General features: G+C 40.6%; 1 protein-coding gene and 1 long non-coding RNA gene across 5 annotated transcripts; one reads left to right on the top strand and one right to left on the bottom strand.

The window, feature by feature from the left end:
• Window positions 1-359: 359 nt before the first annotated feature.
• On the bottom strand, window positions 360-30116 carry ARHGAP11A (Rho GTPase activating protein 11A). Of its 4 annotated transcripts, none has more exons than XM_042942489.1 (12): window positions 30018-30116; window positions 14827-14897; window positions 12631-12727; window positions 11684-11937; window positions 10874-11037; window positions 10565-10711; window positions 9956-10030; window positions 8978-9142; window positions 6198-6327; window positions 5377-5485; window positions 3202-3340; window positions 360-2809 (listed from the first exon to the last, which is right to left on the bottom strand). In XM_042942489.1, the coding sequence occupies exons 1-12, from the start codon at window positions 30048-30050 to the stop codon at window positions 1242-1244; spliced, it is 2952 nt and encodes a 983-aa protein (XP_042798423.1). In that variant the 5' UTR covers window positions 30051-30116; the 3' UTR covers window positions 360-1241. The 4 variants fall into 4 exon arrangements, with proteins under 4 accessions (XP_042798423.1, XP_042798425.1, XP_042798422.1 ...); XM_042942491.1 differs by lacking the exon at window positions 30018-30116 and adding an exon at window positions 18170-18836 and having other exon boundaries at window positions 6198-6273; XM_042942488.1 differs by lacking the exon at window positions 30018-30116 and adding an exon at window positions 18170-18835.
• Window positions 18778-19847, top strand: LOC122222225. The gene is made up of 2 exons (XR_006203665.1): window positions 18778-19214; window positions 19353-19847. It is a non-coding gene; the product is annotated as an uncharacterized LOC122222225 (long non-coding RNA).
• Window positions 30117-60948: the final 30832 nt, after the last annotated feature.

Raw genomic sequence — 60948 nt, 5'->3', positions numbered from 1 at the left:
GTCAAGCAGACATCTGATGACTCTGGCTGCTCTGAGTAGATTTGCAATGCTGTTCTATTCTGCTCCACCGTCTGAATGTGACATTCTAAAAACTGACCTGTAAAACTATCTTCATTGGTTTGTTCGGCCTGCAATATTCCTTCCTCTAAAACCTAGAGAATATCCACCATTGTTGCTATTATTCTTTCCTTAAAGATTATTAACTTCTAATAACTTAAAATACAAATTTAGATAGATTTGCTCGACAATTTGGTTCAAATTCTAAAAGGTATTTTGAATTTCATTAGAGATTAAGACAAGTCATTTTCCAGAAGGTTACCTTTAATGTCTATGCTAAATAAATAACATTTACACACCAGACAAAACCATCATAGGCTTTTATAAGAATCAAAAGTTAAGAATCCAAGTTAAATGTACAGAGGCACATCACCTATTTTAAATTATAAAATCAAGTATGTGAATGTAAGAAATCACCTTGATTAAAAATTTCCAAGCTTAATTATTCCTCCTTAAATAATTTTAAATCCTATATTGGACAAAACAGCTACAAATATATTTGTGCAAATTAACTATAAAACATAGTATGGCTCAAAAGTCATCGAATATTTCTGCAGCATCATTCCCTAAGAGCACACTTGAGTCCTTATTCTGCTTTAGCCGTTATTCTTCGTCCAAGGGAACCGGCTGTACACATCTACAGACCATATAAACCCAATTATTCTGCCCCAAATTGGAATAAAAGATTAAGTTGCTATTGAAGCAAGTTAATTTCTAGGGATTCTGGCATAAACCATAAATATCAACGTAATTCAAGAAATAAGACCTGTAGGGCTTATCTCTTCCCTTTACGGGTTAGAAATTTCTTGTAGAAACCTTCTCTGACTCAGGAGGAATAACAGGAAATAGTCACAACTCGTTCACTCTTCCTATCACACTTAAAAATAAAATTCATACAATTTTCAAGAATTAATTTCTCATAAACCCAGCCAACAACTTCTTTCAAAAGGTAAAATGTAACCTCTGCTTGAAGAGATCACAATACAATTACAAAATTTAAATACTGCCATAATTAAGAAAAACAAGTCATTTATACAAGCATAAGAATTCAAGTTGCTTGTGCACTGAAATTAAAATCTATCACTTAACCTTCCTGAGCTAACAAGCCAACATGCAGATTATCCTGCAAGTCCTATCACCAACAGCTAATTTTATTTACATTAACAAGTATTAACATCTACCAATTACAAGTCTACAGGTTTACTCGTTGGTAGTAACTGAGCTTTTCCGATGGGATTTTTTGGAGAACCTTTATACCAGACCCTTTCTTTTTCTGATGGTTTCCTAAGGACTCTGCTATTTATCCCAGGAGAAAAGCCCACATTATTATTTACAACAGATTTTAATATGTCATGATTTGTCAGGTCATCCAAGGGAACCTTAATTTGGCCTCTGGACACCACTTCCTGTTTACAAACTCTGGTAGACCCAAGAGAAGCATTCGTGGAGTCTGGGGGCCTCTTGGTCTTTGAGAAAGATTGAGAAGTTAACTCCATGCTTGATTTCAAAACTGTATCAACATTGGACTGTCCACACCCCATAAACTTCTGTTCTTTAGGACCTGATTTGGTATATGAAATCAAGGAATCTTTTGATGTACTTTCCATACCAGAGGAAAGAGCACTGTCACAGCTCACTGACTTCACCAGAGGAGAAGCGGCATCACCAAGACTCGCCAATTTGTGCCGTACAGGTTGTCTGCTATACTCCAACAAGGAGTTAATCCTTCTGACAGACTGACGAACGGGTGTACGCTGAAACTTAAGAGGTGACTTTGCCTTTGTTCTATTTGGTTCATTTAAAGAAAGCTTGTTAAACCACTGTATGTGGTCTGACACATTACCACGCTCTGTCATCTGTAAGCTTTCAGAAACCGTAGCGCTGCAGGTTTCCACCAGCGACTGCTGCTTAACAATTCTCACAGGCCTGCGTTTGGACAAGTTTGTTATGTTACACGTGATGGGCTCTGAGGAAGAAGTGCTAGCTGCATGCTTCGCCAAGTTCTCTTCAATCATATTCTCACTCTCCCTTAATTCAGGATTTACTTTATCCCCCAGAGACTGCTGTTCCTTTACGTGTTCATCACTAGGCAACTCTTGCTTAACTGAATAGTCTTTAGGTATATTTGAACAAATGCTTTCTTCATGTTCAATCTTCACATGAGTTGAATAACATTTTACAGTTGCTTCTCTATCCAAATTTTGAGTTTGATGGAGTGAGATGTCTCGTTCTGAAAAACTATGTTCTTCTTTACCAGTTTGATGTTCATTTGATTCTATCACAGTCAAATCATTAGTCTCAAACAGATTTTTCTCTGGACTGTATTCTGTAGAAGAGGTTTCATTTAGTTTTACTTTCCCCACATTAGTTACTGATGACTGGCTGTGATTTATCAATACATGAAGATTACTTCCAGATTCGGAAAATGCTTTCTGAATTTTCACCAGAGTCTCTGTGGTCAAGTGATTTTCATCCCCACTAAGAGAGCTTCCAGTTACACTGTTGTTATGCTTATCCTGTACATTAGAAAGGGTGTGTTCATATGAACTAACAGGTAACTTTTCAACTGAAGTATCAGGCTCCGAAGAAGAGCTTTCCACCTCAAGATTTCCCTTGATTGGAGAAACTTCATTTGTCACCATTTCTTGAAAACCGGAATTAGTAGGTCCTGTCCAAGACATCCGGTAACTTGTTCCATCTAGACGCTCTGGGGTTAATAAGTTCTCCTCAGACTTACTGATCTTTTTTGAACCTAAAATAAAGCAGTTCAGTCTTTTTAATCATTTATATTTGAAACATATTTCAAATATTATTCAAACACATGGCATATAAAGGTATTAAGCATTTAATTTCAATAAGTTAAGGATTTGTGTTAAAAGAATAATTTTTAGTATAAAAACGTCAAACTTTTTGTATTTATAAGCATCCTCCAATTGTTCATACAAAAATACAATCCCAATTCAAACATTTTTACTTTTCAAACATGAATTTTCAATTTCTAGAAGAGTAAGTTACTTAATATATTTTACCATAAAAATAATTGAAGGTTATATGTTAATTACGTCTCAAGCTGGAACAAATTTTTCAGAAAAACAATGAAAGTAGGTTTTTTTGCATAAAACTAACAATACTATATAAATGTACCTTTCTTTGTTAATCTTTCATTAATATCTGGGCTAAAAAGGAGACCTGTTTTTACAGATTCAATCCTATTTTTTAAACTTTGTTGATTTGCAAGTCGTCGACCGACATTTTCGTATCTATCGACACCAGGACACCCGTTCTGTAAAGAAAAGAAAATTGAAAATGTTTTGGTTAAGAAATAAATCTAGTTAATTCAGGATATTAAGACCAAGTAAAGTTTTTGTATTTATCAAAATCCTCTACAGCTGATTGAAAAATGTATAAAAAATTGAAAAACAATTTGTAGCCAACACAAATTTACTTGCATGCATGTTGATGAAAACTGTAAGCTTTTGACTTGGCTGTTAGTTGATATTTTATGATCTAAAATAAAAACAGCCTCACATATTCATTAACTAAAAAATTTCTTTCTTTTGTGAGGACTCTGAGCCAGGGCATGTTCACAACAGTGAGTGAACAAAACAAACAGACCAAAATCTTCACCTCACAGAATTCACATTTTAGATGGGGTGATTTTGATCAGGACAAGAAAAACCGTAGATTATTTTGTATATTACGCAATACACAAGGTGAGAAGTGCTATGGCAAAAAGTAAAGCAGGGTAAGAAGGCTCTGGAGTGAAGAAAGGTGGGGCTGTCATTTTAAACAGAGTGATTGGAAGATGACTGGTGAGTAAAGAAAAATGTGAGAGGGTAAGAACCATGAGGATAAAAGGGAGAAGAACATTCCACAGAGAAGAAAGGCCAGGACAGTCTCCAAGGCTGAAGTCAGGTCTGGCACATTTGACAAACAAGAGGCCGAGTGAGCAAGGGAGGCTGACGGGAGGAGGGCTCAGAGAGGCAGGCTGGATCCAGTCCCGTGGAGAGGCACTTGTAAACATACGAATTTTACCTTTTTTTCAGAGTGAAATGAGGAGTCATTGGAGGATTCTGAGCAGAGGAGTGACAGGACTTCACTTGGGTTTTTTTTTTTAAATTTTTTTTTTTTTTTCAACGTTTTTTATTTATTTTTGGGACAGAGAGAGACAGAGCATGAACGGGGGAGGGGCAGAGAGAGAGGGAGACACAGAATCGGAAACAGGCTCCAGGCTCCGAGCCATCAGCCCAGAGCCTGACGCGGGGCTCGAACTCACGGACCGCGAGATCGTGACCTGGCTGAAGTCAGACGCTTAACCGACTGCGCCACCCAGGCGCCCCTTCACTTGGGTTTTAAAAGAATAATTTTGGCTCTAGTATTGCAGCAAGGTAGAAGCAGGCAGACCTACTAGTAGGGCCTTATTGCAGTAATCCAAGCTGGAGATGACAGAATTTAGAGAATGGTGGAAATGTAGTGCCAGTGACAATTGGTCGATCTGGATATACTCTGAAAGCAGAAGATACACAAGATGCCCTACTGGTTTACACAGGATGTGAGGAGTCAAGAATGCCTACGTGGTTTTTGGCCGAAGTGACCAGGTGAGTCGCCATATGTGAGATGGTGAAGACTACAGGTAAGTGTGTGGTTGGTGGGGAGGGGAATGACTGGAGAAAGAGCAACAGTGAAGAAATGCATCTTGAGAGCTCTATCTGGGACAGGTTACAGGTGAGTTGTCTACTGGATGGACATCCAAGCAGAGAAGTCAAGTAGGCAGGTGCTAAACAGTCAAGTTGTTCAGGAAAGCATTTTGGTCTGGAGATATACATTTGGAAGTCTTAAGCAAATATAGGACATTTAATGCTAATGAACACTTTGAGTAGAAAGAGAAAAGAGAAGTCCAAGGACAAAGCTTTGGACACTCTAATGTAAAGGAATTAGAAACGTAACCCATGAAGAAGGAAGAAAATCATGAGTAAAAGTGTCCCTGAAGCAAGGAAGGGAAGTATGCGAAAGAGGAGCAAGTAACTAGCCAGGTGAAGACTAACAAGGACTGATCACTGGTTTGAGCACCACTGAATTCATGGATGACCTTCAGAACAGTTGCATGGAATATTGGGGATAAAAGCCTCACTGGAATGAATCAGTTTAAGCAGAACAGAAAAGGAGGAAACAATCAGTATTGATTCACATGCAAGAGTCTGGTATAAAGGGGAGTAGAGAAGGCAACTGTGGCTGGAGAGACAGGGTAGAGGGTCTTTCACCACCACATCTACACTTTATGCTAATATGAACATCAATGAAATGGTGAAAGACACTTACTAGGTCTTTGCTACTTTTCCCCAGACTAAATTTCAAACGAAGAGATCTTCGGACCTTTTCTTTACGACTGATCTTAGGAGAGAAGCAGCCTGCTTTTCCCGATTCCACCCTAAAAAAGAATGGCATTTAAAAATGTCAGCATAAAAACTGGAGGCATTCTCGCAAAATGAAATTTTCAAGTCCAGAGCAAATTATATTGCCAGCAATTAAACAGCGTAATAATTTTCTAAAATCAGTTAAGCTTTGAGATACCATGTATGGGGGCATCTCGATTGCTCACTCAGTTGAGTGTCTGACTTTGGGTCAGGTCACGATCTCACGGTCTCTGAGTTCAAGTCCCACATTGGGCTCGCTGCTGTCAGCCCAGAGCCTGGTTCGGACCCTCTGACCCCTCTCCTCCCACCCCCACTGGTGCTCGATCAAAAATAAACAAATGTTTAAAAAAAAAAAAAAAAAAAAGAAATACAGTATAGGAACACATTATATTTGTGTATAAAGAGGCCTCTCCTGTTTATCTCAAGAGTTATTTAGTCACTTATAAACCAGAATCATTAGAACAGACTACCTTTAAATTAGCAGGAAATTAAAAAATTACACACATCAACATACAATAGGATTTTAAGCAAGCAAGTGGACTCAAATTAAGACTCTTTCTCTGGAGTATATACAAAGGGCACTGATTAATAAGACAATAAAGGCAGAGAGAATTTTTAAAAATTATGATTCAAACATGTTTCTCAGCAGAGAGACAAACAAAGCATTTTATTTACTATATACACCAAATGTTTATCCATGAAAACAAAATGTCCTGGATGTATTACCTGCAAATTTTTTTACTTGCAATCCTCTTACTTCGCCTTAGCACACTTGTACTGATCGAATCGTTTCCACTGATGGCTACAGGAGAGAATGAACTCTGAGCTGACCCTTCGGGGCTTGTATCAATGTGAACTATAAAAATAACCACATATAATACACCACACATACTTTCTTTTCCAAGTGTAAAATATTAGTAGCAATTAGGTTTAAAGTCTTAATATCCAACCCTAAGCAACAACAAAATCACATAATTTCTGGTAAGAAACTTCAGAAGCCAAATAAACTCAACTCAAAAAAAAAAAAAATAGTATCAATTTCTTACTTTAAATTTTTTGTTGGCAATTAAGGGTCAGATGAAACATGACTTTTATATCAGAGTTTTACTTTAAACTCGTTTAAGAATACAAGGGAGGTGTGAGCACTATTGCAGACTGGAGAAAGAGCAAGCTTTCCAGACAGGCAGACTTGAGTCTGTCCCACCACTTACTAAATAGCTCTGAAAATGGACTTCTACAGTAAATATAAAAACTACTGTTATATATTTATATATGAAATGTCTAGCACAGTACCTATGTTACACGATGTTAATTATTGCTATTACCAAAAATGAGCTACTGAAAACAATTTAGAGTCTGAGTATCTAGTATGTACCTGGCTAGCCAACTGCTGTCTACCTGCCTCTGTTCAATATTTCTGGCAAACAAAAACCAGTTATAAAACATGCCTAACCACTTTGCTACAGCCAAGTTCCATGCTAACAATAAGTGGTTACAACAGCTCATTCTGATTAAGTTATTTAACACTATACCATGAAACTATAATAAAAAATTAAGGGAAAAAGTTATGAACCAAGGCTCTATATACATTTGACTTATATTTGAATCAAGTCCAGGATATACTCAATAAACATGAACCCTCTCAACTCATCACCTGTATTGATAAAAAATTCACACAGGTCCCCAAACAGAGACAGCATGGTTTTTTTTAGTTGCAAAAACAGAAAGAAAATAATACAACCATTACAGAGACTTCTGGGTACATTTGGCTGACAAAAATTTTAGAGGCCAATGTAATGTAGCCAGTGTGACATAGGTAGTTTATTCTAGAGCTGTAGTCTAATCTTGAAAATATATCAGTGGTCACAAGGAAGCACGGCCAGAATATAGGGAATAATGCAAAGTCATCACACATATAGGAAAAAAATTATAAATAGGTAATTCATGGATTATAGATTACTATAGCTGCCTTTATACATTAAAAAAAGCATCATAGCTATTATCCAAAATTAGAAACCAATCTATTTTCAATTTTACAGACAGAATTTATTGAATTGTGGCTGAGAAAGTGTGGTCAAAGAAAAATGGTGTTAAAATAACAGGTTATTGAACTTACTAATTTTTTTTATTAAAAAAAAAGTCATTGAAGGGAGGAGCCAAGATGGCAGAAGAGCATGGAAGTTCTTTTTGTGTCTCGCATCCATGAAAAAAATCACTGATTAAGCAGGCTCGTACTGAATTTCCAGTAACACAAGCAGGTTTAAACTGTTTGGGGAGCTTGGAGAGAAGGAATCAAAAGGTTCATTTCTTGGGGCAGATGTTATAATGCTTATAAGCAGAGGCAGGCAGAATTACAGCTCACATTGGCCATTTGGGAACAGTTACTCCAAAGTGGAAAAAACCTTAATTAAGAAAACAGTAAGTTAGTTTAAAAGAACTTAAGTCTCTAACTTCTGAATACTCAAAGAAATACAGACAGAGCCTTAGAGTTCTTATCATTACATTTAAACCCATAGAGAACCTGTGAAAGACCATAAAAAACAAGTCGCTATTTGTTCAACTTTCTAATAAAACAAACAAGGAAAATCTGAACTTTTTGGATAACGTAAACAAAAAGTTTCTGGGAAGAAGATCTCATCATTTAACTAACAAAGTCAAAGTAAAATTCTCAACATTAACTGAAATTGAAAACCTGAAAGAATCAGAGATCACTCATATTTTGACGAAATGTGAGACAAATCTGAGATGGAAGACTCTGGGCTTAGTTAGAATTTCATTTCTTTTTGGGCTGATCATAAGGTTAACTTGTAAGACTGACTATGAGCCAACTTGAAGGAGCCAACTCAATCTAAGATCACACTAACAAAGATCTGATACTCAAATTAGCAAAACTCAGTTGTTCTCTGGAGGCTCTGGTTGGCCACATTAGAAACTCAGAGGTCATTTGGAAGAAAATGGCAGGTCAGTAAACCATCTGGAAACCATGCCACAAGGAACAGCATAAACAAAGTTTTTAAAGCTTTTATAAAAGCTACTTGAGTATAAAACTAAAAAATCCCCCCCCGCCCCCGCCCTTCAACAGCAACCATAATGGTTCCTCCAATACCCCACTACTCTGCCTTTAGAGAAAATCAAACTGGCAATCTCAACAGAAGATAGCAACACAGCCCTAGCAATAGATCAAGAAGTAACTAAAGTGGTATTCAGGATGTCCCGTCACCTAGTATCTGAGCGCCAGTACTATACACAGAAGCCCAAACTCTCACTCTGAGTTATTTATCCTAACTTTCAAACAGCATGGTCATAAAACATATACACATACACATAATAATACTGAACCAGTGTCTATTTTAGAAGTTAGGGACTTTATAAAAATTCAGAGATTTGATAAACAGAATAAAGCCAAAGCTCCTAAACGGGGTGGCATTAATATGAAATAGCACTTTGCCCAGAATAGGCATTCATGTTAACGTTTACAACCCAATTATACAAATTCTATTTGCTACCTGATGCTGGTGTAGAATTGTTGAAGAGATTAGTTGGCAACAACTCAAAGTTAAAATTGTGCTTGATGGATTTCCTTTTCTTACTTGAGAAACCATGAGAAGACTCTATTGGTAGTTTACGCTTAGCATTTGGTGTAAGATTCATGGGTGATATGGGTAGCTGAGCTGAAAAAACAAAAACAAAAAAACAATCATTTGTTGTTTCTCCCACAGAGTTGATAAAATACAAAAGCTTCTAATAATTTCTTCTTATAAAGTCATTACTTAGAGCTAACCAAGGAATGAGGGAATATGTTTACATTATCAAATATATGTTATAACTAAATTAACACCAACCAATTACTTAAAATGAAAAGAGGAAAGTCACAAAGAGGCAAGATTAACAAACAATAGTAACTTAAACCAAACAGACTGAAAGATGTATATAATCCACATTAAAGAATATTAACATATGGAATAAAATCGTAATCAAGGAGTTCAAACAAACTGATCTACTTATTAGTTCTGCTTTTCATCATAAATGAGTATTAACCACTAAATTTCTTCAATCTTTTCTTCAATCTGAAAAACAAAACAAGTGATCATATGGTCTATTATTGTGTTATTGGGCCGAATAATTTCAGCCACAAGCAAACCAAGATAAAAAAAAATTGGAAGATAAAATAATAAACTTCTGGTTCTAAACAAAAATGAGATTGGAGCTATTTTCACATATTCAATAGCATCCAACTTACATTCAACAGAAAAGCATGATTTAGAAGACTAAAGATATAACTAGAGACTAAAAGAAATTCTTAACTACAATTTTGGGTTCATTATATCCAATGTAATTAGTAATGTCACAACTTAGTATTAGAGTACAGTATTTCCACTGGAAATAGTACTTCGATTTGATTAAACCAAAATAAGTTATGTTATGATTACTTTTTATATAATATACAGAAATTTTCACTTAAACAAAAAATATATAATACCTACCAGTTCTTTCCTGTTGAGGCGTAATAGAGGGTGTTCTGTTAGATTTAAGTTTATTTAATGCTCCACTAACAAAATCTGAAATGCAAAGCACATATATTATCAATTATAATTCAACATTTACCTGTCACCAATAATTCATATTAATATTTGTGGTTTTCCAGCATCTAAGTTTATGTCAGCTTACAATGAACCCCTCACTCAAGTCATGTGAGTCTGTTTACCAACACAGATAGATTACTTCCCTACACAAATCTTTCTTCATAGCATCCTTCTTATCTACAATAGGATACAAATATTCTGACCCTCTACCCAATTCCCCTAGCCTCTACCCGTTTTTCAAGAAGGTTCAGTTTGACTTCTTCTTTGGAGTCCTTGACTCCAGGGAACTTTTTCCTTTGAATACCTCTCACGTTTGTGTAAAGGTTTAGCATTCAATACTAAATTGTATTGTCATTTTTGCTTTTCACATGCATGTGTCATGTCTTTCCAACTATGCTGTAAGCCCCCAAAAGATATACACCACAGCTTAATCTTTATTATATTTAAACACATTTTAGATAAAAGCATATTGCTGTACCTCCACAAAACAGGACTGCCACTACCCCTTACCTCCTACACTTTGTCTTGGCTTTCTCTTATAGTCACCAGGAGTTTCACATTCACCTTCTTCAAAACCTTCTAATGATGGAGTAGCACAGAGACCATCAATACCCAACATGGCCGGTATCTTTTCCTGGATAAAATCTGGAACATGCCCTAAACAAAAACGTTCAGAGTTAACATTTTTCCTCCACTTTCACTCAAAATGTTCAGATAGTATACATCAACTTTCTAACAGCTGTCTTCACAGTTCACTTGGAGGAATATGGGATCTCCCTCAAACAACTCCTGTTATTTAATAAAGCAACTCCATCTTACCAATATCTGATGCATGGTCAATAAGGGTCTGTACCACTGCAGCCTGTATTCGGAGCTTTTTTTCTGTGTTAGCAGACATCTTCTCATGTCCTTCACTTGTCTGAAGAAGGTTTGGTGCAAATATTACTGCAAGATTGCTGCTATCCATCTTATTCTCACTAGACCTTAAATGAAACAAGGTTTTTCTTAGATTGACCCAGAGAAAAACAGGGAGTTAATATATTGGGCACACTTTGAAGACTTCTTACTTTATCAGTCAAACACAAGTCAAAATAGTTACCCTTTGTCTACCCATCTATATGACTGGCTTGAAATAAGACATAACCAAAAATAGCTCCTGTGTGTGTGCTTAAATATATATCATAAAAACCATGCTAACCATGGAGTCCACACTTTGGGTTTCCATGCAAATTGAACATGTATATTTGGTTTTCAAACCCACACACAGAAAAACTGTATTAGAAGGCTACAAGCATGTCCAGAACAAGGAGGCTCACTGACAGCTGAGAGGGGGGACAAATTTGAGAAGAAAAGAAAAAAAAATTTTTTAAAACACAGTCATCTGAAGCTATTCAGTGGACAAAGAATCCTATTGACACCAATAAGCCATTCATAATGATGATGTTAACTCAGCGAGAAAATACTAAATCGTTCGGTATATTGGTTCTTATATTATACAGGATATACTTCTTATAGTAAGGAATAATTTTTTAAGAAAAATTTCCATTCCAAATGTAATTTTAACTTATTGTCTATAAGGGTAAATCAAGCTGATTAACAAACTGTCATTTCCTAAGACTTATTACTTACCTAAGGGAAACACTCTTGAGAAAGTTAAAGAAGTATCTTAATACATCGGTTGTGTGGTCAGTCATGAGACAGGAGAGCAGTAATGTAGCTTTATTCTTCTCCTCTGTTCCTAACTGTTGAGCTTTGAAAAGTGCTTCATGCAAATCAACTGGAAGAATGGGCTCCGGCAATTCCCTGAAAAACTGCTTAAGAAGTCCTGCAACATCACAAGGTGGTGCAGAAGCCAGGCAACTTTCACCATGATCCAGTTTACTCTGAAATAAATAAAATAATCTTGAGTATTTGAGGGCTTAAGAGTTTACTGCAAATAAAAATATTCTTTCTTATACTCTAGAGAGTTTTCTTTAATAAATTTCTCTTGGGGCACCTGGGTGGCTCAGTCGGTTAAACGTCCGACTTCACCTAAAGTCATGACTTCATGGTTCGTGGGTTCGAGCCCCACATTGGGCTCTCTGCTGTCACACAGAGCCTGCTTTGGATCCTCTGTCTCCCCCCCTCCCCTAAAAAATAAACATTAAATATGTATATTAAAAAAAATAAATTTCTCTTAACACGTGTTTTACTATACAACATGCCATTTTAGAAGGCTAAAATTAAAAAAACATTTCCTTTCGTATAGTTTATAGCAATAAAGGACCATGAATTTGAAATACTCTGAACTTTTAAAGCATTATATAAATAGATCGTGGCAATCATTTCACAGTATATACATATAGCATTAAGTTGTATACGTTAAATATTTGTCAATTATATCTCAGTAACACTTAAAGCATTATATAAATGCTGCACAATTCCTTTTAGAAAAAAAGGTTCTTCTGCCATGAAAAAGGCTATTTGCAAATCCAATTTCTATTAGTAATTCATGCAATAGTTCTAAATATTTAAATTCTAAAAACCAAATCAAAAAGTGGCACAAATGAAAAATAATAGTTCAATAATATGCTTACCTTTAGGGCTCTCAGACGAACAACAGATCCTGATTTCCTAAAAAGCCCTTCTGTATGAATATGCTCTTCTAAAGATGTGCAAGCATCAACAAGAAAACTGAAAGAAAGAACTCTTTTCAACTCTTTTCAGAACACATCTAACTAAATCCTATTCTCCTACCAAAATACATGAGCAGACTAAGTACTGTCTTTAGAAGCTTTGGTGTCAGAAATTCCTTCAATCTTTGGGATAAAAAGGTTACCTCTAGTTGTCTTTTTTGCTTCCTAAGTGGTTTATGGTCCATCTTTTTATCCAGGACAACTTCAATAAGCTGCGTAATTCTACATCCTTCTCAATCCTACTCCATTTCTCTGCTTCTGCTCACAGCACAGGGTGTGTCTTTTTCACTGCCCCCACTTCATATCCCAGTCTCTCTCAACCCTCTCCAATGAACTTTCACCACCATTACTCCAACAAAACAGCTCTCAACAAGGTCACCAACCCATGGTCAATTGTCTTCATCTTGTTTGTCCTGCCAGCATCTCACACACTTGACCACTCCCTGCTTTTCTGGAAAATATTCTTTTTCATGATAACTTCGGGTTTTCCTGCTGTCCCCCTAAGTGCTCCTTCTCAACCTCCTTTCCTGGCTCCTCTTTTTCTGCCATACCTCTTCATGCTAGTATAACCCAGGGCCCTAAGGCCTTCTTCTTTTCTTTATCCTCTCTTCATGTGTAACCTTGCAGAGAATACATAGCTTTAAATATTTACCATCTACTACACTGGCCCAAAAAAAGGCAACATGTTTTTCTCACTCTAACATTACCTCTCAGAAAAAAAGTCAAATATATCCTAGTCCTTACAATCCTTCTCATACTTAGAAGTGTGTGCTCAATTTCTTTATACTGAACAATTTGAACCATCGATGTTGGCTTTAATAGTTAACAGGTGATACCAACAAGTAAGAATAGATGTTAGCAGCAAGCAACTGATAGCATTGTACTGGTGCACAATGGCTGAGTGTCCCAGGGGGCGCCTGACAGAATTTAAAGTTTGTTTGTTTAAAGTGGGCATAGAAATTACAAAAAAGATTTAGTCATCATTACTGGGGATATATTTTGCAATTCTAAAGGTAGAAAAGCATAAGCACACCTTTCATAGGTCATTTAAAAAGCAAAATAGTAAGTGCTCACCTTACAAAGATTGTGAAGTGTAGATTGTTAATCTACACTTATATGCTGAATGAAGGAAAACTGTTCCAAGGCAGCAAAGTATTCAATAAATGCTTTTGTACAATGCATCAGTTAAAAACCTAGGTTACTGAACAAGAGTAGTCAGAATAAACCCTACTTTGGATAGAGGGGAAATGAATTAGTAAGACCTAAGATAGTTTCCTTACATGTGTCTTTCAACTATTTAAGATGTAAACTTCCCAAGTAATTTCTGATGCTGTTAGTCTAAAAGGTTACTTTTAAATAAATAGTAAGTGACATAGAAAAGCTCAAGTGTTACATAATTTGTATTCACAGATACTATTGAATGTTATCTTAAATATTCTTTTATCCACAAAAGAAAAAGAGAGAGAGGGAGACAGACAAACCAAGAAACAGGCTCTTAACTAGAGAACAAGCTGATGGTTATTAGAGGGGAGGTAGGTAGGGGGATGGGTGAAATAGGGATTAAAGAGTACACTATCATTATGAGCACTGAGTAATGTATAGAATTGTTGAATCACTATATTGTTCACCTGAAACTAATATAATATTGTATGTTAACTATAATGGAATCACAATTTTGAAAACCTAACAAAATTTAAAAACTTGTATAGGAGAAAAAAATACTCTCATCCAACATTTCTAAGACAGAAAAAATATATAAATTGTAACTGAATTTGAAATTCAGTGTATTACTGAATATAGTCAGAATTGCAGCAAAAGAATTGGTATAGAACTAAACACTCTTAGTAGAACAAAAATAACTTGCTTTTTAACATTTAATTTATTACTGAACCTTAAATTCAATCCTAGGAATGAACAGAAATTAAAAAGTTAAAATATGTAAAAGTTTAAAAACATTTCGACATTACATTCGTTAATGTTGAGAAATTCAATCATTTGCTAGTTCAAAACAAATGTGAAAGAGTCAATCAACTATTTCTTTTTAAACGCTCAAACACCAGTTTGAAATATTTTTTCCTCATCTCAAACTTAGCTTACCTTGGAATATGTCCATATTCTGGTACAACAGAATGGGGCAATACATTAAAAGGTACTCCAAATATTTTACCCTAAAACGGCAAATTCAGTTATTCTAACACAAATATTAGGCATAATATAAGTTTTCTTAAATATTAAGCAAATTAAAAACCTCAGAAAATTTTTAAAAATTGAAATCATCAATCAAGACAATGAAAACAATTACTATGAGGACATTTGGTAAAAGGTAACTACTATACACTAAACATCGCTGGTGCTAGGAGTACAAAAACAGTCAAGATAAAGTCATTGTGGGTGAGGGGATGGGTGAGACAGGTGAAGGGGGTTAAGAGCACACTTATCATGATAAGCACTGAATAATGTATAGAATTGTTCAATCACTACACTGTATACCTGAAACTAATGTAACACTGCATGTTAACTGCATTGGAATTAAAATTAAAAAAAAAAAATAGAGAAAGTCATTGCACTGAAGCAATGTAATGCATTCCATCAGTTTCCAATCCCATAATGGAAAATCAATCCAGTTAATGCTTAAAACAAAATTTGGCTGAAACACTAACATTTTCTAAAAATACTACAGGTTCTTTCAGTAACCTTATAAACACTGACCTTATACTTTCCTTCTGTCACCTTATAAATACTAAGATGAACAAAAGGTTAAATTGATAATGGTAATTCTTGTCACTCATTGAGTACTTCCTAAAATTACATCAGAAATGGTTATTTTTAGACCTGATCTTCTTTTCCACACTTGGTGGAAAAGTGCTATTCAAACTATGTTCTAAAGTAACCAAGAAAAGGATTCTTCTGCAAACATTTAATTCACATCTAACTACTTTGAAAACTATTTGTGAAAAGTCACATTCAAATGTATTACTCATATTCAAACTTAATACACTGAAGATCCAAGACTAAACCTGTATGTTACATACTTGTGAATAAAGAATCTGCCACTATCTTTGTGCATACATTCAAACTTCTTAAAAACGTGTTACTGATTAAGAAGGTTGTAGTTTTGCCCTGGATTTAAAAATAAACACACGCGTGTATATATCTGCCTATACAGAATTGGATGAGTGGGTATACCCAGCCTCATGTTTATGAGTCTCATGTTTATTCATTTAGCTTAGATGCATCTGCTCTCCATGAATGCTCTTGACGCACTTATGTGATAAGAGCACCTTATTTAACCTTACGTTGACAAATATCATTCAGCTCTGTCAGCTTTTCAACAGAGTAACAAAATCTTGCCAATCCTTTTCAAGCATTTGGCTCCATTCAACTGGTGAATACAGAAGGCAGTACACGATAGTGCTTAAGGGAGCAGGCTCCTAGTGGCAGGACTGCCAGGTTTCAAACGTTGGCTCTTCTGATTATTAGCTGAATGATCTTGATCAAATTAATTTTGTATGCTTCGGCACCTTCACACAGGTCCTCAGTCACAGAGTTACAGAGAGAATTCAATGAATTAAAAGATGTAAAACATTTACGGTCGTGTCTGACATTGAGTAAGCATTCACAGAATATGTGTTGCTGTTAGAATTCCCATTTCAAGGTGAGCTATTAAAAAAAATGTTAGTGTGGGAAACCCCTTATTTGGGTAAATCAGAATTGTCTTGATACTGGACAACCAAACAAAATGCAAAAATCAGATGCTGAAGCTGATTATAAGTCTAGAGATATCTTAACATACACAGAATTCAGGGTTTTTTCCTCAAGTCTATTATTCTCAACAATGGACTCACAGTAATTGCTATAAGCTCATAAAATAAAACAAGATGCTTTTTAAACTTTGTGTATTGGAGTATCATTTACAATATACTTAGTACCCACCCCGCACCACCGTTTTAGAATTAAGATTCGGAAAGGGTCAAGGGGGATCAGTAAGTTTTATAAGTAAGTCAATAGAATGTACTTAGAAAACTACAAGAAATCTAGTTGTCAAATATTACTCATCCTGTTTCCATTCCTATAACACAACGATCTTCTGTATTTCTTTCCCCAGAACTTACCGCTATATCTGTGGCTGCTGCTTCATGCTTCCTACGGTCGCACTGCCCATGGCCACTCTTGACCTTAATATTTATTAGAATATTTTTATTACAATTTCTAGCCTGACTACCCATTAGGATCTAGACCAATGACTGCCATAACAACCATGATTAGCTGAATATGTGGCATGTGACAGGCACCGTGCTAGTTCAATCTACAGATCTTACCATTTTTAAATCCCCTAAATAACCCAAGGAGAGATATCATTATTCCCATTTTATAGAGTAGGAAACTGAAGCTTAGGAAAATTCAACAAACAGCCTAAGATCACATATCTAGTAGGGGTAGAGCAGGATTCAAACAAACTCAGGTCTACCTGACTCTAAAAGTAGGTACTGATTTTCTTAAGGGGTGAAAAAACTCTGACACAAAGTCTTTCATACACTTTCAAAACCAACTACATTTGAGATCTTGGAAAACCAGTTTTACAACCAGAAAAACCACTCCAGTTTTTACATATAAACAAATATGTTGCAAACAACAAAAATTACTGTCTCCAGAATCTATAAGCTATTAAGAGGTATACAAATTATTTTTATTACTAGCTTTCTTATCCAAGTACTTATTTTTTTTTTCAGAAATTATAAACTAAGAGCTGTGCAAATCTTATTAGCTTTCATCTCTAAATACTTAAAATAGCTTTGTATCTCAAAAAAAAAAAAAACAAGCAGCAAGCTTATTTTTTTTTCAAATTAGTAAATACAGAGAGATTATCTGAAGTCTGTTTCTAATGTTCTGTCACACCTCCTCTACTGACTTATTTAGAAAACTTACTGATCCCCCTTGACCCTTTCCAAATCTTAATTCTAAAACGGTGGCGCGGGGTGGGGTGGGTACTGTTTGTCTCCCTTCCTAAGATCTACTTGGGAAAATACAATAAATTGGCAACATCTGGAGACATTTTTAATTGTCAAAACTGGGAGATGCTACTGGTATCTAGTGGGTAAAAGCCAGAGACGCTGCTACACATCCCATACTGCACAGGACAGCCCCCACCTCCCACCCCAAAGAATGAATTATCTAGTTCCAAGTGTCAATGTTGCGAGGTTGAAAAACCTTGCAACTTTCTCAATGATTAAAAATCCCTGTAAAGAATCAACAATGTCATTCTTTAAATTTCAGCAGTTGACCATCTGGATTCAATCAGTCACGCTTAGCCACGTTCTCTTTCGGATCCTTTGGATCCATACAGAATGAACATCTTAGCATGACCTGTAATAAGTGATGGATAGGGTGGGCTTTTTTTTTTTTTTTTTTTTAAACCCAAACCTCTTTCCCCAGAACCTACCGCTGTATCCGTGGCCGCTGTTTCATGTCTCCTACGATCGCACTGCCCACGGCCACTCTTGACCTTAATGCCATAGACGGCCCGAAGCTGCTGCAACAAGGCCAACCTCACCAGCCTCCGATCCCACATCCCGGACACGTCGCTCACTCTCCGAGGCAGGATCTCAGTTCTGACCCTCGTTCGCCACCAAGTCTTCCAATTTCCAAACACTCTCAGGTTTGCGCTCCGCTCCGCTGCCTTCCGGCCAAGTCTGGCACTGTTCCGGCCCCGGACCCCAGCCACTTCCACGGCTTTTCCCTCGGTCCTCAACCCACTTGCACTGACCGTCTTCTCCTACTTCCCTCTGATATAGCCACACCTCACTTTTCCTTCACTTACACCGGCCCTCTTTCTTGTCACTCGATCTTTTCGGCTACTTACACAGACCTCCCTTCTTTCTTCCTGATCCTTTCGGTTCCTTGTACGGACTCCTGTTACCAGCTTCTCAGCACTTCCGGCCACTTCCTAAGATCCAGCTTCCTCCAATCCTTCCTTCGCCCTCGTCTCTTTCCCAACGGCAAAACACGACCCTTCTCCTCGGCCTTCCTGCGCTGGCAGGCTCAGCTGGACGTTCGTCTCTCAAGTCCCCGTCCCCAACCCCAGCCCAGCCGCCGGACCAGCCGGCTGCTCAGGCGCCTCTTCCAGTCCCGGTCCCCGCCCGGGCTGGTCGCCGCCGTCACCCCGTTTCACAGGCTGCTCTTTCCCTCCCCCATCAGCCTGCCTACAGCCCCCGGCAGGCACATCCCGGTCTGCTCACTGAAGCCACGCAACTCTCCTCATGCCTCCGCCCTCACCGCCTCTGCAGCTCCGGAGCCGCAATCTTTCCACCTTCACTTCCAGCCCAGGCTCAAATGGCAGCGCCAAACAGCGCTCCGCGCTCTGATTGGCCCGTTTCTCATTTCAAAATCAGGACCTCAGAGAGTGGCCAGGAGCTGCCTGTCTAGTGAGACGCGGAAGGGCGTGGTGGGCACAACTAAGAAATGTGAAAAGAGAGAGAGAAAAAAAGGTGAGTTCCATTTGCTCCTCCATAGCCGTATTTTTGGAGGAAGGTACTGTTTCAAGCTCATTTTAATATATCTGGCCTGCGACTGAGACAATACATTCGGGGAAATGTAATAGACACCCCATTCTCATTTTTTTTCAGAACTTGGCGGAGGCTGAAGGCCCTGTAACGGAGAAACCGATTCTACGGGACCCGAAGTGAGGCAGCCTGAGTTAGGGTGTACAAACGCTGATCTGGGTATCCCTGAAGCAGGGCCTTTAGAGGTTACTTCGGCTCTGGAAACTGGCCCGTATTTGAGGAACTGATGGCTCAAATCTTAGCGCATAGGTAGTTAAATACACAAAGAAGACCTGTCATGGGAGAGTTGAGTGCGCGGGGCGAGCGAAGTCTTCGGGAGGCGACAGCTGCAGAAGCGGCATTCGTTGGAATATGCAATTAGGAGGCCCGCTCCAGTCCCACACGCTATCCTGTTGACGGACAGTACTGCACACCCCCAACTCTTGTCCCTGGGCTGCTGATCCATTCTCAAACGTCAGCGGTCCCATCAGGATGTTCTCTTTTTTCTGGGATGTAATTCATTTAGGGGAGGACACATGGACTCAAGTTAAATACGGGCAATGTTGCGTACGTTTACTAGATCACCTCTCCTCACCCGCACGTAAACTTGGGAAGAACAGAGACAGAGCTGTATCTATTTTATCCGTTGTTGTATCCCTGTCGCCTAGCAGTGCGCATTTCCCGAATGAATGAATTAAGTAGAGAACATTTTGCTAGAATCATTTTGCCCCCTTAGGAGTTCAGTCCCTTAGGCGTTCCACCTTGCCCAGCCTGAAGAAGATTCTCTGAAGAAATGGGAATAAAATGGAAGTGAAGCATTGTACCAACTGTTTATTTAGCGCCTACTATGCAATATGGTGTAGGATAAAGAGCAAAAACAGACAGTTTTGGGGGCGTTGGGGAGGAGAATATTAAGTAATGATATTAATGAGGACATAATTATCCACTGAGAGAAGTGTAGTAAGGAAGGGAATACTATTCTATGATAGGGTATAATAAAAGATCCTTGATGCCGGGAGGAGCAACATACCGATGGTTAACTGATGTGAAGAATCAGAAATTGGCAAAAAGGTGAGATGGTGGAGTGGAACAGCGATCAAGAGACAAAGGCACTGAAGAGGAACCATCGATTTTAACAGGATCCGGTGCATCAGAGACTAAACCGAACCTATTCCTACTCTTTTCTTCTTGCTTCGGAAATGACTTTAAAAAATGACTTATGTTGTCTTTAACCTCCTCCCTCCCTCAAACTTGACATTGTTTTGGATTTTGGATATCTCAGCTTTCCTTTTCTTAAAAACCTGACACTGCTGTTGAACATTAAGCACCTTTTCTATGTCATAATCCTTTTTCCCCAAACTGAGCTCTTTGATTTTGTTTCTTTTGTCTCGTTTAAGATGGAAGTTACTGGCTCTTAATGATACTAACATAATTACTTATTTGCCTTGTCCATGTACACATATATACACACATACATATATGTAAAACAATAATAACAATACTGCTAAATAAGACTGCTGAATGAAGCTTGTTTCTTTTTTCTTCAAAAATACTCTTTTAAATCAACTGGACATAATTCTCTTTGGTTATATATGGATGTACCATGGTTTATTCAACCAGGCCCCTATGGATAGATATATGCACCATTTCCAGCCTTTTGCTATTACAAAAAGTTCCTTGTGCATACACAATATGCTTTTGCTAATGGACGGTTAGCACAGAGTCCTACAAATGGGATTGCTAGGTTACAGCGTAAAGGAACATGTTATTTGTTTAATATTGTCAAATTCACCATCATAGGCGTTAGACAATTTTGTATTCACATATGTGAAGTATGAGAGTTCCTGTTTCCCCACGGCCTCTCTAATGGAGTCGATTTTGGCTAATTTGATAGGTGGCAAATGGTGTCTCATTACAGTTTTGCATTTATCTTTTTATGAGTAAGGTGGAGCATCTTTTCAAATGTGTACATACAGTGAAGTATGAGTTTTAAGGAATGTTGGAGATCTACAGCTATGAAATGAAGGGAAACAAGCAAGGCCCAAAAGAATGTGTACAGTATGCTCCTTTTTGTGTAAGGTGGAGGGAGGTCAGAAATACATACACAAATAGACACTTGCTTATATTTTCAAAAATAAACAATGGAAAGGTAAACCAAACTCTAATAAAAATGGTAACCAATAGAGGGAGAGCAAGGCCTATTTCCTATCAGATAACCTTTAAAAAAAAAATTTGGAAACTTTGTACATATTAGCCCAATATAAAACAGGTTGAACTCTTTTTAACGACTTTTATTGGGTTTTTGCTTTGTGTTTTTATTTGTTTAAATTATAATCAGTCTCTTCCCTTAATGCTCTAGATTCTGAGTCATCCCTTAATGCTTGGATTCTGAGTCATCAGAAATGTTATCCCCACTCCCAGGTTATAAAGGATTTCACTCATTTAATTTTTCTAGTACTGGGTGGTTTTTCTTTTAAAAAAAAAAAATATGTCTCTGATCCATTTGCAATTTATCCAGTGTAGAATAAAGAATGGAATTTTCTCTTTTTCCATATGGCCATCCAACCTTAGACATTTTCATTTTCTCTCGCTTCAGCAGACTCCCACACCTACCTCTAAAAGTAGCAAAACTCTACTACTGAAAGCCCCATGGAGTACAGATGGTCCCCAATTTGATTGTTCAACTTCAGATTTTTGGATTTTATGATGGTGTGGAATGCATATGCATTTGGTAGAAATCATTCTTTGAATTTTGAATTTTGATCTTTCCTGGGGCTAGCAATATGCCGTGCGGTATTCTCATGATGCTGGGCAGTGGCAGCGAGCTGCAGCTCCCACTCAGCCACATGATGACGAGAGTAAACAACCCATACACTTACTATCATCCTTACTCCTACAACTGTGCTGTTTTGTTTTTTTTTTTAATGTTTATTTTTGAGAGAGAGGGTGAGCAGGGGAGGAGAAGAGGGAGAGGGGGACCGAAGATCTGAAGTGAACTCTGCACTGACAGCAGCAAGCCGGATGTTGGGCTTGAACTCAGAAACTGTGAGAGCATGACCTGAGCTAAGTCAGATGCTCAACCGACTGAGCGACCCCGGCGGCCCACACCCATTCTGTTTTTCACTTTCAGTACAATATACAATAAGTTACATAGGATAATTTATTATAATTTTTTATAAAAAAGGCTTTGTGTTAGATTATTTTGGCCAACCGTAAGCTAATGTAAATGCTCTAAGCCTGCTTACAGTAGGGTAGGCTAAACTGTGATGTTCAGTAAGGTGTATTAAATGTGTTTTTGACTTAATATTTTCAACTTAAGGGTTTACCATAATTTAACCTCATTGTAAGTTGAGGAAAATCTGTACATTGGGTAAAGGGGACATCATCTTTATTAAAACATTAGACTTTGCTTTTGGTTAGTGCCACCACACGGCACACATGATTTTCTTTATCCATTACGTCACTTAGCTCTCTCTTCTGTGAAATCAAGTGTCTGCTGAAGTACCTCCCTGAACCTGCTTACTATATCCTCGCTTGGAAAAAAGGTGACTTGTGTAGCTTTTCAAATCAGATCCAGAGCTTTTCTCTGAAAAGCCCAAATGATTATCCTTGAAATCACTGCCTCTGAGGCCTGGCACATTGCACAGACACAATTCCACCTATTAATAAAACAGAACCACTTGAGGAAACATCTGTCTTAAATTTGAACTTGACCTAGGTAGAAAATAATACAATGCTCTCAGAGCCGAACTCTGAGATGAAGGACAAGAAATGTCAAACAGGGACTCCTGGGTGGCTCAGTTGGTTAAGCGTCTGACTCTTGATTTCAGCTCAGGTCATGATCTCATGGTTCCTGAGTTTGAGCGCTGTGTCAGCTCTGCACTCTGTGCTAACAGTGTAGAGCCTGCTTGGTTTTCTCTCTCTCTCTCTCTCTCTCTCTCTCAAAATATATAACCTTAAAAAAAAATGTCAAACACAGAGTAATAACCTTCTGAGACCTGTGAGTGAAAGAAACCAATACAAATTTCTCTTTAGGAAATAATTTGTGTTCTGGAGCAAGAACTTTTTTTTTTTAAGGTAGGTAAAATGAAATGGAAAAGGTAATGATGGATATACCAAAATGACTAAATGACTACATAAAAAGTGTAAGTATCTAAAGACTTAGGAATTTTTTGGTCTTTTACAAAGCTAAATAATGGGAAGCTTATAGTGCTTTCAATCATAGTACATACTTGATTAGATAAATTATTGTGTATCAATTACCAATTGTCAATATACTTATTGATTTGGAAGATATTCAGGATATAATTTGAGAAATAGCAAGACAAAATTGTCTGTATAATATGATTGCTGTTCTTTATATGCATACATGCAACAAAAAAAAGGAAAGATATTAACAGTGGTTATTTCTCAGTGGCAACATTGCAGTGACTTTTGCATTCTTCTCTGTGCTTTTCTGCTATCATCATCTGAATTGTTTTATAATGAGCATATTGTTATAGGTTGAATTCTTTCCCCTCAGAATATATGTTGAAGTCCTAACCCTCAGCTTCTCAAAGTGTGACCCTATTGGCAGATGTACTTAGTTAAGATGAAACCATACTAGAATTATGTGGGTCCTTAATTTAATATAACTAGTATCTTCCTAAGAAGAGGAGACACAGCCATGTGAGGCGAGAACACCATGTGATGGTGGAGAAAGAGATTGAAATGTTGTGTCTAAGAACCACCAAGGATTGATGCCCACCCACCGGAAGCTAGGAAGAGGCCAGGTGAAATCAACACCTTAATTTCAGACCTCTAGTGTCTAGAAATGTGAGAGAATAAATTTCTGTTGTTTTAAGCCACTTGTTTTGTGATACTTCATTACAGTAGCCCCGGGAAACTAATATACATGTGTTACTTGATAATCATTAAGGTTATTTCCATTTTGAAAATTAAATGGAGTTATAATCAATATGAAGGGAGATGATCCGTGAAGGCACAAAGTTGACTTCTCACAAAACGTTTACTGATGGTTATGAGGAGCAACTCTAGAGCTGCTCCTGACAACTTATTTGCATGCCTTACCTTTCCTCCTCTAGTTCTAAATCTCTCAAGAAGTCAGGGACTAGGTTCATGTTTACTTCCCACAAAGTGTAGCCCACAACTTTGAATCAAGTTCTCAGTGAATGCTTTTTAAATGGATGGATGGATGGATGGATGGATGGATGAGGAATTCCTCTTAGCAAGAAAAGCTTTCAGCCACCACTCTTACAGAGTAGGGTGAACAAACTAACAAATGAAAGCAAGAAAAGGCCTTGAGGTAAAAATTAAAAGACTTTAGACTTGGAATGAGAAGAAGGCAGGCGAACCTGAAGCTCTACATATCTATGTGCATAGACTCCAGATCCCTAGCTCTGTGGAATGTTAAAAAGCAGATTCCCATTTGATAATGAGTGTGGGGATTTAAACCAGTGTCCTTGCCATGAGATCTCTAGGGGTCTTTAATACCGTGGTACTGAATTGTTGTTGTTGTTGTTTTCTGTCATTTCAAAGCACTTGGTTTGCAGAATTAGCCTTGGTGCACTCTGCCCCATGTTCAGCTAAACCTGTTGAGAATACCCTTCAAGGCTGATCTTCTCATTTTCCTGTCCCTGCACCCACACTGTGTCTCCAAGCTTTAGTCAAATGTTTTTATGGTCCCTCATATCGAAGAAATTTGGACATGATTGTAGATCATGTATTTTTTTAATTATTGTTAAAAGAAAGAAGATAGAATGAGTATGAGGGAAGTATCTTCTGAAATCACCAAAGGTCTTTCAAAGACAGACATTCCATCAATCTAAAATGTCACTGGCAATGCTTGCTTGACCCTTGGAGTAAGCAGACAAGGAGAGGTTTATGTCAGAATAAGGCAGGCATAGTGTGTTGTTTGGGCCTTCCAAGAAGCAGGCACAAAGGCATGATTAGATGTGCAAGAGATTTGCTGGGGGCAATGTTTGTGAAGGGTAAAAGAGGAAGCAGGAATAAGGGGACAGCTTTACATCATGATGCAGGTCTCACACCTGCAGGGAGAGGGAGGAAGGGTTGGGTAGGACGAATCAACAACTAGCGCAGTTCTGAGAAATTTTGGCCTGGCTGAGAGGGTATTCCTCATATACAGTCATATGTGAAAGAAATCCTATACCCCATAGGAACAGAACAATAGTTGTAACCCTAAGCCATTAGCTGATAGTGGTCCACAATGCAAATACCATGGTGGATCTGGAGGGCCAGCAGCTGGGACTATCCACCTTTATGCAGGGAAGCAGAGGGGTGAATGTTTATGACCCCACAGGGGAATGAAGTCAGATGACCAGGGTTTGAATTCCAGGTCTAGCGTTTAATTCTGGGTAGTTATCTAACTTGTCTGAGCCCCCAAATTCCTCATCTGCAAAATGGAAATTATTAAAGTATACACCTCAGAAAGTTGTGATGAGAATAACATGACTCTAAAATTCTTAGCATTTTTTCCTGGTCCAATGAAGACCTCAGTAAATGTTAACTATTATTATTACAGGTACTTAGAGCTGGCACAAAGTCATAAGTCTCAGCCCTCAGGGAATTCTGACATCTGGATGAAATGCTGAGAGGTGGGAGAAAGTCCTTACCCTGTGTGTCATACTGTGTATGGAACTCTTCTCCAGAATCTTTGGAATGTGATCCTTTTTCCCTGCTTCTCAGAACAAAGGCTCTCTGATGAACTTCACTTCCAAATGCTTAATATAAGAGAAAAGGAAGCGGTCCCATCTCCCTGCTATATTGACAGGACTGGTGTGGGGATCCCCCCCCCTCCACACACACCCCACGTTGGCAAGTTTCCCTTGATGAGTTTAGCGTATTTATCTATGTATCTTGTGTACCTCTTAGGGAGGTCAGTAATGCTGTAAACAGAGGAGAGCTCCTGGTTCAGTCATGCAATTTACAGAATATTGAAAAGGTCATGGCAGTAAAGTACATCAGTCTAATTCACAGAATATATGAGGCATTTAAACCCTAATGCCTTGACTTTTGGTTAGAATTTATGGATGAGAAGAATGAACTACCTCAGTACATTTTTATAGCCAAAATTAAAACAGGGTGGATTCACTTAACCCCTGCCAGCAGCCTTAAATTCATTGAACTACCTTCTGTGTTCAGAGAATTCTGTCTCTATGGAACTCAATATTTTGGGAAGGAGTTATTTCCTTGGCACCTTCCCTGAAGAAAAAGGAGAGACAAGACATGGGTGATAATAGAACCAGCTGCTGAGACATCCTCACACATTTGAGACCGGGCTGATGGTGAAGGGAGTGCTGATGGTTTCTCAAGGATATTGGGTACCTGACCCCCTGGGTCAGTGTTGTTGACCGGCTCTAATGCATAACTTGTCCTTCCATTGACCATGCAGCAGGAACAGCCCTACACAGATTCTGTTCCTCTGCACCACACCAAGCAGAAGTGGTTGTTAACTAAAGATAGTGGCTTCACAGCTCAGGAGGAGAGTGGACGGAGAGAAACATGAAGCTACGTGGATATTTCACATCCAGAAGAGAGTCCTGAATTCTGCATGAAGGAATTCTGCATGAAGCAGCTAATCAGGCCTGATTTGGAAATACTGCCAGGAAATGTTTCTATGAAGAATTACCTAGGAAAGAGCTTATTCACCTGCACAACCTTATTACTAAAGTTATCAGGTGTTGCTGTGTAACCTCTTGAAAACCTTGGATTATTCTGCCATCTGAGAGGAACCATCAAGGGAGGAGGCAGAAGGAACTAGCATTTATTATACACCACGTGCCAGACATTAATCCTCACAGCAGCCCTACGGAACTAGGTATTATCCCTATCTCCAGATGAGAAAACTGAGGTCGAGAAAGGTTAAGAAAATTGCACGAGATTCTAAGCTCTTAATTGGCAGAGCTGAGATCCAATCTGAATCTGCCTCCCTCCAAAATCCATGCCCAGTCTAACACACACCCACAAAACTGATTGCAATAACGTCCCCATAGGGAACACCTGCAAACCTGGGAGCAGCCCTGATTCTAAAGTCACCACCTTTTGATTGGAGCGGCAACTGAAAACCTGTCTCTCTAAGTATGTCTCTCTCGCTAATCTCCGTAATTTCCTGTAAGCTGCCGGTTACTTTGGCTTTAGTTCTGGTTTTCTTTTAAGATGCAAATTATCCAGAGAGATGAGACACTTCCTGTGAATAAATCTTTCAGATAATTTTATTTTCTGAAGGGCGATCTTGATAGCGTTAGACCATGGATCGCCTGGGGAAGAGACAGACGGGTTTATAGAGGAAATGGCAACTAGGGAATAGTTGGAGGTGTCAAATACATGAATCTATTTCAGAATTTTACCTGAGGCTGACCTCAGTGATCCTTTTTGCTTTTTAGGAAAAGTTCTGTATTTTAGAATGTACCTACCTATTTCATGGTATTGTTGAAGGACAAGAGATGTGTGTGAGAATGCTTTGTAATGTAAATGGATCAACCTAAATAATGTGTGGTGCTAGTTCAATTTGTAAGTGAATTCATTTTTTGTGGCTGAATTCACTCTTTCTGTTCCACGTGGCTCCATTCTCTTGACCAGTCATCAAATACAAGTGAGGAAAAAAATATCTGGATACTGGGAGCACATTATATAGACCAAATTATATAGACCAGATTTGTTCTAGAAAATAAAGTCTAATATTTCAAACTGAAAGAAATGCCTTCTAGGAAAAGATGGAATACATTTTTTGGTGATTTTCAACATTATTTTCTCTTATATTAAAAACAGTGTCTCTGTCAAGCTTTTTAAAAAGTAAGCGCTATATTAGAAATTACCAGCAGAGGGTAGTAAAGGAACACAAAACACCTTTCAGTTAAGGATAATTTTTGTGCATAAACAGGGTAGCAATGCCCGCAAATCCATGCTTTTTTATTAGCCAGTGGATCCACGAGAACAACATTAAATTTTATGAACGTCTCAGGCTGTAATGGAGGTAAACAGATCCCTGGGTCACAAAGGCATTGACTTTTGACCGGAAGGTGTAAGAGATGAAAAGAATGGACTACTTTCGTGCATTTTTCTGGCCAAGTTTGCCAAGTATAAAGTTTTATTTTCCAAGTGTGTTGAAACTATAGTGAAGTCAGTTTTGCTACACTCAAATTTTCTCTTAATTTTGCATGCCTACTTTTGAGTATTCATTTAGAATGAAATTCCAGTGAGATGCATTTTTTAAGACACCTCTATACCATGGTGGATGGAGATACGACTTGCATGTACTATATCTCAGATACATGCAGTCTTTGCTTAGATGAAGAGGGGATATGGGAACACAATCTGATGCCTGTTCAAAATATACTAGAAGTGTGCGTGCACACACACAACCTTTGAGAAGCCAGTTATTCACCTCTAGATGAATGCTACTTAGTGTTCCCAAACCTCTTTCTGTATATCTTGAAAGAAGGTGACTTTGGGGATTAGAATTATGAACCCTTACCGAGAGGAAATAGATGGCACATTCACTGTCTACAACCTGAAATGCCTGCTGATTCCTACGCGGCCACCAGAGACAAAAAGGTATGGAAGAGGCCATTGCCTTGAGAGGGAACAATCAAGTTGAGGAGAAAAATGAGGGTATATTTTGCAACGAGATATCTCTTATAGGAAACAGAAAGCCAATTACCAACAAATGAGAATCCCAATATCTAACCCAGGTACGACTCACCAAGTTTCTTGTTCCCTTTTATTCGATCGATAGGTTTCATAGAGAAATGTTAAAAGATAAACCGAGACAGGTTAACATTTGAACAAAAATCTGTTGGAATCTGCCAGTGCCAAACTGGAAGTGGTTGGGTATGTTCCACTGACAGGAACTAACTCAGGGAGAGACTTTTAATAATGAAAAGGCTGGGGCGCCTGGGTGGCTCAGTCGGTTAAGCGGCTGACTTCGGCTCAGGTCATGATCTCGCGCGGTCCGTGAGTTCGAGCCCCGCGTCGGGCTCTGTGCTGACAGCTCAGAGCCTGGAGCCTGTTTCAGATTCTGTGTCTCCCTCTCTCTGACCCTCCCCCGTTCATGCTTTGTCTCTCTCTGTCTCAAAAATAAACGTTAAAAAAAAAAATTTAAAAAAATAATGAAAAGGCTGGGGCACCTGGGTGTCTCAGTCGGTTAAGCGTCCCACTTCGGCTCAGGTCATGATCTCATGGTTTGTGGGTTCAAGCCCCGCGTCAGGCTCTGTGCTGACAGCTCAGAGCCTGGAGCCTGCTTTGGATGCTGTGTCTCCCTCTCTCTCTGCCCCTCCTCTGCTTGTGATCTGTCTCTCAAAAATAAATAAACATTTAAAAAATTAAAAATAATAATAATAACAAAAAGGCGAAAGCAAACCAAGGAAATGATTGATTGGCTACAGCTGAAAGCCTAGTTGGATGTTTGAGATTGGTTGTCCTCAGTTTTGATTTTGAAATGGAGGCATTGACAGACTTCGATTTGGGTTTGCTTACACAGGCTGCCAGGGCATTAGAGGTACGTCAGTCCAATGGTCTCCTGTTCAACTAATGTAACAGTGCTAACCAGAGTTTTGTGCTCATACTCGAGAGTTCCAATCTGGTAGGCCAGAAAAGGAAAATGTCAGCTTTACATTTCACTTTACGAAATGTCCACTCATCAATTTCATCTTCATTGGCTTTTTATATAAGATCTAGGAGTAATGCCATCCTCTTTGGTTTAATGAATATACTGTATACATTGTTACTTACCCGCTTTGGCAGGTTTGAAGGTCTTCTGTTCATATTGATGTTTTCCAGTCCTAGCACATCACGTGTTGATAGAAAGACTCGATATATTATCCGTAAACCCACCATGATTCTGGAATGTCGCTAAGATAGTTGTCAGTTGCTAAGATAGGCTTGATTGGTTCCTGGTCTTAGTGAGGGTTTTAGAGATCAACACACCAGGCAATCAAGGAATTTGGGGACTACTGGGGAAGGACAAGAAAGTGGAATGTTAGCTGGGCTTCAAAGATAAGGAAAGAATATGAGCATTAAAAGGGGAGTAAAAAGGCAATCTAGGTAGGAGAAGGTGCTTAGCAAGAATGTGGTTCTATACTAGAAAGTACCTGATTAAAAGTATTAGAAAGTAACCTGAGTTATAAGGAGTGATGAGTAATGACAGAGTACAAGTGGTAGTGATCCTTTAGTCTTCCAGAGTTTAAGGGATCATGCCCTACTGGAACACGTGGAGAAAAAAAGGACATTATTCTGGATCTAACACATAACACCTGGGAGCGACTCCAGAAGGTTTCTCTCTTCCCCAAAATAAATAAATGTAGATGTATTGAATGGCGAAGGATAGCAACTGTTTCACAATTTGGGAGGTAAATGAGATTATCACAATTGGGAGGTAAGTGATTGCAAGTCTTCCAGACTCCAGTGGGTACCTTACCAATATTAACTTCCTTTCCACTCCCCAGTCATCAAAATCCATCCTAGAAATACTATTCTCCAAAAAAATGGCTGTTGGTAAGCATTAAATATAATAAATCTCAGAGTGTTACACAAAGCACATTATCATCAATAGTTTTAATAATAAATACAAACATAAATAATAAATATTGTATCTCTTTATCACTCTCTTGTGTTCTATGCTCATGAAAATAGTCCCTTGTAGCTCATAAAAAAAATGTTGATACTTAAGTTTTATCAATAATTCTTTAAGGCAAATCTTTTCTATTTTTCTCTAGCAACAAACACGATGCAAATGTACAATGGATGGGGGTGTTTCTAAATGACATCACTCTAACAACTCAAGCATTTCCCTGGCTACTCCTCTGGAATGGATATAGGTGCTATTTTTGCACTGTGGGCTAAATGCCTTAAAATGAATTTCATTGTTAAGTACACAATTATCCCTTGTATTTATAGCAAATGTTCCCTTAAAGACCACCAAACTTAGGGGGGGAAAGGGGAAAGCAAAATGAAGTAGGGAGCCATATTTGCACTTAAAGTAAGGTTATTTTGCATGTCAGGCCATTTTGATGGCTAATGTTAGATAGTGATGTGGTCACTTAGCAACCCTGCCACTGACAAACTCAGGGTTCCTGTTTGCTGGGAAATCATAAGGAGCAATAATACATAGGAGAGTCTGTCTGTTGTTTTGGTGATTTTTTTTACAAAATATCTCAGTGGCGTTCAAATGACTAAGACTGGGTTAGAAATTTAGATAGTGGGATTTGTGTTTCTGTTATTCTAATAATGGAGAAAGACGTTAATCGATTTTTGCTCTTGGCTGGGAACTAAGACACTTGCTATAAAGTGAGAAGGAGAGAATCTCCTTCCACAGGAGAGGTAAGTGCCCAGAATATCTGTTCCTACCTCCTCGTCCCCAGGGCTAATGTCTCTACACTTAAACGTTTAAGCCCAACAAGTTTTCCACTTCAGGATCTTGTTTAATCAATTCCCCCCCACCCCCTTCTATTTCCAGTTTTTCCTTACAGCCTAAAAACATATTTATCTCAGAAAAAAAGAAGTAAAAAATAAAAACTGTCTCTCAGTTCACCAGCTACCCTCCCACTCTCTCCTCCTCTTTTGACAAAAACCTTGGAAGAGTATCCCATGTTTATGGTTTTCAACTCCTCACCTCCCTCAGGTCACTGCAATCTGAGTTCTAGGACCTTTAAATCCCTGAAAGCGTTCTTGCTCCAGTGACAATAATCTGATTGCCAAATTCACTGGATGATTTTCAGTCATGATCTCATTTTTCTGGCCAACCTAAGAACTCTTTCCTTCTGGCTCTTCTCACCTTTTCTCATGTCTCTCATCTTGTAACTGCTGAGCTTCCCAGAGTTTCGTCTTCAGTGTTCTCTTTCTGTGCCGTGTGGTCTGCTAGTGATGTCATCCCCTCCTGTGGGCTTCATAAACCTATCTGTGGTGACTTCCAAGTCCATGTTGTTCTGGCTGAAACCTCATTCTGGATCTCTAGGCTCATTTCCAGCTCCCTATAGCTATCTCTCTTTCTATATCTTCTAGATACTGAACCCCTCTGCTCTCTCCTTGTCTTCCTAGTGCCTTCACTTCAGTAGCACCAACAACCTGCTTATTCTCTATCCTCCTGTCTCGTCTCTGTTAATACCATCACATCCATGCAATTTCCCAAATCAGAAATCTGAGCATTCCCATATCCCTTTCCTTCCATTAAGCACCACATCGAGCAACTCATCAGAGCCCATATTCACCTCCTAAGTCCACATTCACCAGAGTTCATATTCAACTCCTAAGTATCTTTTGAATCTGGTCCTACATTAACATCCTATTTAATTCAGCCTGTATTTAGGACAGTTGAAATTTCTGAATTGTCCTCCTTATCAGTCTTGTCCTCTCCACTTCTCCCCCACCCTCATCAGTCTCACTTCCCTGATCATGGAATTAACATCTTCTATAGAATGACCCACCAATGCTTCAGATGTTATTCTTGCCTACATTTTAGCATCACCTCTACCATTTGCTTTGTCACATTCCTTCTTGCCTTTGTCACACTCCACTGCATACCCTATGCTCGGACCATCTCCCTGGGAAACAACCTGTGGTTTCCTAAACTTGAATGTTTTTCTATCCCTTTGTACCTTTACACATATAAGCCCCTGGGCCTCCCTTCTTCTCCCCTTAAGAACTGTATACTTTAAGGGGTGCTTAGGTGGCTCAGTCAGTTAAGTGTCCACTTTTGGCTCAGGTCATGATTTCATGGTTCATGAGGTCAAGCCCCACATTGGGCTGTCTGCTGTCAGAGTGGAGCCTTCAGATTCTCTGTCTCCTCCTCTCTCTCTTTCCCTCCTCTGCTTGTGCTCTCTCTCAAAAATAAATAAACATTAAACAAGTAAAGAAAGAAAAGAACTTTATGCTTTAAGAATCAGCTCGACCATCACCTCCTTGGGCTTCTCTCCCCAAGCAGTACTTATTACTCCCTCTTTAGTACTGCTCTGTTACATTTCACCTGAATGTATTTTGGCACTTATCACTTTGCTTATGTGATGTAAATGTAATATACTGATTATGTATTTATAGGCCTGTCCATGATGAAACTCCGATGGCATGCAAGATGTTTTTTTAAAAAGTCTTTATATCCCCTTATCCCTGCACAAAGTAGGTGCTAAACAAAGTCTGAGTGAATGAATGAATAAATATAAAGCAAGTTATTTCAATAGTGAACACTATAGGACACAGAAGCAGATCCTATTAGACGTTGTGTAACCCATTAGTTAAAAATCAGTAACATTCACACCCGTTGGGATAGCTATCAGAAAAAAATAATAAGTGTTGGTGAGGAGAAACTGGAGCCCTTGTGCACTGTTGGTGATAATGTAAAAAGGCTCAACCACTATGGAAAACAGTGTGGTAGTTTCTTTAAAAATTAAAAATATAACTGTCAGCGATCCCACTTCTGGATATATATCCAAAAGGGTCGAAAGTGAGGTCTTGAAGAGATATCTGCATGCCCATATTCGTAACAGCACTATTCACAATGGCCAAGAGGTGAAAGCAGGCTAAATGTTCATCAACAGATGGATGGATAAAGAACACGTGATGTATACATGCAGTGGGATATTATCCAACCTTAAAAAAGGAAGGAAATCCTGTCGTGCTATATCAGATGAAATTTGAGGACATTATGCTAAGTGAAACAAGCCAATAACAAAAAGATAAATAAGGGCGCCTGGGTGGCTCAGTCGATTAAGCGTCCGACTTCAGCTCAGGTCATGATCTCGCGGTTTGTGAGTTCCAGCCCCACATCAGGATCTGTGCTGACAGCTCGGAGCCTGGAGCCTGCTTTGAATTCTGTGTCTCCCTCTCTCTCTGCCCCTTCCCCGCTTGTGCTCTGTCTCTCTCTGTCTCTCAAAACTGAATAAATGTAAAAAAAATATTTTAAAAAAAGATAAATAAAGATTCCACTAATATGATAGATATAGTAACGCAGGCAAACTCTTAGAAACAGAAAAAAGGGGGTGCCTGGGTGGCTCAGTCGGTTAAGCTTCTGACTTCGGCTCAGGTCATGATCTCACCGTTCGTGGGTTCGAGCCCTGCGTCGGGCTCTGTGCTGACAGCTCAGAGCCTGGAGACTGTTTCAGATTCTGTGTCTTCCTCTCTCTCTGCCCCTCCCCTGTTCACGCTCTGTCTCTGTCTCAAGAATGAATAAACATTAAAAAAAAAAAAAGAAAATAAAAGAAACAGAAAGAAGAATAGTGATTACCAAGAACTAAGAAAAGGAGAAAAGGTGAATTGTTGTTTAACGGGTATAAAGTTTCTGGTCTGCAAGATGAAAAAGTTCTGGAGATCCATTGCACAATAATGTGAATGTTACTTAACACTACTAACCTGTCTACCTAAAAAGAGTTAACAGGGTAAATTTTAATTTATGTATTTTGCCACAATAAAGAAAAACAATAAAAACACAATACACAATACATTTGACATAAAATAGATAACTATCTGGAGGCCAAAGGCTTGAGAGGAAGACTAAATATTTATGACATCTGCTTTTATAGGTCATATCAGGTTGAATATCTTTACATCATTTACCTTGAATGCTTTTCTTTGCAAAAAAATTCTATAGTACAAAGAACATAATATTTGAATATAATAACAAAACATGACAATGTGAGTTGGTTTATGTGGGTTATAATATGGTATGAATAACCAAAAAAAATTCCATTTCCTTTTTCAGGAAAGGTGCTCTACCTTTCGCCATGTCCGTTATGCTTATGTTTTGAGTACCACGTAATAATAGAGTTCAGCATTAACACACCTAGGTGTAGTTCTCTTGGAGCTTATAGTCTGAAGACTATGACCCAATGCAGACAATTGGACAGTTGAGAACAGGGTGCACGTGAAAATATACATACATGAACGTGAGCCTGTGCACTCGCACAAACACACACGCCACTTGCTGAAGTTCATGAAACATTCACAAGTCAGGTTTTTGAATAATTAAGTAATGCTGAGTAAATAAATATTTCCAGGAGAGGTATGCTGACAAAATGTTTCTAAAGAAGTAAAGCAGAAAGTTCAAAATGTCTGTACTGATCTTCATTGACTTAAAAAGTTTGACATGAAATTTATGAATAGCAATCACCAGTCATCCAAACAGTGGACCTCCAGTTTAAGCTGCGTTTTTGGTCTTTAATGATCCTTTAACAGCAGGAAACATCTCACACTTTCCCTTTAGGGTTTCAGAAATTTCCTTTTTCCGAGCCTATACATTTTTTTATCTTTCCCATGGAAAACATAAACACTAGGGGTAAAATGGAATTCAGGATTCTTAAATGATTCCCTACTCTAATGTGGATCATTTTCCATCATTGAACCTCTGGGGTTACTTCAATTAAAAACAAAAAAACCCCAAAAAACCCACAACTCTTAGCCCCTGAAATTGAAGCAGTTGATTCAAACTGGTGAAACTGACAAGGAGGGGGCCTGTGAATTTTGCCATGTGCCTAGGGTGCAAGAAACTCCCTGATATAATACTTCTTTCCTCTGCATCTGCAGCTTGGGGACACAGCACAACCGGCCTCTTGGCCTCTCATCCCTTCCAAATCTGCAGGAAGTGCTTCTCTGCTAGTCTGAGACTTGCCATTTCTGAGTTGCCTGGGAGCTATAGAAAAACATCATTAACTCAATCTGTGTTAACCTGAAATGCTGAAAATCAAAATAGCATCCAGGAGCCCACTTCCCCTACATTCCTATTATTTCATATAAAGGTTTTATTGTTCCCTGAGCTACTGTCACATGCTGGCCATCTTCCTCATTAGAGCTGCTCTTTTATTTCTCCAGCTTTATTGAGATATAATTGACATACAACATTGTGAAAGGTGTAAACACCCTGATGATTTGATACACGTATATACTGCGGAATGATTACCAACACTAAGGTTAGTTAACACATCTATCACCTCACATAACTGGTGTGTGTGTGGTAAGAACACTTAGGATCTACTCTCTTTACAGCTGCTCTTTTAAAATTTCATTTTGCATCTAGCTCTGCCTGTCAGAAAATCTACTTGGGAGAAGGGGAAATCTTCTTCGCTCTGTGCAGAGGCAGGAAATGCAGAGGAGCAGGTCTAAAACACTGTGAGATCCCCTCCCTAGGCCCACATGTATTTCTGTAGATGGCACTACATAAAAGTGAATTCCTTTAAGGAGCAGGCTTAATGGGAGAAGTCACAAAAACTAAAACTCTTTAGAAACTCTTTGAAAGAATATGGAGGAAGGGATGTGAGGTGCATATGTAGCCCCATGTAACCTAGACTTGAGGGCAGTGGAGGGTTTCTAGGTCGTGTGGTACAAAGGCCTATAATAACAGGCTAAATCTGGGCGCCTGGGTGGCTCAGTCGTTAAGCATCTGACTTCGGCTCAGGTCATGATTTCATGGTTTGTAATTCTGAATCCCGCATCAGGTGAGCTCGAGCTCTGCTTCGGGTGAGCCCCACTTCTCTGTCTCTCTCTCTGCCCCTCATGGGATTCTTTCTCTCTCTCTCTCTCTCTGCGCCCCTCACTCTTTTTTTTTTTTTTAATTTTTTTTTTTAATGTTTATTTATTTTTGAGACAGAGAGAGACAGAGCATGAACGGGGGAGGGTCAGAGAGAGAGGGAGACACAGAATCTGAAGCAGGCTCCAGGCTCTGAGCTGTCGGCACAGAGCCCGACGCGGGGCTCAAACCCACGGACAGCGAGATCATGACCTGAGCCGAAGCCGGACGCTCAACTGACTGAGCCACCCAGGCACCCCATCTGCGCCCCTCACTCATTTGCACTCATTCTCTCTAAATAAATAAATACATAAAGAAATAAATAACATGCTAAATCTTGCTTTTTATTTGTTACCTTGCTTGTTTGTGTTTTTGGTAGGAACCTGCCACAGAGCCACTGACATTTGACTCCTTGGCTCCATCAGCAAATCATCCTGGGAAAGTGTTGCTTGGTTTTCTGATCCTAGCTGAAAGAGATTTCTTGTAGAGAGGCACATTACCCCAATTTTACCTATAAATGATGACCAGGTAACTTCTCACATAAACCAAGGTACATTTCAAAGTCAAAGTGGTCACTGAGAAGAATTAACAGACAGTAATTGAGCTACAGAGGGTGAAAGGTGGGATGGATGGCTAATAATTCAGCACTAGGCCCCTGAGTAGCGGCAGGAATCCAGATATGGAATCGGCCCCCTTCAGTTTCTCAAGGGACTCATGGGGGATGCTCTTTCCTTCCAAATATCCTGGCAACGAGGGTGAATCCACACAATCATCAGGCCATTCTATTTCTGGTTCACACTGTAGCCTCAGAAAGAAGTCTCTTGTTTGTTGAAATGCTGATTAACAATTGTCTGTTGCTGTCTGCATTAGTTTGCTAGGGCCACCATAACAAAGTACCACGACCGGGTGGCTTAAACAACAGAAATGTATCTTCTCACAGTTCTCAAGGCAGGAAGTCCAAGATCAAGTTGTCAGCAGGGTTAGTTTCCTCTGAGTCCTCTCTCCTTGTTCTGAGATAACCACCTTCTCACTGCCTCCTGACAGGGTCATCCTCTGTGCACACCCATCCCTGGTGTCTCTGTGTCCTCATCTCCACCTCCCATAAAGACACCAGTCTGATTGGATTAGGGCCCACCTTAGAGTCTTCATTTTAATTTAATTAATCTCCGTAAAGGACTTATCTCCAAAAACAGTCACAGTTTTCTTCTTTATTGTTTATTTATTTTTGAGAGACCGAGCACCTGCAGGAGAGGGGCGGAGAGAGGAAGGAGACACAGCATCCAAAACAGGCTCCAGGCCCTGAGCTGTCAGCACAGAGCCAGAGGTGGGGCTCGAACCCACAAACTGTGAGATCATGACCTGAGCTGAAGTCAGACGCTTAGCCAATTGAGTCACCCAGGCACCCCCCAAAACAGTCACATTCTGAGGTCCTAGGGGTTAGGGCTTCAACATATGAATTTTGAGGAGAAACAGTTCAGTTTATAATACTGCCACTTCTCCATCCAGGTTTCCATTATGTGAGGACACAGCAAGACGGCAGTCATTCATGAGCCAAGAACTATACTCTCCAGGTTCCTACTCTGCCAACATCTTGATCTTGGACTTTCCAGCATCCAGACTGTGAGAAATAACTTGTTATGAAGCCACCCAGTCTACGATATTTTTGTTATAGTAGCCCGGACAGATGAAGACAGAATCTGATCAGTTTGCAAGTTACAAATTTGTGGATTTACATAGAAAATCTGGATGAGGTGCACACGGGGATGTGCCAGAACTGAGTCATGCACCGAGATACAATAAAATGTGAACTGGGAGACTGAAATCACCTCACAATACTATAGTCAAGTTGCTTGGATGTCAAATGCTCACTGAAGTCAGAAAGTCTGTCTGTTTTCATTACAGCCTCAAATGAGGGAGCCCTACGCAAGCCTTCCAGGCTGATGGTGTCATGATGCCAGCCGGTGTATCCGCACTCGTTATCCTCAGGGGGAGGCCGCAGGGGAGCTCCTGGTGACATTTCATTCTTTCTATGAGAATGCCAACATGGTTTCTCTGATACAGAAACATGATCTACAGGGATCAGAAATTTGAAAAGTAGTAATGCAAAAAGTATTATTTAGTTTTCATTGTTAGTAGCATTTATGGGCTGCAGATAATGAAGTCTAGGGATGAACTGGAGGAACTTTGATAGGTTCCAAATTCATCTAGGAAGATCTTCAGGAAGGACTGTGCCAAACCATGACTGAGGGGAGAACCCTCATGACGAGACCTTTTGGCCTAAATGGTGAAATGGGGGGCGATTGGGTGGCTCAGTCGGTTAAGCGTCCGACTTCGGCTCAGGTCATGATCTCACGGTCTGTGAGTTCGAGCCCCGCGTCGGGCTCTGTGCTGACAGCTCAGAGCCTGGTGACTGTTTCAGATTCTGTGTCTCCCTCTCTCTCTGCCCCTCCCCTGTTCACGCTCTGTCTCCCTCTGTCTCAAAAATAAATAAACGTTAAAAAAAATAAATAAATAAATGGTGAAATGGGATTGATTGATGGGTCACATGTGTTTTCCAACATCACCAAGCAATTCTCCAATTCTCAGCAGACCCTGACTGGGTGTCATAATTTAACTCAATTCTGACCCTACTTACTTGGAGAGATAGCCTGGGCCTGGTCCCACAAGATTGCTTCCCCCCTCCCCCCCACTTCAAATGCCATCTACGAAGCCAGGTTATCACCTGTGCTTCTTATTTACTTTCACCAGTTTATTATAAAGGATATTAGAAAAGATACAGATGAGCAGTCAGATGAAGAGGTACATAGGGTGAGGTCTGGAGAGCCCCCAAGTGCAGGAGTTTCTGTCCCCAGGGAACTGGGGTGTACCACCTTCCGGGCATGGGGGTGTATCCACCAACATGGAAACTCACCAACTGTTGTCGTTCAAGAGATTTTATAGAGCTTCATCTGTACTACCCCCTTCCCCTTCCCAGAGGTGGGTGGGTGTGACCAAAAGTTCTAGCTATAATCACACCTCTTTGTAGTCTGGAGGTTATCTAGGGACCCCACCCTAAGTCACCTCATTAGCATAAACTCAGGTGAGCTCAAAAAGGGCTCCTTATGAATGACAAAATGATAGCCTATCACTGAGGAGATCCCAAGAGTTTTAGGATATTTGTGCCAGGAACCGGGGAGAGAGACAAAATATATTTCTTAATATATCACAGTGGGGAAGGGAGGGCACATCATTTTTCATTCAATGGTGTTTTAAGACAAAATGGAAATAAACAAAAAACCTTTTATAGAAATAGATAAATAAGCAGAGGCATTTGAAGTTTGTGTCATGGACTGAAAAAAATGTCCAAAATAAACACTTGGTTGGAGAGGTGGATATGAAAGATATAGAAAGGAGGTAAGAACAAAGGAAATGATCTGGAAATCTCCATTCTGAGGAGAGACCCAGATGTGCCATTCAGCTGAAAAGAAGCAGAATCAGAGTCAGCAAGCTGGAGTCAGAGCCCAAAGTGTCTGCCAAACCAGGAGGAAACAGGCAGAGCAAGGAAATGGACCAAAGTTTGTCTCTGGTTGAGTCTAAACAAATTGGCTAAGGTAAGCACCTGAGGGTCAGGGAACCAAGGAATGGGCAGGGAGCAGACACATCCGGGGACGATTTCCCAAGTCTCAGCACAGAAGGACAAGTTCCACACTGCCAGTTTAATAGTTGTGTGATTGCTGATCAAACTAGCTGCCTTTTTCTCTGCTCTCATTTGTTTGCCCAGGTATGCGCAGACAAGACCTTTGTGAGCTGGTTGTTATCCACTCATCTAGCCTCATCTCCCAGCTTGTACTCCGTGTCAGCAGGCTCTAGCTTCCGTATCCTCTGTGCCTCTCTATTGCTGAAGTGCTACTTATTCTGCCTAACGGTCCTCACTCTTCTTGTCCACCTGGAACGCTCATTCCTCAAGACTCGATTCAGGAGTTATTTTCCAAGTGAAGCCCTCACACATACACACACACACCACCACAACCACTCCCCCCCAACAAAAACAACACAAAGATATACATCATACACATACATATGTTTGCACATACCACACACTCATGCACCAACCACAAACCCAAATGCACATCTGTGAGCATACACAGACCCCCTGCCATATACAACCCCAAGTTAAGGATCTTTTCCTCAGCAATGCAGGTTGATATGCCTCTAGTGTTATATATAGCACACATTTTTTAATATTTATGTATTTAGTTATTTTGAGAGAGAGAGAGGTGAGGGGAAGGGACAGAGAGGGAAGGAGAGAGAGAATCTCAAGCTGGTTTGCACTGTCAGCGCAGAACCTGATGCGGGGCGGGGCGCCTGGGTGGCTCAGTCGGTTGAGCATCAGACTTCGGCTCAGGTCATGATCTCACGGTCCGTGAGTTCGATCCCCGCGTCGGGCTCTGTGCTGACAGCTCAGAGCCTGGAGCCTGTTTTGGATTCTGTGTCACCCTCTCTCTCTGCCCCTTCCCTGTTCATGCTCTGTCTCTCTCTGTCTCAAAAATAAATAAAGGTTAAAAAAAAAATAAAAAAAAATAAAAAAAAAAAAAGAACCTGATGCGGGGCTCAATCTCGTGAACCATGAGATCATGACCTGAGCTGAAATCAAGAGAAAGATGCTTAACTGACTGAGCTACACAGGCACCCCTATAGTGTACATTTTTAAACAGTAATTTTCTTACAATTATATTGAGAAATCGTACTCAGAACATTTCAAGTGGTGTGAATTTCAAAGCGGTTTTCAACTCCTCTGAATCCAACCCTACCCACCACCTCCACTGACGCCAGAACTGAAAGTTTTAGGACACCAAATCCAATGTCAGTTCAAAATCTGTTATACGTGGGTAGAAGGAAGTCACAAACTACTGACAGCTTCTGTTTTAATCAGAAAGACTTGCTTTCTACTCCTTGGTTTAAGTAAAAATAGAAAGATCTCTGGCATATAAACCAGCACAACAACAGGAAAGGCCATAGTCTCTTTTTCCTATTAGAGAAGAGGTGCTTGACCTCTGACCTCTCTTCACCTTAGCTCTTTACCCCTCAAAGATGTGTTATTTCCAACATGACACCAAGTATCTCCTTAGCAACAGTCTCAAATAGGGTCAACTTTATCTCTTCTGATGAAGATCACTGCTTTCTTTAAAAAAAGAAAAAAGCATTCTTTTTACAATTATAAACCCAAGTCTAATTGCACATGATTTTTAAAGTAAACAAAAGTAAAATATAGTTTTACAACAGAAGCCCCTCTAATTGGAAGTCTAATTATACCATATAGGGTACAACTAGTCCATGAACAAAGCCAGCTATGAAATAGCTAACTATTTCCAATAAATGACCAAAAAGCCAACTATGAGGAGGAGCAGACAATGGAAGAAAGGCAAGAGGCCTCAGTACTTGGCCCTTGAATTATCTAGAAAGCTGAGCCTTATCACTAACGTGGAATTTTAGTGTTTCTGCTGGAAGGAAAATGAAGATCTGACATCCTCTTATTCCATGTAGGGTCGCCCCGAATGCAAGCTCTTTCTAAGGGCTGACGTTATACACCCTAAAGGGCAGACGAGGTTTTACAGCTGTGGGATCAGAGAAGAGCTGGGTGTTCCGTCTTCCAATTCATTACCACACATCATCTATGGCTTTTGGGTAATTGAGCAAATAATGCCCTTGACAACCATTCTCCCTCTTTAGCACCAAGGCAAGGTAATTAATTAAGGCCAGAAGGGGATTGTTAACGGCTGTTAATGAACCACAATTGAGGGAATTACTTAGGAGAGCACTCTTAGAGCCTATAAAAGTACATGAACTAGAGCAGCTTGGGTATCAAATGTTCCCAGCCCTTCCCGTCACTCTCCAGTCACGGAAGGGCACATTAGAGGTGAAATGACTGGGGAGTTTCCAGGACACGGTCCTGCCTGATTATGCTTGTACAACTTGGAGTGGCTATTTATTTTCAAACCCCATCATTTCCAGAGAGACTTTTCTAGGGCACACACCAAATGTGTAGCACACACTAAAATATGATGACCTGGACAATGAACCGTTTAGCCAGTATTCTTTCAGTGTAGTGTGATGCAGTCTGTTACACAAACACCCTAAATTAGGATGTGAGGTACTCTCTGACCTAAAGAAGTCATCATCTCAATGGGGCCACACGAAGGACACAAGAAACAAGTGGAGACCAATGTGACCCGATAGTACCTAATTGTGAAAATGAGTAAAGGAAACTTAAAATGGAGCCGGGGGGTGGGGGGGAGCCGCCTGGGTGGCTCGGTTGGTTAAGCATCCAACTTCGGCTCAGGTCATGATCTCACAGTCCTTGAGTTCGAGCCCTGCATCGGGCTCTGTGCTGACAGCTCAGAGTCTGGAGCCTGCCTCATATTCTGTCTCCCTCTCTCTCTGCCTGCCCCTCCTCCCCCAACTCTGTCTTTCTCTGTCTCTCAAAAGTAAATAAAAACATCACAAAAAAAACCATTTTTTTTTTTTTAATGGAGCTGGGAAGCCCTGAAGGGGAGCTCTCAAGCTCATACCGTTCCTTGCAGCCTGCATACCCAGCAGGAAGAAGGAAGAGTTCTTATCTTGACAAGGGAGGACACTTTTCATATAGAAATTTTATTTCCTCCTCTTAAGAGAAAGAAGGCAGGGCTCTTGGCTAGCTCAGTCAGTAAAGCCTGTGACTCTTGCTCTTGGGGTTGCGAGTTCGAGCCCCACATTGGGGGTAGAGATTACTTAAATACATAAAAATACTTTAAAAGAAAGAAACATGGGTGCCTGGGTGTCTCAGTCGTTGAGCGGTTGACTTCGATCAGGTCATGATCTCTTGGTTTGTCAGTTTGAGCCCCACATCAGGCTCCCTGTTGTCAGCGTGGAGCCTGCTTCAGATCCTCTGTCTCCCTCTTTCTCTATGCCTTCCCCACTTGTGCTCTCAAAAATAAATTTAAAAGGAAGAAAGAGAGAAAAAGAAGGAAGGTCCCTCCCTGCCCCAGCAACATCGCACTAAGTCCCACTTGTAGCCAAGGATGAACTACCACAACCTCAAACTTGTTCTCTAATAAACTTTTATTCAAAACAGACTTCTCCAATTTCCTCCTAAAACTTAGTACAAGCTGACCTTCCCTTTGTCTCCTCAGACCTGCTAATAGTTTACCATAGCTTGCATGTCCCCAATTGCAATTCCTCAACTATCCCCCAGGGAAGATATTTTGCTGGTACAATAACTGGCTGTTTTTCAAGGTCAACATAATTGCTAAACTGCATGGCCTAGACCCCAAGCGCTAAAGAAGTTTAGGGAAGTGAGACAGCTGTGTGGGCTGGGTGAGCAGACCAGGTTTAGGATAGAGGTGGGATCAGAATTGGCAGAGAGGACCAGGGGGCAGCATGGGTGAGGGCAAGGGGAAGATAGTCTATATGAGAAGAAACAGTGTGAGTCCTGTCTCCCCGGAAAAGAATTTCATGCCAAGGTCTATAGAATAATCCTTCCTTCTTCACTGTCCTTTTCTCCTTCTCCTCCTTCTTCTGAAGTTTAAGAGAGAATTTGAGATCGCCAGTCTCACAACACCTCCCTCCCCGAACACACACACACACACACACACACACACACACGTCCATCAGGCAATAGACCGAGGGGCTCACACCACACATAGTTATTTGGTGACAGAGAATGGAACTAGGCTCAGACGAGAAATTGGATCACATAATTTTGAGTGTGTCTCCTTTTTTGGTAATGTTTATTTACTTTTGATAGAGAGAGAACACAAGTGTGAGTGGGGGAGAGACAGAGAGACAGACAGAGAGAGAGAGACAGACAGACAGAGGATCCAAAGCAGGCTCTGCACTGAGAATGAGTCCGATGTGGGGCTTGAACTCACAAACCATGAGATCATGACCCGAACTGAAGTCGGATGCTCAACCAACTGAACCATCCAGGTTCCCCAAGTCTGGTGTCTTTCTTCCTAGAACATGAGGTTAGTAGATAGTATGAGTGATGGGGTTTTGGAGTGGTGGTGGGGGTTCAGAGCCAAAGACCAAGAAAGAATTCTTGGAGATGTCTTTGGTGCAAAAAAGGTGATTTTATTAAAGCAATGGGACAAGACCCATGGGCAGAAAGAGCTGCACTAGGGTTGTGAGAAGTGACTGGTTATGTACTGTGGAGTTGGGGGAAATAAAGTCAAGTTAAAGGGATTTCCATATGCTAAAGAAGACTCACAGATTACTGGAAGCCTAGTTATTGTCAAACTAAAGTTGTTTTTCCCTTTACCAAAGCATTATCATTAAGACAGTAGGGAGTTCCTGGAGATTAGGCTAGTGGTAAGATTGCCCTTTTCTTATAATATTACTAAGATATTTGTAAAGTGATGGAGACTTTTTTCCCCAGTTTAACCATTTGTTTTCTGCCCTTTCCTTTGTTCTTGGGCAGCCAAGAGTGCCTGAGGAATACTACACATATCCCACGGGCGGGGGGGGGGGGGGGGGGGGGGGGGGGGGAAGGAACTAGCTTGTGATTGGCCGCCCTCAGCTTGCACTGCTGGTGCCTCATCATGAGGACAGGGTATAAAAGATCTGAATATCAGCCAGAGAGGTTTGGGCAGATGATATGTTAAACAAGGAGACTCTTCAAGGAGGTACGCACAGAAGTGTTGGGAACAGATAGCCTTGGAGAAATTAGCTATCTTGCCCCAAGCCAAGAAAAAGTAGAATCAGAGGGGCACCTGGGTGGCTCAGTTGGTTAAGTGTTGGTTAACTCTTGATTTCGGCTCAGGTCATTATCTCACAGTTTGTGGGATTGATGCCTGTGTTGGGCTCTGCACTGATGGTGTGGAGCCTACCTGGGATTTTGTCTCTCTCCGTCTCTCTCTGGCTCTCCTGTGCTCTCTCCCTCTCAAAATAGATAAATAAACTACACCCACACACCCACACACACACATAGGATAGAACCGGAAGTACTAAAAGCCAAGTTCCTAAGAATTATGCTATATTGCTTCTCATATAAATCTAGCTGTGGTCTTTATACCTTTTTTTGCTCAAACACCCCTAAAACAATGGTTCTCAGCTTGGGGTGATTTTGCCTTCTAGGGACATTTGGCAATCTCTGGAGACACTTTTGGTTGTCACAACTGGGGAGAAAAGACTACTGGCATTATTGAGAACAGAACGGGGATGCTGCTGAACATGCTACCATGCATGATGCAGCCTCTGACAGCAAAGACTTAACCCAGCCCCAAATGCCAGTGGTGCCAAAGTTGAGAAGCCTTGCCCTGAAAGGATCTTGAAAGCTGATGACCCCTTCACACATATTTAGGTTGACATTTAAATGTTTCATCACAAGTTTAAACAGTAGCAGAGGATGTGATGTATATCATTAATACTGATATTTAAAAATAAAAGTCCTAAGGCTCCTGGGTGGCTCTGTCGGTTGAGCGTCTGACTCTTGGTTTCAGCTCAGGTCATGATCTCATGGTTTGTGAGTCCAAGCCCTGCATCAGGCTCTGCACTGACAATGCAGAATCTGCTTGGGATTCTCTCTCTCCCCTCTCTCTCTCTCTCTCTCTGCCCCTCGTCATTCTCTCTCTCAAAATAAATACACTTAAAAAAATTTTTTAATAAGATAAAATAAATAAATAAAAACAAAAGTCCTATCATTATTTTAAATGTATCCAGTGATATTTAAGCACCATATCAAATTGATATCTGATATCATCCTTTTGAAGGGATACATGAACAAAGTATACTTCCATTCCACTTCCTCCCAGGAATATTATTCTGATGTAATATAGTTTATACTTGTAAATCTTATAATTACCCAACCATTTTCTCTACAACGACAACTATATGTGTGTGTGTGCGTGTGTGTGTGTGTGCACGTACATTGAAAAATTTAGAAACATTTCCTGTGACCCTAGGGCTCTAAGTCTGCAGCTCCCAAACTATTTGGGAAGTGTCCATGAAGTCACATGGGTACTGCAGGATATTGTAAATTTTCAAGGGAAACTCAGTATGAACTACCAGTTTGGAAGTAGTTCACAGTGTTCACATTAGGTCGAACTACATTCCTTTGATGGTGTTATATTTTTTGCAAAGGTGGTGTTTTTTCTTTTTTGTTTTTTGGCAGTTGCTGTGATTAAAAAGCAAGTCAGCACAAAAGCCAGCTTGGAAGAGGAAATGAGGGTGGTGGGGCCTGATCTGCTACCCAGGTTAGCAAAGTTGTGCAGCATACAATGGCACACACATGTCATTGGCAATTGTGGTTATTTAAGAATGATATAAAGATATGATTTCTCGTCTTTATGCTTTATCTTTGCAAATGGCTGTAACTGGGGTGCACGAGTGCAAGAGTACCTGACTCTGGGGGTCCTATTCAGACCAGGTTCAGCCACTTGCCGCTGATCCAAAGACAGGGAGTGGAGGTGAAACAAGAAAAGAATTTATTTCAGTGAGACCAACAGCGGGAAGATGTAGACAGAAGACTAGCATCTCAAAGAAAGTCCTCAAAGTGCTGAAAATACTTCCAGGTTTATATAAGGAAAAGGTGGAAAAAAAGCTGGTGGGTACAAGCAGGTGGGCAGTAAAGGTCATGTGGATCACTGTCTCGGAATCAATCACAAGGGGTGATGCTGGCTCAGGGCAGTCCCAACTGCTTGAGGGGGTAGTTTGGTTCCCATCTGGGGATGCTTTGCCTGCAGGGTCTTTTGCCTGAATTAGAGAAAAGTTGGAAAGAAGAACTTAATTAGAAAGTACAGACAAGTCAAAATGGAGTAGCTGAAGTTCTCTTCCATGGCTACAATGTTGTTAGGATATAAATACTTATTAAGTTGTTTGAAACTAAGCACTTAACTAAATGGAATGGATAGGTATTTTGATTTGGGGACCCAGTGGAAATATTACTGATTCAGCAAGAGCTTGGGAACATCTGTCTAAGTGTTAAGAAACAGTCTTCTGGGTTGACATATTAGTATAACGACTATTAATATATAATATATCAAAACAATATTATTAATTGTGATCATTATTAAAGACAAAAAGCAAATAATTTTGGAAATGCATCTCTAGTGAATGTCGCTCCCCTGGCCTCAATTAGTCATATACCTGTGGGTGAACAATATTATATACCCATGGATGAATATTACAAATGAACGTAAAATTATATTCCCATCGTTGACCTTAAAAGTGAAAGAGCCAGTTATTTTGTCAGTGAAATAGATTTATGCAGGAATAGCAGAGGAATTGCAATTCAGGACATGCAAACTATGGCAAACCACAGGTAAGTCCTGATGTCAAAGGAGAGGAACTTTATAGAGTTGCTTTATAGAGAAAAAAAAAAAAAAGTTGGGAGGGGCTGAGGCCAGTGTTCAGATGATGATGGTTTCCTATTGGCCAAGTTGTGATATTTTCTTATTGGTTGAGCTTGTTGCTGAGTCAGGTGGCAAGGTTCCTCTCTTCTGTTGGGTCTGCTATTGATGGGTCTGCTTCTGTTGGGTCTGCTATGGGTGGGGGTGTGAGGGCAACCTCTTCTGGCCTCCCCACTCTATTTTAAATGAGGGTTCCTTTAATAAGTTCCACACTATTTCCATTTTAATAGATATAAGCACTGAATAATTTTGTTCACACAAATATCTGAAGAGTTTTATTATAGCAATGTCAGTCAATTCTTGAACTCCTGAATTATATGTCAAAAGTCATGTTATGGTCTAGCATCAACAATTATTTTTAGTGATCCATCAGTTCTACTAGTGTTTGTCTTGTTGAAAGCAAAGAATTGTTGAAAGCAAAGAATTGTTGAAAGCAAAGAATTGGAAACATTCAATTTCCAAAAAAGCACGTTATGCAATCGTTAGAGTTATTTACTTTCTCAGCTCCAGAATTTCCAACTGGGCCTTTGTGTGTGCACTAGAGGTTTACAACCTGGGGCCAATGCACCTTATCAACATTTGGGAAGGATGGGAGGTGTATTTTTCTGTTGTAAATTAGAAGAAGGGCTAGTGAGGAAGTGAGGTGGGAGAGAGAGAGCCTGCAGTCATCACTCGTAAGGTCACAAGAAGATCCATTTTAGGAAATCTCACGTGCAGGGTGAAGACATGGAAATTGGTCCCCTCAAAACTGACTGTACCCACATAACTCTTGGAAAGCCTCTGCTTATGGCTAAGAATATTCAGATTCCAGTGTGAGGAGCACTTCCGACCCTAAGGAAGAGGAATTTTACTCCAGGACACCATGGCATCCTTGGCCACACCTCTATGGCTATGTGGCTAATAGACAAACATTTTGGGATCAGTCCCTCCTTTTCTTTCTCTTCCCTGAGCCGCAGATGAGTGTGGCCTCCAAGGTCAGACTCTTAAAGACTTAAGTTTCAGTTTTCCCACTTACCAGTTTTCTAAGTTTGCACACGCGACTTAATTTTGTGCTTCAGTTTACTAATGTGTAAAGTGCCGATTATTATAGTATTCAGCGCATAGGATGGGTATGAGAGTTTAATGAATCCAAGCACATAAAGCTGATGCAGGCTCACTAGGTCTGAGGACCCAGAGGATCAGCCAAGAGGATCCTTGACTTTGCACAGGACAGAAATCAAATGTGAGCTGAAATTAAATGAGAGCAGAGTCTATTAAAGACATAGAGAGAGTGTAGATATGGACAGAGCATCCAGGAGACTCAGACAGGAAAGGAGAATGAGTCTCCTCTTTGCTTGGGGCCTGGGGTTTTTACTGAGGATGGTGGTCTGGTGCAGGTGTCCTCCCAGTAATCCAGAAACAAAGAGTGCTTAGCTGTCCTCCATAAGTCACTTATGCCCTGAAGCCAGGGGTCTTGATGAGTCAGTGGTCTTGGAAAACTTTCACGAAGACCGCCCCTGGTCACTCTTCAGATGGTATCTATTGTGCTGGAAGACTTCAAAGACATTGTTAAATCCTGACGTTTACAAGCAGGATGTACATTTCTGTTCTATAAGGCGTGTGTAAAGTGGGGGTGTAAGTCCTAGCAAGAATAGAAGCAGGAAAAGAAGCAGTTCTTCATGGGGTCCCTTTAGTTTCCTCATCTCAAAGCTCTCAAGAAGAGCGCCTGGCATATGACAAGTACTCAATTAATGTAAACTACTGAAGAAGTTCAACTGTGTCCCTGTTTGGGGGGGATCCTGCCCTCCATCCTGGGAGGCCTAGCAGGATCAGGGTGGGATACAAGAAAAAGGGAGCCTTTGTGGCCAATTCTTTTTTTTTTTTAATTTCTAAAAAGTGTTTATTTATTTTTGGGAGACAGAGAAATAGAGCGTGAGTGGGTTTGGGTCAGAAAGACACAGAATCCGAAGCAGACCCTGACACGGGGCGCAAACCCATGAACTGTGAGATCATGACCTGAGCCAAGGTCAGACATTTAACCAACTGAGCCTCCCAGGTGCCCCCTTTGTGGCCAATTCTTAAAAAGAAAGCTCTGGTTTCTGTACCTGAGGCCCATGGAATAGAGAGAGATTGAGAGAACAGACCCACAGTAGACTCAGAAGAAAGGAGTCAAGGAACCAGACGCTTGAGTTTTCTTCTGTTCAAGACAAAAAGAGCCTTCATGAGTTCCCAGGAATTTAGAGCCAAATTGCTGGTCTGTAACAAACAGTGGGCATTTGCTTGTGTTGGATACGCTTCAAATAGAGCTGGGAAGTCTACACTGGGCTCCTCATTTAGGCTGACAAGACTGGAACTCAAGCTGCAGGGTTAGGCTTCTTCCCTTTTGTTCTCCAGCATGAAGCATATTTACATGCCTGTATCATTCTGCATTTCCTTACTTACTCAATGAAGCAAACTGTTCTGGTTTGTTTCTTGTTTCTTAGAACACTGCTTTTGGCTTCTGCCTAGTTAATACTTAGCATTTATATAAAGTTTGCATTTGTCTGAGATGTTGAAGCTGGGCATTAGGGAGGACAGAAGAGATAGCCTTGGTGCCAGAAGGTGAGTTAAGCTGAGGACTCCATGAAATAAGATGTCTTAAGAAGCTGAGACTTCCCAAGGGGAAGGATTTATGGAGATAAACATCTCTGAATTGGGTAAAGATTGTATTGATAGGCTGACCATTTCATCCTCATTGGCTATTTCCCTTGTTGCTTTGCTTGGTAAATAGGCAGGTAGGGTGATAGAAAGAGTTGAAACTGGAAAGGAATCAGGATTTTTTGCAGTCAGAGAAGGGCTTTGGTGACTTACATAAACCTTAGTCAAAACACTCCCTTTGAGCAAGAAGGAAGATGTTCATGCTTTGCTCCCACAACAACAGGAAACAGTAAAACTTGTGCTTAACCTGTTTTCATCTTTCTTATGTTACTCCAGGACCCTAAGAAGCCATGCTAATCAGCCTTTTTGTTTTTTTGTCCTGTGGGAGACAGGAAAAAAAATCCCCAAAGCAGTCATAGTTTGGAGGGTCAGTGGGGGTGAAGTGAAAACAGTGGTAGGTAATGAAACAATAGTCAAAGATTTAGAAATCTTGGTTCTGGTTCATTTTATGTCAACTAAAAGATAACTCTGAGGGGAGCCTGGGTAGCTCAGTGAGTAAAGGGTCCAACTCTTGATTTCAGCTCAGGTCATGATCTCAGAGTTCATGAGTTTGAGCCCCACGTTGGGCTCTGCACTGACAGCACAGAGCCTGCTTGGGATCCTCTCTCTCCCTCTCTCTCCCTCTCTCTCCCTCTCTCTCTCTCTCTCTGCTCCTCCCTGACTTTCACTCTCTCTCTCTCTCACAATAAATAAATAAACTTAAAAAAAAAAGATAACTCTGTGAGAGTGTCATCCACGGCTACAAATCCTGATGGGGGAGGGGCTTTAGGAGAACCATTCTGGCAGATGTATGAGTGTGGCTTGGAGACATCAGGGCTAGAGAAGAGCCAGGGATGGAAATGGGCACCTGGATGAGATGAGGATGAGTGAATATAATCGATCTGAACTCCACTGGGTCATGACCAGGATGAGTGAATAGAATCGATCTGAAGTCCACTGGGTCATGACAGTTGTATGACGCCACCTCTGAATGTAAAGCAAAATATAACCACTGGGAGACTTGGTGCTTCTTTTCTAGACAAATGTTGAGTTGTCAGTACCACAGCTAAAGAACACCAAGACCACACATGCAGTTGAACAAATTGGGCTCATACCTTATTGCAGCAAGGAGCAACGTATACCATGGAAAACCTCGGGGCATCTCAGTAAGAGGGGGTTAGAGAGAACGTATTTGGGCTTTGGTGGGGTGACTCAGGGAAGGGTCCAAGCAGGTGGGAGATTCCCTCTAGATTAGATGCTATCAGTGGAGCATTTCTATGATTGGGTATCTCAATACATTTTACCTATAAGGAGGGAAATTATAATGAGTATAAAATTGTCCCTGGGAAAGAAGTAACAAAGTCACTCTTTTTGGCGGAAAGAGGGGTGTTTGGTGCTTGGTGGTTGGCACTGTGACCCTGCTGTTGTGAGTGCTTGGACAAAAGTATGAAGTGGCCTTGTTTTTCATGATCTTGGAATAACCTTGTCTGAAGCTGGTATTCTGTGAGGTCGTCAATATCTAATAGGAGAATAACATGGCTTATGAGTGTGTGCTAGGTCAGCTTTTGAATGTCAGTGGCTATTCCTCATGTGCCCACCCACATACACACTCATTTTAGGTCAGGACTAGCTAGCCATTCCTCAGGACTAATTTAAGAGCTCAGGATACTGAGACATGGCCTATTAGAGTCAGGCTAGACATTGTGGAGTACAGGGCTAGTCAGGCACCAGACAAGTTCCAGATATAGCTGACCCAGGAGGATCACACAGGTGCCAGGCAGAAGAGTCAGGCACATGCCTGAACACGAACACTGCAAGTCAATAAGGCAGTTACAGATCAGGGGGCTTTTCACGTGGGGCTCCAGCAGAGGCTGTGCTTCCTAGGGCTTCGATCCATGGTTACTCTAGCTTCCTCAGGTTTGTCCTGGTCTCACAGCAGAACATTCTGGACATAAAAAGCATTCAACATCTGGGCACCTGGGTGGCTCAGTCAGTTAAGCATCTGACTTTGGCTCAGGTCGTGATCTCATGGTTTGTGATTTCGAGCCCTGTATCGGGCTCTCTGCTGTCAGCACAGAGCCTACTTCCGATGGTCTTTCGCCCTTCCTCTCTGCCCCTCACCCACTCACTCTCTCCCTCTCAAAAGTAAATAAACATTAAAAAAAAAAGCATTAAACATCTCTTTGACTTCTGATCCTTTGGTATGTTGAATCCTTCTGAGCCCCCAAGACAAGCGAATGCATGTCAACTTCTATAAGATTACAATTGGAAGGCATCATGCAGGTGTCCTTTCTATCCCAATAATGTCTGTCAATTGTTTGAGGTAGATTTACAAGGTCTTTCTTCGGTTAAGTCCAAAACAAAAAACAAAAACAAAAACCAAAAAACAAAACACGAATTCCTCCTGTACTTTTAACGCATGGATCCTTGTTCTGACCTTTGGAGCTACACAGTCTGATCGGTCTTGCATGTGACAGCCTTCCAAATGTTGGAAGACAGCTACCACACCCCTGGTAGGTAGTGTGTCTTCACTACTGCTTCCCTGGGCTGAGTCAGGTCTTGTGGTAAAGGCACCAAATCCTCACCTGTGCGGGGACTGCTGGCCACAGATCTAGCTGGTCCTGACCCCTAGGAGCCTCCTTACAACAGGAATCTGCACTAGGCTAGAGGGTTCCCAAAGCATTTGTCCAATGTCCCAGGGACCATTTTCTGATGTTTTCTTAGGATAAGGATCAGGTATTGGAGGCTGTCTAATAGTTGGTACTGTGCTAAAGATTTCTTTAACTCGCACGAAAGCCCTATGCTATAGGTTCTGTTATAATACCCATATGGAAGCTCAGTGAGGTATAGCAACTTGTCCAGTAAGTAGCAGAGTCAGAGAGGCCACCATGCTGTAAGAGGAAGGCTCATGCAGTCAGTTCTCTATGCTAGTTATGCTTCTGTGCAAGGAGACAGAAAAGTAAGGTGCGGGCACTGTGAAGGCTCTCACTTACAAGATAGGATGTGATTGTGACAGACTGGATTCTTGAAATGAAGATTCTGGAGGGGTGTAATTATTGCACCAAGATCTACAGTATCAGAAGAGTCCTCAGGCTTATGAGGACCCTTTATTTGCTTTTAGGATGATCCCTTGGAATATGAATTTGGATGCCACATATATATGGCCAAGGAAGGCATCTATTACCTCCCCCCCTCCTTCCTTTTTAAATTTAGAAGATCAAATCATTGTAGGTGACCGTTTTCGCTTTAGCTTGGGGAAGGGAGTAGAAAAAGAGGGTAAGAGTGAAAGAGAACCATAGAGATTTTCCTGGACTGATCTGTAGTCCTCAAAAGTGGAAGAGGAAAATTAAAATCATTATCTCCATCACACACACACACACACACACACAATCCCCCAAAGTCAGGAACACCTTGGTTATAGAGTACACCAAGCATAGCCTCTGGAACCTAGCTCCATTTAACAATGTAACATGACGCTATGCTGACTAAGTTTAAAAATCATCTCTTAGTTACTAATAGGAAGGTGGTGACAAATAACAGAAAATCATCAGCTTGGAGATCAGACTGTCCTAGTTCAAATCCCAGCTCTGCCTCCTCTTAGCTTCATGACATCATACACACGACTGAGTTTCTACGAGCCTTGGTCTCCTCATCTATAAAATGGGCAGCATAATATCTACCTCATAGGGTTGTTATACAGATGAAATGGAATAATGTCTGTAAAACAACTAGCACAATGCCACTAGCTCATCATTACCACCTTCTTTCTCTTTTGTTAAGCTTATTTTAAGAATTGGCCTGGCAGGGATGTGGCACGTAAAAATGAAGGGATCCTAACAAATTGAATTGCATCAGAAAAAATATTTCCGGTCTTGACCCTTCAAGAAATGCATGTTTCTGTAAATCAGATGTCTCCTGCCACAGTCAGACATCCTTTTGACAAGTGCTTATTGATGTGGCAAGAGGGAAGAAGACCACCTGGGTAACTGACTCAGCTGTCTGTGTCTCAGTTTCCTGGCAGCTGACTAGGACATATTCCTATGTGGGTTCTAAGCCAATATGCGTAGAGTTTATAAGGCATCCTCACATGTGTTATCTCATGTAATCCTGAAAGCAATCCTGGGATGTGGATCCTAAGCCCCATTTTGCAGATGAGGAAGCTGAGGCTCCCAGAGGTTAGGTGACTGCTCAGTGAAGGGGAGTGTCATCCAAAGGGAGCCATCCTCTGGGCATGGATATGCTCCAATAGAGCTTAGTGAACTTAGCAAACAGGGAAGGATTGGGGCGTGAGGCGGGGAAAGACTTCAAATCAGCCTTCTCTCCAGCATGGTGCATGGTCGGCAACAGGGGAGCATTTTTATCTGCCTCATTTTTTTTTTTTTAAGTTTATGTATTTGTTTTGAGAGAGAGAGAGAGAGAGCGCCTGCGTGTGCATGAGCAGGGGAGGGGCAGAGAGAGAGGGAATGAGGGAGAACCCCAAGGAGGCTGCACATTGTCAGTGTGAAACCTGATTCGGGACTTGAACCCACGAACCATGAGATCATGACCCCAACGGAAATCAAGATTCAGAAGCTCAACCGACTGAGCTACCCAGGTGCCCCTGCCTTGAATGTTTTGCCTTGCATCTTCCTGAAGCTGATTGACTAAAGGAGATCCATTTGAAAGTTCAACCAATATTCCTAAACCAACTTCACACCGTTTGGTTTCAGGTTTTTGTTTTTGTTTTTGTTTTTGTTTTTTTGGAGCAGGAAGACCTATGTGGTGCATTTCATTTCTCCTTGCCTAGGGGTCTGACAGGAAAGTTAGCCTTCATCTGCCGACTCACTCTGATGAGATTGCTTTGGAAGTCACTCCAAAGTCAACATGGCTAAATGGGATGCGGCTGTTAAGATCGAAATGCATTTCAGTTAATACCTTGGCTGCACTGAAGCTAAGCCAGTGCCAGCCCTAATTCCTAAAGGAAAACAAATCCACAATAATCCATCTTCTAATTCTGTGCAGACTGGCACAACACCAGATCGCATCAGTTGTGAGTCATCGTGGCCGGGACCAGCCCTTCACAATTTGAGGTCAGCAAATCGCACACATAGAAGTGTGAGGTCAAGACCACATCAACGACTTCCTTGATTTATCTGAAATGAGGGCCTTTACTCTGATGAGAGAAATAAACTCATTCTTTTCCAATGGAAGATTAACTTTTCGAGAGCGGCAACCAAAGTGAGTTCTGTTTTGCAAGTTGCGGTGAGGCTTTATTGGCTTCAACTTGGTTTTGTCTTCCTGTTTCCTTTGGAGTATTCTTAATCTTCACTATCTCCCCGGGCTCTGAGGAGCAACCTTGATAATTGCTCATTCCCACCAAGCTGTAAATGACTGATCTGAGAGTCCATTGCTTTCTAGAAATTGTAACATTTGAATATCATTGTTTAACTGGAGCAAAATGAATGGACAGAAGGAAACAGACAAGGTTGAAGGGGAAGATACTGGTTTAGTGCTGCAGGAAGCGAACTATAGCCTGTGGTCCACATCTGGCTGGACGCCTATTTTTGTACAACCCCCCTCTAACAATGATTTTTACGTTTGTTTTTTTTTTTTTTTCTTTTTTTTTTTCTAACTTTTTTTCTCTTTTCTTTTTTTTTTTTTTTTTTTATTTTTTTTATTTTTATTTTTTTAGGGACAGAGAGAGACAGAGCATGAACGGGGGAGGGGCAGAGAGAGAGGGAGACACAGAATCGGAAACAGGCTCCAGGCTCCGGAGCCATCAGCCCAGAGCCTGACGCGGGGCTCGAACTCACGGACCGCGAGATCGTGACCTGGCTGAAGTCGGACGCTTAACCGACTGCGCCACCCAGGCGCCCCTACGTTTTTTTAATGGTAGAAAATCAAAAGAAGGGTAGTCTGTGACGTGAAAGTTATATGAAATTCCAAGGGCAGTGTCCACAGTTTTATTGGAACAGAGCCATGTTCGTTACACAATGACTGTGGTTGTTTTTGCACTGAGGGCAAAGTTCAATAGTTGCAACATGCAGACTGCATGGCCCCTAAAGTCTGAAGTATCTACGACCTGGCCCTCTGCAGAAAAATCTTGCTGCCCCTTTTAGGGTAAAACTGTTTTACAGCAAGCAAAGGGCTCCCAAGAAGAAAGCAGTTTAGAAGGGGAGAGATTATATCCTTTTAACAACAAATGTGTCTGAATGGGCCAAGCTTTTACTTCAGCTAGTGCGTTCCTTGCTGGCACTAATCAGGAGGCCCATCCTAGGGATAGGAGGCCACAAAAGATTTCCCAGGGCAGTGGGCCTTGGGTCATGTTCCCTCCAAAATGCTTGCTCAGGCAGGACACAGGTTACCTCACTTATGGCTGGACGGGTGTGCAGTGGCTTCTGGGTGGCTCTGCTCCAGTGCCTAGGTGACACAGCCACTCTGACTGAACCGATGAGGAAACAGTAAATCCCCTAGGAAAACACTCCCTCAAGTTATCTTTTGGCTTAAAGTAGCTTTTCATTGTTTTTAATAAAGAAGAAATTTTAATTTAATTTAGTTTAATTTAATTTAATTTAATTTTAAGAGAGAGAGGGAGAGCGTGAGTGTGCATGAACGGGGGGGAGGGGCAGAGAGAGATGGAGAATCTTAAGCAGGTTCCATGCCCAGCACAGAGCCCAACCGTGAGATCATGACCTGGGTTGAAATCAAGAGTCAAGACGCTTAACCAACTGAGCCCCCCAGGCACCCCAGTAGCCTTTTCCTATTAACTTATTTATTTATTAAATCCTTCACTCTATAAACATTTGTTGAGCACCTACTCTGTGCTTGGTGCCAGACATACAAAGAAGACTGAAATACCACCCTAACCCCTGCTTTTGAGGGGCTCATAATCTAGTGGTGGACATAGGTTTATAATACAGGTACATGTCTGTGGGAACTCAGAGAACACATAGAGCTTGGGACAGAAATGGCTAGAATGAATGTTTCACCATATACGAAGTAAATCTACTGATGAATCACTTGGTTACACATAGAATTTCAAAAACATGTACGACTGACACCACCTAACAGGACCCGCAATGCTACTTCTGGCTTTCCAAAGTCTCAAGCTCTTTCTCCCTGCATTAGTTTGCTGAGGCCACCATAACAAAGTACCACAGACTGTGTGGCTTAAACAATGCAAATTTACTTTCTAACAGTTCTGAAGGCCCGAAGTCTGAGATCAAGGTGTGAGCAGAGTCAATATCTTCTGAGGCCTCTCCCCTTGGTTTGTAGATGATTGTCTTCCCCTTTCTCCCTTTGAGCTAGCAATTCTACTTCTTTTTTTTTTTTTTTTTTTAATTTTTAAAAAGTAATCTCTACGTCCAATGTGGGGCTTGAGCTCATGACCCCGAGACCAGGAGACTCATGCTCTCCTAACGGAGCCAGCCAGGTGCCCACAATTCTACTTTTTGATCTGAGGGAAAGGAAGCTGTAGGTAAAAAAACAAAAACAAAAACAAAAAACAAAAACAAAACTCTTCCTTTTTATAGGAAATCAGTAAGATGCTGACACATGAGATTTTTGGTATTTTGCTAACAAAATGTTACATGAAAAAGGGGTGGGCGGTGATTCTTGTTTTTCACTGCTTTGAACTTGAGAACCCAGAGCATCAGGAGCAGCGTCCCGCAAATGTAGCAGGGCTGGGGAGGGACCAGTTTCTCTAGAGCTACCTACCAGGAGGCCCAGAGAAAGAAGCAGAAAACAACAGATGATACCTGATCAGGCATCTTTGTGAACACCTGTGAAACTGAATACACCCCAAAATATTTGGTTCGGAGGACTTTGCTGGGGGCTGAGATCATGCAGTGAAACAGGTTACAGTAGATTTTACATTTTTTTTTTGTAATGGTTTATTTACTTTTTTTTTTTTAATATTTTTTTTGTCAACGTATTTTATTTACTTTTGGGACAGAGAGAGACAGAGCATGAACGGGGGAGGGGCAGAGAGAGAGGGAGACACAGAATCGGAAACAGGCTCCAGGCTCCGAGCCATCAGCCCAGAGCCTGACGCGGGGCTCGAACTCACGGACCGCGAGATCGTGACCTGGCTGAAGTCGGACGCTTAACCGACTGCGCCACCCAGGCGCCCCTGTAATGGTTTATTTACTTTAGAGACAGAGAAAGAGCATGGGTGGGGATGGGGCACAGAGAGACACAGAATCCCAAGCAGGCTCCAGGCTCCAAGCTGTCAGCACAGAGCCCTACGCAGGGCTCGAACTCAGGAACCGTGAGATCATGACCCGAGCCAAAGTCGGACGCCCAACGAACTGAGCCATCCAGGCGCCCCAGTTACCATAGATTTTAGATCAAAGGATTAGGAGCATTGGTTCTGAAATTATAGCAATATTAAGTAAACTTTATGATCTGTATTGCATGGGAAGTTGGGCAAAATCTGCCTTCTCCTCCCTCGGTGGGGTGGAAAATATAAGTCTATGTCAGCTCAGCCAGGCTCCAAGCCCTCATCTAGTATAAATCTGAGGTTTCTACCTGCCTGGGTTTAGAAGAAATCTAGTCTTGCACTTCCCCAAATGACCAATGGGTGAATCATTTTTAAAGGGAAAAATAAGTGCTCATAGAACCCCAGAACGAACTAACATTTTTTTATGTTATCTATGTATAAACATTAGTATGCTAATGGCTCGTCTATAAATACAAAACCAAAACAAACTTGCACATTAAGTGCCAACAAAATAGACTAATGAAAATTAAATTTAAAATAGCAACTAAATGTGGCAACTAATGATCTGCAGAAGCAGAATAGCTGCTATTGGGTTTAGTGCTAGAAAGAATTAGCCTCTAGTACAATAAATTTTTATATATCAGAATAAAATCATTAAAGCAGAAAATACTAATACTAATAATCAAATGCTTCCCATAATCAGGTGCTCAGTATATCTATTCACAAAGTGAATATTGTAAGATTGCTGTTCTGGGGACCATGGGATGACTCCCTTCTCCCATCTTTTTCTCTAGTCAAACTACAACCAAAGCTTTAGGAGAGCACACCAACATCTGTGACCCTTTACAGAGTCTGAGTGTAAACACAAGCCAATTCAGGCACCAACAGTGAATGACATTTTTTTTTTTAAGTGTTTATGTGTTTATTTTGAGAGAGAGAGAGAGAGAGAGAGCAGGGGAGGAGCAGAGAGAGAGGAAGACATAGAATCCCAATCAGGCTCTGAGCCATCAGTGCAGAGCCCAATGTGGGACTTGAACTCATGAACCATGAGATCATGATCTGAGCTGAAATCAGGAATTGGTTGCTCAACCAACTGAGCCACACAGGTGCCCCATCAGTGAGTGGCATCTTAATCATAAGGCAGTTATTCAGATGATTAGAATTGTGTTAAACATACCATTCAGAATAAAAAAACAGCATAATATTAAAAATATTTACTGAAGAAAAGCCCTTGGACCTCTGAGGACATATCTATGGGCCTGGACCCCATTTTGACAAAGTCACTTTTGTAAGTTTATCAAAGACTATCAACAGAAAGAGGCCCAGTTCCCCAAACATCTGGGGCTCTTTGAGGAGGGCATTGGGCAGGGCCAGAAGGTGGCACTAAATGTCCTCTACTCTGCAGGGTTGAGTGCTGAGCTTTTAATTCCTTGAGCTGCCAGTCTTATGTAAATATCTAACACTTGAGAAATGAGAAGCAGACTGTCTACTCAAAAATGTTCATTTGGGGGCACCTGGGTGGCTCAGTCGGTCGAGCATCTGACTTTGGCTCAGGTCGTGATCTCACAGTTCATTGGTTCAAGGCCCACATTAGGTTCTCTGCTGTCAGCTCAGAGCCCACTTCAGATCCTCTGTTCCCCCCTCTCTCTGCCCCTCTCCCACTCACACTCTCTCTCAAAAATGAATGAATAAACATAAATTTTTTTTTCCATTTTCTGTGATGTTGAAACCGCAGTTCTTTCTTACTGACTTCTATTTCTCCTCTTATTCTGAGAAGTCTTTGACCCTGGCTTGGAATGTTTAAAATCATCCATCTGAAGCACGATTTATTTGTTAGGGGGAAGACCATGTGCTGGGTCTGAATGCAGCAATGGCAAAGGTCTGTGCTCTTGTTATTATGCCATCAGAATTCACATCTGTCAACCTCTGGGGCATCACACCAAAACCATCTGCTTG

Source organism: Panthera leo, chromosome B3 (genome assembly GCF_018350215.1).
Source record: "Panthera leo isolate Ple1 chromosome B3, P.leo_Ple1_pat1.1, whole genome shotgun sequence".
NCBI lineage: Eukaryota > Metazoa > Chordata > Mammalia > Carnivora > Felidae > Panthera > Panthera leo.
The sequence above is the reverse complement of the archived record's forward strand: the minus strand, read 5'-3'. Positions and strand labels throughout refer to the sequence as shown.

What these genes read in the sequence shown, in the direction of transcription:
- ARHGAP11A (XM_042942488.1), bottom strand. Translation starts at nt 18,298, where the DNA reads ATGTGGGATCGGAGGCTGGTGAGGTTGGCCTTGTTGCAGCAGCTTCGG. An exon ending in TTCGTCTGAGAGCCCTAAAG is followed by an intron (nt 11,938 to 12,630) that starts GTAAGCATATTA and finishes TATTTATTTCAG; the next exon opens with AGTAAACTGGATCATGGTGA. An exon ending in GCCTCAACAGGAAAGAACTG is followed by an intron (nt 9,143 to 9,955) that starts GTAGGTATTATA and finishes TTGTTTTTTCAG; the next exon opens with CTCAGCTACCCATATCACCC.